The 72089-nt window shown below is 32.5% G+C and overlaps 1 protein-coding gene and 1 long non-coding RNA gene across 2 annotated transcripts; one reads left to right on the forward strand and one right to left on the reverse strand.

Annotated features, from left to right (window-relative positions):
* The first annotated feature begins 25448 nt into the window (after window positions 1-25448).
* LOC129975145 (uncharacterized PE-PGRS family protein PE_PGRS54-like) lies at window positions 25449-54427 on the forward strand. The gene is made up of 18 exons (XM_056088104.1): window positions 25449-26240; window positions 27748-27891; window positions 29345-29570; window positions 29646-29765; window positions 31274-31776; window positions 33220-33768; window positions 35211-35558; window positions 37002-37457; window positions 38901-39356; window positions 40800-41348; window positions 42791-43231; window positions 44675-44998; window positions 46447-46887; window positions 48336-48776; window positions 50219-50458; window positions 51797-51958; window positions 52472-52888; window positions 53762-54427. The coding sequence occupies exons 1-18, from the start codon at window positions 25470-25472 to the stop codon at window positions 54338-54340; spliced, it is 7167 nt and encodes a 2388-aa protein (XP_055944079.1). The 5' UTR covers window positions 25449-25469; the 3' UTR covers window positions 54341-54427.
* Window positions 54428-64974: 10547 nt separating this feature from the next.
* On the reverse strand, window positions 64975-67489 carry LOC129976575 (uncharacterized). The gene is made up of 3 exons (XR_008785155.1): window positions 67364-67489; window positions 65938-66153; window positions 64975-65135 (listed from the first exon to the last, which is right to left on the reverse strand). It is a non-coding gene; the product is annotated as an uncharacterized LOC129976575 (long non-coding RNA).
* Between the last annotated feature and the right edge of the window lie 4600 nt (window positions 67490-72089).

A 72089-nucleotide genomic window follows, 5' to 3' on the forward strand; every position in this document is an offset into this window, starting at 1 on the left:
ATTTATGCAATATATCAAAGAATTATTCAATAAAAAAATTCTCTGATTGATCATAAAATTCGGTTTTCGTTTCACTTTCAAAAGGATTTAAATGGCATTAATAATATTATTTCAGCCAATAAAGCGACCACAAACCATAAAACTAAAGCAATATTAATGAAACTAACTTACAAAGTACACGCGCACACACACGCACACATTTTTGTATTATAAGTAAAGATAAAAATAAATAACTTAGTTATAAGCATAATTTTAGACCATTTAATTTTCTACAAACATTTTCATTTGAGATAAAACAGATTCATAAATAATTTATCTTAAAACCTTTCACCTTTACTAGCATTACAAAAAGTAATAAAACGCAAATTATCTTGAAAATCGAAATAATTTAGAATAACTTTTTGAATATTTAATATTTATTTTTCAGGAAAAACACTTAGAAAATTTCTCATGAAAAACATTTAGAAAATTTCTTATGAAAGACATTCAGAAAATTTCATCTACATTGAATAAGGAATGCATGGATAAAATAAGCAACTATTAAATTCAGAATGAAATTTTGAACAACATGGTAATCGCCAACTGTCGTAAATATGTTGAATACTTTTACACATTTTCTCAAGAGCAAGAATATTTTTGAAAGCTCTCAACTTAAAACACCTGAATTAATCAAATGTTTGTCGTATACAAAATTATAATCAGACCTAGGAGTGTGATTATAAATTACATGGCCTTCGACACAAGTATAGGGAACTTATTTCAACATTCTCAGTTTGTGTTCTATAAGTGTGAGCTTTCTAGAACCGAAGTATGAAACAGATTGTGTTTAGACATATACATCTGGGATTATAGTGCGTAAAAAACAGAAACTTCTTGCGCTGCAGAGCATCTTACTAACTGGGGGAGTAAACATAAATGCAGCAGGTGTGATTTCTCAGTTGAACAATCGCGTGATTAGTGGAACGACCGTAAAGTTCTGACGCACGTGTAGCAGGCGTTTTTCAAACAACATGTGACATTATTAAAATAGAAATGTGATTTTAAAACACACCCAGCGCAGGACAAATAGAAGTAGTTTATTTTCCACTTACACGAAGAAACAAGTTGTTTTATTAAGGGACAAATGTTTCGTTCTCCACTGTCAGTCAAGGTGACATTTATTTTCTGTTCGTGAGCAATTTTATTGCGTTTGAAGTTCGTGGGAGGAGCATTTATAGAGCATGCGCTGTTGATGTAGTACCTGCCTACGTTCAAGTTTAGCTGAAATTAGCAATGTAATTTGGATAAAATTAGCATAAATGAGTTCGGAAAAAAAATCCTTAATAATTGGCGAAAAAAATTTCAAGATATATTTTATTTTTTTAATTCGACATAATTATCCAAATCGCTGAGGGGAAGGATTTCGTTTTTCAATAAAATTCTATAATGTCAAAAGTAATATATATTGATATATCTTTAAATTTGTGCTTTTTTCAGAAAATGAATGTTCAAATTAAATTTATAGAATTAGATGGCGGTTCTCGGAAAATTCTTTATATGCAATAATTTATTTAATTCTATTCTGAAAAAAGAAATTTGTTCTGAATTTCCAAAAAAAAAAGAACTAAAACCACTGGGCTAAAAAAATTCTAATCATTAATGTTATAAAATACTTAGCATAAAATTAAAGCTAAAATTAATGAATATTGTTCCATGACAGTTAACATAATAATTTTTATAAAATAGAAAAGTTGTTTTAAATATTTAAAAGTTTATCGAAAACAAATTCATTTTCAATTTTATTGAATTCCTCTAACAAGATTTATTGATAAAGATACGCAAATAAAACTACTAGAATTTTGGCTTTATTATTCATTTTTTTGGAGGGGGGGGACCACAATTCGTTAAATAGTTTAGATTATAGTGTATTTGGATCGTTTCAAAATTCAGTATTTTTATCAGAATTTTATTTTTAGCTGCTTGTTTTCTTCCTCCAATCGTGTAAAACATTACCCGTCAAAGTTAGATAACCATTATCAAATATTGACACATGAATACAACAATATTAATATAAAATTTTTTACCAATTGGTGAAAAAATACATTTTCTTTAATTAAAACTTTTTGTTACTTATCTAAAATTTGCTGTTTCAGTGAGATAAAAATTAAACTGTGAGCATCTTACTTTTAATCTGTTATTATTAAGTAACCAAATTTTCTTAAATACAATCGAATTTAGAATTCTGTTAAATTTTGAACGAAATCCATTCACAGGAAGTCAGTTTCTGCAGCCTGAAAATAAATTCGATGATCAAACGTGGATTCTTTTTTTAACAAATAAAACTCTTATTACGATGAGTTAACTTTACCAGACGACCTTTCCTTAACTTATTTTCCCCGATTTTCGTCTTTCAGAATTTTATCATATATTGTATCGAAAAATTGGATAAATTTACTAATTTATTGTTATGTTGAATTACTATTGATTAAAAATAATCATAATACCATTATGATGAAAAATAATCACTTTTCGAATGCTGCTTGTTGCTTCCTTACAATTATGTGACCATTCGGACTGATTTTACCAGTACAGTACTGGTTTTCAAGGCATAAATCCTGGTTAGTCATTAAACAAAACCAGTACACGAAAAGTACTGGTTTTAGATTAGAAAACATTAAAACAAAAAAGTAGTAAAATAAAAATAATAAAATTAGAACTGGCAACCCTGATAATTCCATGTGATATCGTCAGGTGTCGCATGAGCAGGAACGCCACGACGTCATACAAGCCAGTGGTGGTCTGATGTACCAACTACTGTGATGTACCTACCTTATTATTATCATGGCGACAAAACGACGAAAGTGCGTATTTAATGATGATTTAAAATTAAAATATACATTTATTAAAGAAAGTAATAATATTGATCCTAGTGAAGTATATTATGAAAAATGTAGAAGTACGTTTTCTATTGCAAATAGCGGAAAAAGCGACATTGAAAACCCCATAAAAACAGTTAAACACAAACGAGCAGTGTCAGCAGCAATTGCAAGTTCGAGTATGACATCATATTTTAAGAAAAAAGAATTTGAAACTGTCGAGAAGAAAATAGCTGCAGCTGAAGGTTTGTGGGCATATCATACAGTTATGCATAATCAATCTTTTCGATCAATGGAATGTACATGTAAACTTATTAAGGCATGCTTCGATGCTAAATTCACATGCTCTAGGACCAAATGCGAAGCTATAATCATCGATGTACTTGTCCCTTATGTAAATCAAATATTGGATGAAGATTTGAGAAACGTAAGTTTTATATCAGTGTATTCACACGCCTCAAATCACAAAGAAATTAAACTTATTCCTTTACTTGTCAGATATTTTTCATACAAGAATGGAATACAGATAAAAATTATTGAAGTAAAGGATTTGCCAGGAGAAACATCTGACATAGTTACCGAATATATTGTAGAGGTCTTAAAAAAACATAATTTAGAAAGCAAGATATTAGGGTTTTGTGCCGACAACATCAACACTAACTTTGGAGGCATGCGAAGAGCCGGGAAAAATAATATTTTTACCAAGCTAAAAGCTACTTTGGAAGGACGGGAGCTTGTGGGAATTGGTTGCTCAGCGCATATTTTAAACAATTCTATGCAAACCGCGGCGGACTGCCTTCCAATTGATATACTAACTTTAATTACCAAGATTTACTCTTACTTTTACATTTATACTGTGCGCATCAGTGAATTAAAAGAATTTAGTAATTTTGTAGACATAGAATATAAAAAACTTTTGGGTTACAGTGCTACGCGGTGGTTAGCGTTACGACCAGCTATTGGGCGCGTGTTGGAAATATTTCCTGCATTAAAATCGTATTTTGCGTCTAATGAAAAAACTCCGACAATTATTAAAAATTATTTTAAGAATCCTGAAACCGAATCTTGGCTTTTCTTTCTCCATAAAGTGTCGTCAATGTTTCATAACACGGTTTTAAAGATAGAAGGACAGGATATTTCTATGTTGGAAACAAATATCATTTATAAGGACCTTAAAACCAAAATTGCTGACAGGATAGCAAGTGTGTTTCTGCTCCTGCAAGTTCGACAAAATTTAAAAAGGCTAGAAGACGGCTTAGTTAAATCGAATATTTTCAAAGAAAAAGTGGTGGAATTTTACAGCACATGTTTTGAGTATCTGGAAGAATGGGAAAGCCATTTTGAGGGAATCGAGAAGTTTAATTGGATTACATTAAACATGAAACTTACGCATCAAATGGTTCAAGTATGCAGTGGCTATTTAATTCAACATTATCCGGAAATAAATTTAATTGAAGATGAGCTCTTTGATTAAATCTGTTTCATTCAGCGCTACACCACAGATGAGAAACTTGGGTATTGGAAAGAAAATTGTGTTTCGGTATCAGATAGGTGGATTGAAATTTTTAAAGCCTTTAAAGAAAATGATGTGTCCAATAATATTGCCAAATTGGTAGAGTATTGCCTCTGTATGCCAGGAACTAATGCACCGACAGAACGGGTTTTTCTTTATTAAACAACATCTGGACTAGCGAGAAAACCCAATTGAAAGTGGAAACTTTGAAATCCTTGTTGATTGTCAAAAATAATTTAAATGCAACCTGTATGGAATTCTATGAAAATATACAGGAAAACAAAAAATTGTTAAAAACAATTCATTCCTCAGAAAAATATAAAAAAAAACTAAATTAAATAATTCCTTATGTTTTATTATGTTATTATATTAGGTATGGCTTATCATGCTATGTTATGTTTATTATGTTTTATTTTTATATTGTAAAATCATATTTTAGTTTTCACATTTCCTGTGTTTAAATAAACGCAACATTTTTTGATATCTAAAAGTTTTTTATTTACTTAAGTATACATTGGGTAAATTTTTGATAAAAATTTATAAAATTTGGGAGTGGCTGGTCAAAATTCATGTTGTCCTGGTTTCAGGTTAAAAAAAATGGTCACCTTACCTTACAACTATAAATCATTTTAAAATAAGAAATTAAACATAGAGAATTAAACAAGCAAAAAATTAAGCCAAACGATTATTAAATACAAAAATAAAAAAAAGTAACAGATGATAATTTTTTTGGTGAATTTATTCAAAAATCTTTCAACACTTTTGTAATGCGTTCTACTTCTGACTTTTTGAGTTTTTTTTTTTTTTTTTTTTTTTAAATTATACAAAACAAAATAGATTTTCTTTCCTAGGGATATGAAAAAAATCACGTGGAGATTATATGGGAGGAAAAAATACCGGACTTCATATTCAAATTCGATTCTATGCTACTGTGCTTTTTCTTCATATTTCTTCTAAAAATTTGGAAATTAGCTGATCATGATCAGAATGGGAAACCTGTATATTGTTTCACCTAGTAAAATCATCATATAATCCATTTTCATCAAATTAAAATTTAATTCATTAAATTCATTTTAATAATTATTTGTTCATTATCACCATTCGGAATTTTTCTCAATTTTACTTAGTTGTATGTCTGATAATTTATAAATTATTTTCAGCCCAATGATTCGAGAAAGGTTTCATAAATTTTCTAACTTTAGTGATTCACAATGCATTTCTTTCCTTCTCTATAAATGTAAAAAAAACAAAAAAAACTGGATAATAATATAGAGGAAGGAACAAATCCTGCATTTTAAAAGTGAACACATAATAAATCCAGAACCTCAAACTTTGTAACAAACCAAAGAAAACTTATAGAAATTTTTTTAAAGCAAAGGGCATCTGAATTTTTACTCTTAAAAAATCTGATAACTGAAATCTAGAATACATTTTGAAAAATTACGTGATATTCAATTTTAAAATGTGTAAACTTGTCTTGGTTTGGACATTTTCTAATAATTACAAATAAATAATGAAAAACGAGTAAAGTATACACTTTTAAAAGCGAAAACATCTTCTAATTAGCAAAGAAAAATTTTGTAACGTACTAGAAGCTCCAATATTATAACATGTTCGTACAAAATAAGTTATGGCTTTTGGTTTCTGCTTTGGATGGCTTCATATCAATCAGCCTTCAAAGAAAATAAAGTATCTTTCCTAACTCGGAAGTATGAGTCATAATTCTGCATTTGTTATTCTTTCGTTCATCCTGCTTTTTTTATACTGTCTTTAATACAATTTACAGAAAGAAGAAAACGCTCATTCAGAGTGAGTGCAAAAGTATATTTTTATTCATTTATTAAATGTTATGTCTTTTTTTTTTCAGAATAAAAAAATTGTTTTCATGTCTCATATCCTAATGTTTAATTTAGCCTTGTTGTAATTCGCTTGCCAAATGCAGCATAGGATATGATTTATCATTACGTAAGACGAGTTAAATGTGCGCTGTAGATTTATTAAAAAATAAATAGGATTTAAAGAGAAGGAAAATTATATTTATTATTTTTTCGTTTGTTTTTATTTCTTCATCAATGAACAATTAGCTGTTAATTCTATATGTTACCATTAAGGCTCAAAAGCCGTTAATGTGCAGATTATCAAGCTAATCTGCAGATTTGCATCATTAAAGTACAGAGTCAAGAGTTTTCCGCATTTTAACCAGGTAATGTGCACATTAGTGGCTTCCTTATCGTTCGTTTGTAAGTTTTGTTTCCCATATGTCCTTTCTCTACTTCTTCCCTCTCTCCCTTCACTTTTAATTTGGATTCGCCAGCGTCTGGTCATCGCCAGTTGCTTTTATTTCTCATAATTTGCGTCGGCTGCCAGTGCGTATCATAGCTAATTCTGTTTTCAAATTCATTTCTGCTTGTTAAGGCATGAATTTCCAATGTGATTTTATAAAAATAGAAAATTTTACGCCATGCAAGTAAGCACTGCTTTGGTGGGTAAAATGAGGAAAAGTTTTTTCGCAAACCTCTTTATTGAAGATTTAAAATATAATAGTGTTTTAATGACAACACGAAAGTATGATTAATTCTACCGGGGTTCTGGCCTAGGGGTAGCACATCTTCTCTGGGCATCCAGGGTTCGAGTATGGCTGTTCTCTACTCTGCGTTCTATCTGTGAAGTCCCCTGTAAAAAGGGAATTGTGCAAACGAGTGCGTGAGTATCATCTTCATATGAGATAAAGTCAGACTTCTGCCCTCGGGCGCTCAAGGGTCTTTAGCCTCAGAAGCTACTGCACCCATCTTTCCTGGATCTCGTGTCTTGATTTGAATTGGTGTTCAATCCAAAGGGAATAAGCAACAATTAATTGTTTGATTTTATTAACTTGATTCTTTGGATATAAAAAAAAACATTTTATCTAAGCCTACATAAACGTTGCTGTTGTTTCAGCAAAGATTTTATTTTCATTTCAACGAGTGTCTTGTAGGTAATGTGCAGGTTATCTTGGTAATTTGAGAAATGAAACAATTCCCCACCCTTCAACGGATTACCCTCGGATTAATGAGCAGATTAGCTAGATATCTGCAAATAATTTATTTTAGCTAGATAATCTGCAGATTAACTGATTTCTGCACTTAAGAGGAGCATATACTCTTCAGCTAAATAATCTCAGGTAAGTGTACTTCTTTGAAAGAAATAAGAAATTTAATAATAGTCAAAATATATAACTTGGAACAATGTTTTTAAAAATTTAATTCATTAAAAATTAAATGAAATTTTGTCGTATTTCTTCTGAACTTTCAAAAATATTACAACACAAAAATTAATCTTAAATCTTAAAATTCAAAAAAAAAAAATCAATCTACTATTATAATATTTGTGCAATTTTTTTTCTAAATTTTGACAATTTTTAAAAATTAATTAATTTTTTCCCTAAATTCCAAACTAGATTACATTATTGCTCAGACATTCGAACAATTTTTATTGTTTCATCAAATATTTTATTGCTGAATTTTCTACTACTGTTGAAAGACAACGACGAAGGATTCTTTTAATAGACGTGCAGTTTACAGAACGAATACCATGAAATGTAGAAGACGAATCAGACACTTCGGTTTCTAATAGTACTATGAAATCTCGAGTCTGGTCTCCATTAGAAAGATTCATTTACACAATGAACAGCACATATGTAAGACAATTAAAATTACAAGGCTTTAATGTCTAGCTATATGATGAAATCATATGTAGATGAAATTGCATTTTAACAATCTAAGTGGAATTAAATATAACCAATATACCCGAGGAACCAGCTGGTCGCCAAAAGCCACTAATTATATAATTGAAGTGAAAGTTGCGTTAATTCTTTCTATTAATTTTAAAGAATATAAATTGGACAATAGGGTACAACAAAAATGACCTTTTTTAAATTTTTTTTTAAAGATTTTTGTTTAGTAATAGTGTGGAAAAGTTCACTTTTAGATTAAAAAAGAATATTAAAAAATTTGTTTGCAACACAATAACATCTTAAAGTGCCGCAAAGAGCTTAAAGTTTGTAAAAAATTGACAAATTTTAAAATTGGCATTTAAAATATATTTTTCGATTTTAATTTAGTAATAGTGTGGAAAAGTTGCCTTTTAGGTTCAAAAAGAATTTTAAAATTTTTGATTGCATTGCAACAACATTTTGAGGTGCCGCAAAGAGCGTAAAGTTTATAAAAAATTGAAAAAAATTGACAAATTTTAAAATGGGCCTTCAAAAATTCTTTTTAGATTTTAATTTGGCAATAGTGTGGAAAAGTTGCCTTTTAGGTTCAAAAAGAATTTAAAAAAATTTGATGGCATTTCAACAACATCTTGAGGTGCCGCAACGAGCTTAAAGTTTGTAAAAAATTGACAAATTTTAAAATGGCCCTTCAAAATTTTTTTTTAGATTTTAATTTGGTAATAGTGTGGAAGAGTTGCCTTTTAGGTTCAAAAAGAATTTTAATAAAATTTATTGCATTACAGCAACATCTTGAGATGCCGCAAAGAGCTTAAAATTTGTAAAAAATTGTAAAAATTGACAAATTTTAAAACGGTCGATAATAGGTCCACCATACTATTTGGCTCAGCTTCAGGTGCCTCCCGTATAAAGTCTTTGAGAGAGTCACTAGAAACGTGTTTAACAGGGAGGGGGGAATTTGTTACGTCATTTTCAAGCCATTAGATCATGTCGATATAATCCTTTGCATCGAAATTTATCTTTGAAACTTTAAACTTCCTGACTCCTTTCTGTTCTAGTTTTAAAACGCGTCGTAGACTAATTTCTCCTTGAATTTTACGTTCATCGGCTTAAGTGAAGATTAATGGGCACCAGCTGTTTGTCGCCAATATTGCAACCCATCGGATTCCTCTTATAGCAACTGTACTGCTGTTTTGTTTACTACTTTTTGCAATGGTTGAGTTGTACATGAACTACAATTACATTATGAAAAATGTTAAATTAAAAATATTTAAAAAATATCGATTAAATATTTTAATTTTGTTTTTTATTATAATTAAAATTTATTAAATAAAGAAAATTAAGCCTATAATTAAAAGTTATATTCTTTTTTCTTTTTTTTTAATTCTCACTTTAAAAGACAGCTGAAATGGAATTCTTCGCAGTTCTCGTAATTCTTTTGGTGTTATAACGGTTGGTTCCCTTCATAATTTGTTATGTCGGGAGTATTTCGAACCTGTAGAATGGATGAAGGGTGAGTTAAATATGCATATATATATATATTTTACAAGTTGATGAATTTAGGAAAGGATGCTTGTTTGAAATTTTGTATTGAGAATGGTTTGATATCGAACCGCCAGAATGGATGAAGAGCGAGTGGAATATATTTTTTTACGATTTGATGAAGTTGGGTAAAGAATGTTTGTTTGAAATTTTGTATGGAGAATGTTTCCGATTGCTTATTTCTCCGTTTTTTCTTTTCTTTTGGTTATGTACTGTTTCTGTTATCCACACAGTCTTTATGTTCAATGTGCTAGCGAAGCTATTAGGTTCCCGCTCCCGCTGCTAGCGAAGCCGTAGGATGTTTTTTTAAGTTAAAAAATTCTGCCCGGTGCCTTCTACAGATTTTACTTATCAGTAAAAAGTCCTAATTAGATGGCGGGTAAATGGTAACTGTAACTGTTCCGCGGAAGTATTTGTTTATTTTGTCCGCCATCTTTATTGGCGATTTGGCATTGTTGGCGCAGCAAGGTGCACACTAAAATTCACTTTTACCCGTTCATCACTTAGCATGTTCAAAAGGATATTTTCTGGAGCAGCAAAGTACCCATTTTTTTTAATAATTAGATATATAACGTTCTTGAGATAATTAGAGAGATAGCGTGAATATGAGATAAGGTTAAACGAATGTTTTGGAACTATAAGAACATGAAGGTGTTAACGTAATTTTAAACCATACAAGCCCATACACTTTCACAATGTAATGAACCAGAGTCTTAAGATATATTGAAGGATCTAGTTGGTTTGCTACTCCCTGTAAAGGACAAGATTTTCCTTCAACGCTGTCATTGTCGCAAGTAATCGTTTCTGACACACTAACATTTTTTGTCCGTTCTTGATTAAACTTAACTATTATCTGTAGTTCATTAATTTTTCTTGCTCCTTTCTTCCTCAAAGCGCTTTTTATAGCTTTATCAATATTATCTATAACCATTTTCCTGTTAGAGCGTTGATCATTTAGAAATTCTTCCTCCATAACTGGTACTTTTTTCATTTATACAAGTATAAAAGTTCAAACATAGAGACAACAATATGAAATAAACGTTTAGTTTCTTCTCTGAATTTTGTGAGGTTAGAATCAAACTGATCTGACCCTTTTCTGTTTTTTAACTTTAATTAATTCCTGTATTTAGCTTTTATCACTTGTAAAATTGTTTTGCTAGAAACAACGAGAGCAGAAGCTCTTGACCATATTTGTTCTATTTTGGAAACTAAAGTGTCACATATTTCAATTAACGAAGGATCCTTCTATAAAGCAATTTTCAGATTTTGTCTAATATTACAGTACCACTTCATAACAGATTCATAAGTAGGCAGTTCAATTTCAAGTAAATGACTAAATTTCCCCAAAATAGGACATTTCGGCATTTGTCTTGTCTTTACTAATTTAGTCTATGCTATTTTTACTCACAACAAAGCACACAAACTAACAAATTAGTTATGTTAATCAGTTACATAATAGACGGAAGACGCTAACTCAATTGAACTCGGCAAAGCTGCTGATTTGACACCAGCTCTGAGCTTGTCACAACAAGCAGATAAATCTCCGCCTCCCCTCATAACATCAGCTTCGGCGATGATTCAGTGTCCTGGATGCCATGTCAATGCAATAGTAAAGCTGTTTTTATATTTTTTCATATTATAAAACCTATTTAAAACTTTTTATTTCATAATCAAGGTACGCAAAAATCTCTGAAAAAGTTTCAAAAAGTGTGTTTTTATGAAATTTTAACATCCTTGTGGCACCTCAAGATGTACTCCAACATTTTTTTTATATTTTTAATTTATCTTATCTACAACCAAAGGCAAATTTTGGGTGCTATTATAAATTAAAAATCAAAAGTTTATTATTTCTTTAAAAAATTTTAAAATATAGCAAAAATTTCTATTTTATGAAACTTTAATTTCCTTGCAGCACCTCAAGATGTACTCCAACATTTTTCGTATTTTTAATTTTTATCTTATTTACATTAAAAGGCAACTTTTCCGCACTATTACAAATTAAAAATCATAAGTCGGATTTTTCGTTCCACTCTATTGGACAATCTTTTTAACTTGTTCGTTCTTGTTATTTTTTAAAGTTATTGTTGTTTCCATAACTGGTAATATTTTCGCAATTTATTAATATTATAATGTTACAAACTGGCTACAACTGGTAAATTGTGAGATATTTGATGAAAAGATCGTTTAAAACAATCTACAGAACAAATGTTGTGCCTAGAGTACTAAATTTCGCTCATAATTCCTGAAAAGTAGGTGCGTGCTGGCTAAAAATAATAATAAAAATAATTAATTTGATTTGATTTCTTTTAGTTAAAGTAATTAAAGTTTCAACATTTTTTTTCAATATATTTGGAGAATATTATTGAGCAAAAACGATTTTTACACCATTTTGCAATTATGAAAATAAATTTTACGATGACATCAATATTATTCCCTAACAAATTATTTCACAAATCATATGTTTTTAATCATAAATCAATAATACATTTTCTATTACAAATTGTTAAAAATACCTTTAAAAAATCTACAGAGCAGAATGTTGAGCCTAGAGTACCAAATTTCGCTCACTATTTATTCTTGAAAAAGTAAATGCTCATTAAAAATAATAATAAAAATGATTACTTTGATTTCTTTTAGTTAAAATAATTAAAGTTTCAACATTTTTTTCAATATATTTGGAGAATATTTTTGGGCAAAAGCAATTTTACACCATTTTGCAATTATGAAAATAAATTTTACAATGATATCAATATCATTACAATTTTTTTCACAAATCATACATTTTTAATCATAAATCAATAATACATTTTCTGTTATAAATTGTTAAAAATACCTTAAATAGTTTTTATAACAATACATTTCATTGCTGTTTATGTATTGTATGTTATGTATTGCTGTTTATGTATTGTTATAGTATTTATTCTCACGCGCACTGCGATGATACCAATTTTTTGAAAGTTCTTTGTCACTGCTATGTTATTATGAGTAAGTTGTAAGCCTTTAAAAAGTCATATCTAGATTTGTTTTTAATTACTTTTTTGGATATTCCACTTTTTAATGCTTTAGTTAAACGATAACAGTCATTAAAATATGAAGAAAAATTTGTTTATATAAATTTTATTATGTTACTTGTTAAATAAATTAAAACTTTATTTTTGTATCTTTACATTTTCTGTTTCCTTTTATCAAAATTTTACAATTAAATTACAAAAAAAAATTATTTAGCTTGTTGGAATTTTCGATTCTAAAACTGCAAATAAAAGCGCTATGTATATTATGCTGATCTCCAGCAAGATGGCTGAAAATCTTTACTAATTTTTGATTGGCTACTTGTAATGTCATCCCGAAAGTGGGAGTAATTCTACAAATTTGTAATGTATTCTTATATTTATATAAATTCATGTTTATGTAAATTTGCCATATATGTAAAAAGTATGGATTTAATATTTTAATAGTTTTGTTTTTAGGTTTTAGACCGTTCAAATTTAGTCTGTTTCATTTTAAATACTAATTGAATTAATTATTTTTTTAATATTTTGAACCCTGCATTTATTTTTACCATAATTACTTCAGTTTGTTTCATTAAATGAACTTGTAAAGAGAATTGGTAACTTCTAATTAAATTAAGTTACACTATACATAAAAAAAATGCAGTGATGATCAAACTGAACAATAAGCAGAGTAATGAAAATTTTATTTTGATAATCAAGCATAGAGATTAGTTAATTTGAAAATTTATATTTTTAATTGAAAAACTTTTGTTTTGAGTAAATAATACAGGATTTTAATTGTATCACATGCTTCTCTCGGAAGTCCTTTTTTTAAATCTATTACACTAGTGACTTTTAGCACTGCATCGGCAATTATCGCTATGATATATCGCTGCTTATAATCTGAAATAAAAATTCTATTTAAAAATTGACAATGTTTCAACCTCGATTTAGCTCATTTAAAAAAATCGTTTGGAACTTTGCATTATTTGTTAAAAATATATTTATGTTCAGTTTCATGTTTTTTCATACTTTGTCTGAAAACAAATTGCTATTACTATTGCTTATATTATAATACAACAATATTTTTATATATCTCCAGGATTTATTTTATATATTTTGACACATTTTCGAATAATACATTTATTTTCTCAAGCTACGTAAAGTATTATTCTTTGTATCATTCACGCAATTTTTTCATTTGGAAATACATACCTACCTATAACGGTTCAAAAATTAGCAATTAGGGAATAGTTAGATTAAGAACTCTGGATATATTTTTAAAGATTCATATTTGTCAGATTGAATGATGTCTTTAAATGTATTAGTAAAACTAAATAATCAATATATAAGTAAGTAAACTAAGCTATTGATAATGCCTAGAATACTAATTAACAATGATAAAATGGGAATTTAAATCGATCTCAGCTGTTCTACAATTAATATTCTCAAAGCTTACTTTTTGTTTAGGAGTTTTCTGGAAATCTTATTGCATTAACTTGTTGAATTCAGCAGTCACTGGTGTGGAGTGTGATTGTGAGTCACCTGACCATCATGCTATATGTCCTGAATACATATGAATAGTCTTTACATTCGCATAGCGTGTTAGAACATTCTGGAAAGTTTTGACTCAGATGAACTTTATTTGAAGGGATGCATCTGGATATGGAAAGAAATGTGGATATTGCAAAGCTTATTCACTTTGCTTGATTAGCTGATCAGTTGACTCACACAGTTTGGAATTTTCATCAACAGATTGTTGTTTTGGCGTGACAAGTATGAAGCACACCTAGAGAAGAGTAAATATGAGTAGCCGTTTTTTGATTTTTACAGATAAACAAGTTAATTTGTTTAACACGAATGGCTGATCCGCCACTGTCCTTTAAGAAAACAGAGTATTTTTTTTGTTTGTTTCTATGCTTTTTCTTCTGAATCATGAAATTCAAATTAAGAAGAGAATCTACAAACATACGCACGAATCTACAAACATGCGCATTTCTTAAAATTTCTATTCATTTCTGAGCAGAATAATATAATTGAAGATTCAAAATACTAAAATCAATAAAAAAAAATGTTTCTTCCAGAACTTTTTTTCGGAGTAGGAATTTTCCAATCGTTTTATTAATTGTTTTTAATTAATTCAAATAAAAAACTCAGAAGATGTAATCCAGTGCCATAATCTTACATGATATAATCGCACTTTGTTTTAGTTTAATTGACAAATTATATAAGATTTTGAAAGATTTTGAACAACTTACTACGCAAGTATATTGTGGACAAAAAAAAACACAGAGTATTGAAATTTTATTATCACTTATTAAGTTACAGCTTATTTTCTATATAAAAAATATGATATGGATTTCATAAGTTCCTCTATATTTTACTGTTTTTTATGTAACACAAGCTTCTATATAATGCTAAAAAGATAAAAATATTAAACGATGCTTCATAATGTTGGGAATCAAATTTATAATCTCAATACGAGTTAATAAAAGTTCAATAATTATTTGAAAATAAAACATGTATATCAGATACTTTCAATTCAGATTTTTACTTTCTCGTATACGTAACACAGAGAAAATATAGTAATCGTCAAAAAATTTGAACTCGAGATATTTTGACGAATCTCCGTGTTTTAAACCTCTCTGATTTCGAAAAACACATTTTTAGAAAATGTCCGTCTGTCTGTTTGTCATAAAGTTAACTCAAAACCACTTTGAGCTAGACGACTGAAATTTGTTATATGATTTTTACACTAAATTTGAAGATTTCTATCGAATGTTGAGTAAAATCTGTCAGAAGAAGTTCGTCTGTCTGGTTGCTCGAATATAAGTTAACACAATAACTATAAAACGAAGAGAGCTTGCATGATAGGATTCGGTACAGAGTTTTTAACATCTATAGTATAGAACACCTGCCAAATTTTGAGCCAAATCGAACAATCTGTCTGTCGATCTGTCATTTCAAAAACATGTAAACACGATAAATCAAAAATAATAACTTAAATATATTAAACTTGGTATGTGATTTTGTGACTATAAGTGTAATTTTGTGTCAAATCTTTCTTTCAGTCGGTTGAGAAAACGTGACTAAAGCACAAATTGGGTTTTTGGATACTATTAATGGCATTCCAGAGATTAATCGCCAAATAACTTGCCAAGGGTCACACGATAGATTCAGTAAAACTGCTGAATTTACGCCAAAAGTTCATATTTCGTAATTATTGTACGCCAGTGTCTTGGCGTTCATTATGTAAGTTGTTCTTTGGTATAAAAAGTTTATTAGAGAGTGTGCGAAAAAGACCACTCCCGCTGGTTTTATTATCAAATTTTTTTTTTATAGCTTCTTCATGATGCTCATTGTTTTTGTTAGCCAGAAGCAGAAAAATTTGCCAAACTTTCTCGCGAATAAAGAGAGTTTTTTTTTTAATACCTCTCTCAAAAATCACGATGCGTTCTGATAAACGTGGAAAATTCCTTGCTAATCTTCGAAATCTATTTTTAACCCTACCATGTTAGAAAAAGAGATTAAAAAATTTTCGCACAATGGAGTTATTAAATATATTCTATCTATTCAAAATTCTATCTATGCAAAATCTATTTTTAACCCTACTATGTTAGAAAGAGAAATTAAAAATCTTTCGCACAGGGAAGTTATTAAATATATTGATATTTTCTAAAAAAATTTATTTGGTTGTGTTGATATAAAATGGATATATACAGATATCTAATCATACTAAAGTTAGAATAATTCGAGCACTTATTATGATTCGAACATATTAAATTTAAATCCTCAGTGTTAGGATCTTTTCAAAGCATTTTTTGTTATTATCAGAAAAGAGAATCGATTATTTAGTAAAATGAATATTAGAATAGCTGGCAGAAATTTTATTGAGAAGAATTAGAATATTTACATATTGATTTTCGAATGCTCCGAAATTCGGTGGCAAATGCTTAAACTTTCTAAATATTTTAAAAACAGAATTTGAATTAAGGAATATTCTACGTTTAGCTTGTAGAATTACTAGTCTTATTCTGACATCATCCTTATGTTCAGTACCTTATAAAAAGTGTTAATGATACAGGTGATATACTGAAGTTGGAAATAAATTAGATTTCCGACTGCATTTGAGGTAGGTGACTACATTAAAAAGACGATATTTTTTTACGAAATTATGATTTTTGTAATTATTTAAAATTCTTAACGTTTGAACAGGCTTCTTTATAAAAACGTTAGAATTCTCTTTCTAAGCCCGTTTTTCGTCACGTTATACTGCGTATTATATTTGCATTTGCATACTTTTCAATGCTAATTTACGTCTTTAGATGCTATTTTCTGAAATTCTAAACCTTGAAAGAATTTTCATGCGAAAATCATCATAAATTAAAATCTAATGCATTGTTTTGCTCAAAATTGGTATAATAATTTCTCAAAATGCTCTTCAGTTCCTGAACTAGAGAATAAGTAATCTATCGATTTAAAAATATTTTATAGTTGCTTTATTCTTCACAATATGAAAAAAAATTGAAAATTTCGTTTTATTTATCAGTAGAACCCCAATATTTAAAGAATGGATAGAAATACAGCTTATTTTTTTAGCTCAGGAACTAGATAATATATTTCTTTAGCTATATATGACATTTTTATGTAAATCATTTGATAAACCTCAGAAGTAGAAGATATTTGCTTTATACATATTTTTGGCCTAAAAAAGGTCATTTTCCAATTTTCAAAATAGTTTTGCCATTTAATTGGTATATTTTGGTTTTTCAATGCAAATATAATTATTTTCGAACGTCAATATACAAATATAATTATTTTCGAATTCATCTTGAACCTATCCCCATACCTTGAATGAATATGAATGTTTAGATTGAAAATGGTGTTCTTTTCTTTCTTTGAAAAATTGATATTTATTTTGAAAAAAAATAAACTCAAGGTAATCTATTATTATGTATTAAAAATAAGTTTATCTCCATTGATTTCTTTTGATATATGTTTTCATTCAAGAAAACTGTTCTTTCATTATCTTATAAATGGTCTGATTGTATACGATACAATAATACATTTTATACAAATACAATCTTTCAATTTTGATGGTACTATATTTTGAAATGATATTTGTAATTAGTGTGCTGTACGAGTACGTTCGTTTATAATATATCAAAATTATTTGCTTTCTAAGACGATTTAAGACTTAATTCATTCATTTCAGCATTTTTAATATTTCTTATTCTCCCCTGCCTGAAAATATAAAGTCCGTTGTATCTATGATCGTAAGAAAATAATTTATGGAGGGACTTAACTGCTGTATAATTTATGTAATCGAAACAGAATTAAATAACTCCACCCTTAAAAATAATTTTGAACATATTAATTGGGAATCATACTGTTTATTTTGAAGTTTCCTTGTAAACTTACTGTATAAAAAATTCTGTTCTTTTATTAAGTAGCATATTTGTTGAAATCGTTATTTTTAAAATATAAAAATAATATGATTCTTATCACCTTATTAAAATTAATTATCTTTTACTCATACAATATTTAAAGGAATACTAAATATTAAAAATAAATCTATACAATTATAATTAATTATTAAAAATATTAAAAATAAATTCATAAGTCGTTTTTAAATGCTATAAGCGTTATTTTCTCTTGTTTTATTCATTTTTAGATTTAGTTTTCTTAATTCAAATTTTTTTTGATAAATCGGATTATAGAGCTATCGGTTTCGAAATAGCTCCATTCTTGTGAAATTAAAATTAACCATGACTTTGATTTTCATTATTTAAACGATTTTAGCCATTTCAATGCTTACTTTGGAGAACAACTTATTCGATTTTGTCGTTATTCGCCTAAAATGATGAATTTTAAAACTTTATAACTCGGACAGTTTAGTTCGAAAGGAGCAGAACTTTTTCTGTTTATAAAATTGTTAGATCAAGTATATTTTATTAAATATGGTTAGTAGAACTGATGGAATGCCTCAAAACTAAGATTTTATTACTTTTTAGCAGCACATGTATTGGCTCAGACATCATATAATATGATTGACTACACACACATACACACACATATATATATATATATATAATCTGCCAAATATATGTAAAATTAATGTATCTTTATTTCAATGAAAGAAAAACGAATATGTATAAATTGTGTTCAAATCAATTTTTCAAAATTGATTCAAATAACAGAAATAGTTATATGGAAATGAAACTTATGTCACCAAAAAGTTCAGTGTCTGAATTTTAAGATGGTGTAAAAATAAATTTTGTGTAATAATATGTTCTGAAGTTGTAGTGAGAAAATACAAAATCATCCTATCCCCATTTTACCCGTTTTAAGGAGAATGTAATTAACCCTCCTAAGTGCTAAGTTTTTAATGAATAAAAAAAATTGTTAATTTATTAGTATGAAATTTTTACTAAATATTCATAATGCTTCATGGTATTTCTGAGCAAAATTTATTCAATAATTTGATCTATGTTATACTTATTAATAGGATTAAGATTAAGATAAAGCAGAAGAATTTCGATGAAGGTGCAGTTGCAACGACAACAGTACAATATGAAAAGACTATATTTCTAATTACATTAATGTAGGATTTATATATAAAAAGAAATATATATTTTGTAATTATGAATAAGCACTCGAAAAAGACTCGTGACTTCGAAATCTTGGATGCAAATATGGAACCCACTTTTTACTTCCAGAATAAATAAGTATTTTACTATCGTTTTATTTCTTATCTTATTTCTCAAAGAAGAACAAAAACAAGGAAAGATGAAAAGAAATACGTTGAATATGATCCTTAGTTCGAATATTTCAAACAATTTAAGATACAGTACACTCCCGATTATCCGCGGATTTGGCTGGCGCGGCCGCCGCGGATAATCCGAAAAAAGCTAAAAACGGGTATAGCAAAAGAGAAAACAGTCATTCCAACTTTGAAAAATCGTTTTATGTACAATAAAACGTAAAATAAACAGCAGGAAATGTTTAACTAACGCTTAATATTTTAGTATATCACTCAAAACTAACCTAAAATGCATTTTGTTAATGAAAACAGAAAAGTGCTTTGTACTTACGAGAGGCGTCAAGGATGCACAGAAAATTTAATACATATGTATTGTTTAATACTGTAATGTATTATGTAATTACAAAAGCATAACTGTAAAACTACACCTTTTTGAAGAAATCAGTCATTTGTGTTTGCTACTAGCTTTGGAAGCATTTTCTCTTTGCTTGGAAGAAAAAGAAAAAAAAACAACACTTTGTCCGGCAGGCGCGGATAACCCGCCCGCGGATAATCGGGAGTCTACTGTATAACGCATATTTTTATGCACTGAAATTTTTTTATTGTAATTTAACATAAATTGTTAAGATTGGCCATTGTAATTTTTTTCTTATACGTGTAAGAGTTTTTAAGAATTTAGAATATAAAAAATAAATTGAGCTAGATTTCATAATTTTATAAAAGTATCAGATTTACTTTTAAGGAGATGGAGTGCGAAGTATCATAAATCAAGCTAACTCCTACTTGGCCGACTTCAGGGACTTTACAGAAAGGAGTTTGCAAAGATAGAAAAGAATATGTTCACCGATGCTCTTAGTTGAAATATTCCTAATGATTAAATCTACACAGGATAATTTTACTCTTTGAAATTTTTTTATCATAATTCAGAATTGAATTTTTAAGAGAAGCCATTATAATTATTATTATCATTTCTGCGTTCAACTTTTTGAGAATAATTGGGATACAAAAAATAAATTTGTCTAGAGTTCATTGTTTTATTATAATATCAGTTAGTCGAGAATTTCTGCCTACTGTTACTGCTTTTGGTACGAATTTTAACTCATGTTTTAATCTGAAAATTTTTACACTTTCTATTACGGCATTTCACCAAATTAAATAAGCAAATCTTATAACTTTAAACGAACAATCCTTTTGTGTGTGTATATATATATGTAACATTATTTGTTTTGAAGCAGTGAAGAAACTTTTTATCTTTTTAACCCATCGGGAAAGCATAGTTATTTACAAGCAGAGATGCGGACAAGACGTCCGCCACAGCGCAGTACAAAAGCCGGAGTGGGGAAGAAGGGCCGAAATAAATTATCCCTCGCCTTATATAACCTTAGATTTTGATAGGGAAAATATTTCTTCATAGTGCTAATATATTAATAAGATTCTGGATTAATAAGATTAGGGATTTCTGACTCATGTCAATCACATGAAAGGGAAACACAGGGCTCTTTTAAGAAAGAATGTGCTTACTGGACCCCTTTACCCCTTCACGTCGAGCGTGTGAAAGTATCGGCGTTTAGCCGATTCCCCAGTTTTATAAAGTTTATCTTGAATTAATTAAGTAGAGACAGTGGAACCGGATCACGAAATAAGAGAATATTATCTCGGGAAACGGATCTAACGATTTGGATCAAATTTTATATTTAGGTAAAATTTTGTTTTGTAAGTTTATCTATATTGGTGTCTTTCCTGAAAAGATGAGACTTTACACACAAAAAATGTATAACTAAATATTGACATGTGGCTGGCTATACGTGCCCTGCTTAAGCGTATCAGAGATGGAGTAGTGGTAAGGACTTCGGACACAAATGCATTTCTCTTACGCTCAAACCCGCGTTTGCAATACGAATATTATTTCGCTTATAACTTAAAACGACCCATAGGATAGGATTTTATTTACGATGTGAAAAAAAACAACTGTCGAGCGAAGTTCAATATTCAAGGTACTTGGTTAATCCTGACTAATATTTTGTTTCAACTGAAGCAGAGTTGAATAGCGAGTTCAAATATACTCCAATTGAATAATTCAATTGTCTGAAGAAGTGAGATTTGGCGGCCAGAAACTTTTAATTCAATTGATAGCTGATTGCCTTGTTTGCGATATTTGTCTGATGGCATTTATTGTTATGGCCAACGTAAAAATGTTCCGCTTGAGCAAAAACAAATTAAAAATATGCACTCGAGTTACAGTTGCCCTCAGAGTTTATTTCACTCATTTTTCCACTCCATTTTTTTGGTACATTTTAAAGGCTTTATATCAAATGAAAACGGAAAAGATACTATTTATCTTTAGAAAATGAAAAGATACTATTTATTTTGAATTATTATATTTGAAATGAAAAGATACTATTTATCTTTAGAAAGCGAGTTTTGGTCAACATCATGGGATACTTGAGTGTTCCCATACATTTAAATTGTGAATATCATCTGGTGAGAAAAAGGAAAAACGCAGAGCAAAGGAATTTAAAAGACAAGATGTTTTAAAAACTGAAATATTTTTTTCTGAAGAAAAATGTTGAAGCATTTTTCACTCAATTTGTCGGTACATTTTCCAGACTTTATTTCAAATAAAAACGGAAAAAGATACTATTAAACCTTACTATGCGATTTTTAGTCACATCAGGGAATACTTGAATTTCTCCATATGTTTAAGTTCCAAATATCATCTAAGAAGAAAGAGAAAATGCCATGCAAAGGCATTTAAGAGAACAAGGTGCTTAAAAAACTGAAATATTTTCTTAAAATTCTGCTAATTTTTTATATGGTTTTATTTTTAATATTCAGTTTTTGTTTTCGAATAATTTCTCTTAATTTGAAACTTAGTTTTGTAATATGTATGCTTTAACAAAAAAAATTAATATTAAGAACATATATTTTAGAACCAAAAAATATTTAGCTATGTATATACATTGATGTTTTATTTGTCGATAAAACGATGTGTAAAGATTTTTAGGATGGTTTGGACATAAAAATGCTTACTAAATTCACATTTTATTTCAACTTAGGAAAAAATATGTGATCTGAAGATAGATTTTGATATTTTATGTCATTGGAATAAGAAATAAAGCTATGTTAAACAGTGCTGAAATTTAAAAAAATATTAAAAATTAATGAAAAACTATCAATTTTCGTCTTTTTTGTAATTTTCTATGCCAATGCCGGAGCGGAAAATTTTCATCAATTTTATTCCTGATTTGTTTTCGTCTTCACGCAATTAAGCATTCCTCCTTTCTCATTTTTTCCAGCTAAAAAACAATTTGAATTTTTTTTTTTTGAAAAAGCAAACATTGAGATTCGAATTACTGATATTTAAGATGTAATTAAACAATGCCTTTGTAATATTTAATGTAAATTACATAATTCAGGACTTCATTTAATATCACGTCAAGGTGCTTCAAAAACAAATGAAAAAAGAATATATGTTACCTCTGCGCCATGCTTATCAACTCTGCGAATCTTACTCTCAAAGAAAATTTTCTGTTATGGAAATGAGACAAGTGTGAATCAAGAACGACAAGAACATTGTTTGCTGATTTCGGACTACTTTTTTGCGATTGGTTGCAGATTTGAATTGCATATATAGAAAGGAGGTAACATCTCACGCAAGAATTCTCATGTTACTAAGCTTATGTTTTCAGGGTCACATGAAGGTGATCAATGAATTAGAAATGAGATTACTTTAAGAATGGTAATTGTTGTAATATTCAACTCAAAATTAACAGAGATTCAAATTTACTGGATGAATTATAAAAAGATTTAACTCTTTGTAAATGAATAATTAAACATGCATCAGACAATTAAGACTTTTTAGTGGTTTGATATCCGAATTCAACCATAGAAGAAAGTTATCTAATGTTCAACATTCTGCTATTAAATCTTCTGTTGATAAGGCTTCTATGAAAGAAAAATTACAACAGATCAAAAAAAAAAAAAAAGACCACAATAATGTTTTCCTTTGTCTATTATCAGAATTGTTTTATAATTCTTGTCCTAATTTTTCTTCTTCCTTTTTTTTTCATCATCAGATGTTTGTCCAGAACAAACTTGCTTTTACTTTGAATTAAATTTCATGAAAATTTGAAGAGATTAATTATTCATTTTAAATGTTTTCTTAAGTCTTTATGCTTTCTAGCATCAATTAAAACTATTTTTAGAATTTTAAAAAGCTTTGTTCACTCTCTACGATTTCTGCACATCAACCACATGTCTCGCATAGTATAGGCAAGTTTGACTCTTGCGCCTATAAAAACCAATCAACCAATATTGATGATTTGAAGTTTAGAACAAAGCGTTCCAAAACTGAGGACAGTTTACCATCCCACTAGTGCCTATCTTATTTGGTAGATTTTAACATACAAAGGAATATTTTCTTTTCATTTTAATTTTTGAATTAATATTTCATTTAATTGGCTGTCACGTGACCCTCCTGTGCTGAACAATCACATTCGAATTAGATGAACCCTTCTCTATAATATTTAAAAATAGCAAAATGAAATCTAGTGATATCTAATGAAAACAAGTTAAAATTAAAAGAAATTTCTGTTACTGAAATAATTTTGAATTATAGACATTTTATTATTTTTTTTAATTAGAAATTCCAGAGAATAAGAAAATTAAAATTGAATTACCGAGGAATTCGAAGAATGAATATTCGAAAATATCAAGATCTGCTTTGAATATTTTATAGATTAAGCACTCGGACTGGAAAAAATATTTTCTAATAGCACTCAAAACCTGTGTTTCCTTTTTCGCTAGTAATTAATTATTAAATACAGAGAAAATTTGAAAGGCTCTCTTATAGAAAGGAACGCAATGCCCTTGTGTAATTCCCTTTTCTTGAATATTTTTTAACTTGAAATAAAATATGTTATTGTTAAAATACTAAATAATAATAATTCAAACTTCAGGAATCATTTAATTTTTGCATACAATTTAATTATTCCAGTTTTATTTTGCTGACTGATTTTATGTTGAGGCTTTCTTCATTAGACTATAATATAAATTTAGTATCTCCAGTTCCTGATTCTAATTTTTCATTTTAGATATGCCATTTTAAAAATGGCGATTTATTTTATTTGGTTGTTGCTTTATTGAAGAAAAAGTCAATAAATTTCCTAACATATGTGGTCGTAATTTGACGGTGGATAGTTTTTCTAGTATATTAATATAAATTTTTACTTATATTTAAAGTAATTTTTCACAAAATTCAAAATAACAACAAAAAAAATATCTTGCAAAAATTGCGATTGTGTACATGACGTGGCATGCATTTAATTCGAAAGCTATTTATTTTCGAATCATTAGTTTTAGCTAATCCATTATTAATAAAAGTTATCTTCATTTAATTTATGTAAAATAATGATTTTCCCAAAGCATTTCATAATAGCCTGAGTATTACTACTGATACGAAATATAATTAATATGTAGTTGTAAAAAATTACATAGACTTTATTTAAAAGTTTGCGAAAACACTTGATGCTGATTTATGGCAATAAATGGAGAAGAAAAAAGAAAGCAAAAAAAAAAAATGTAAAGAATTACTTTAGTGCGCTGCATTTTGAGAGAAATAATTACCAATAAAAATAATATTTGAGAGTTAGATTTAATTCTTTCAGGGGAGTGTTTTTTAGAATTTGATGCTGTAAAAATCACACGCATAAGAAGTTGCTTAAGTATAGAGTATCTTCAAATTCTAAAAGCCCTTGTAAAATTCGAAATTTCTTGGTGACAAAAGTTAAACTGCATCTCATCAAACAAAAAATTATTAATTCATCATCAATAGTCCTTGCAAAGCATGACGTACTACATCTGGCATTTTTTCTTCTAGTCACGGAAACAGGTGGAATTCTATGGTGCGCAATACATTCTAGAACATGCTGAAAAAATATACGAAGCACGACGTAAAGCAAAAATGCGTAAGCAAAAGCAAAAGCAAAATCTAGGTTATAGTTGTTGAAATAGCTGATTGTTGACACGCAAAAATGCTGTATAAAAGGGAAGGAAATTGAGGGAAACAGCACTCAGACGGGATCTGTTCTCAACGAAAATGAGTTGCCCTCGTCTTGTACTAGCCTTTTTGGCTTTGCTCAGCACCCATGCTCTCTTCGCTGCTGCTGGTGGTACGACTCCTTGGGATTCTCCAGCCCTGGCAGACAGTTTCATGAAAAGTTTCATGGATGAAATAGGTACCAGTGGAGCATTCTCTTCGAGTCAAATCGATGACATGAGTACCATTGGCGATACCATGATGGATTCTGTCAATAGATTGGCAAGCAGTGGACGAATCTCGAAATCAAAACTTCAAGCTCTGAATATGGCATTTGCTTCATCCATGGCTGAAATAGCTGCTACAGAAGAAGGTGGCTTGAGTATAGGTGCAAAAACGAGCGCCATTGCCAGTGCTCTTAGAGGCGCCTTCTTTCAGACAACAGGCTATGCAAATGAGCAATTCATAAACGAAATTACATCGTTAATCAATATGATTGCTCAAGCAAATGTAAATGCAGTGTCAGCAAGTGCTTCCGCAGCCGCAGGAGGAGGATATGGTGCTCCTGCATATGGTCCTTCAAGTTATGGACCATCACAACAACAATCTTCTGCCAGCTCGGTATCTATAAGCGCATCTGCCGCTGGAGCTGGACCCAGAGGTCAAGCACCTTCTAGATCTGCACAACAAGGACCTAGAGGACCATCCGGACCTGGAGGTGCCTCTGTCTCCGCCGCTGCTGCAGCTGCAGGTGGACCCGGAAGTCAAGGACCATATGGACCAGGACAACAAGGACCAGGTGCAAGAGGACCATCCGGACCCAGTCAACAGGTATGAAATTTATTTTAAAAAATATATATAATGATTTTGTTTCGAGCTTAGATTTCACTTTCTTAAATTTAATTTAATACACTCCACCGTTTAATTTATTTTCCAATAGACATAAAACATTCATTTAAATAAATATTTTATAAACTAAAAATAAATGATATAAGGCGGATAATTTCTATATATTTAAAGATTCGTAGAAAATAATCGATATATGATAATTTCTATCAATCGAAATTCTCATATACAAGAATAAATATTGTAAAAATACATGTATATAATATTGAATCCATTTATTTGTTTGAAATTTATACAATTCTAGATACTTAAATTGTTTTAACTAATTTCGGGAATTCCTCAGATCTTTAAAAAATTATTTGCATTGTTGAGAAATTCCTGTGCCCACTAAAGGGAGTGAAACTTGAGAGGAACAATTTTATGTTCTTTCACATAAGGTCAGGAAATATCACTACACAAGAATTGTCTTTACATCTTTTTAAAATGTATAATTCAACTTTTCTTTAACTTAAAAATTCTTTCCTGCATGACCTTTTCATCTAATTTTAATGATTTTGAATGTTATATTAAGCTCAATTTAAAACAATGAATGTGTTTTGATAAAATAATAAAGCATTTAGTAATGTTCACTTACAGCTATCCGTTACGAGCTTTTATCAAAGTTAAAATGATATCCTCGGAAATTATCAGCTTTGCTTTCTAAGAAAAAAATCGCTGTTTAGAATTTCCGTTAGTTCGAAAAATCAGTACACAAAAATAAATACTGTTAATTTTTTAGTTTCTTATTCCTATTGTCATACTGACTTAAAGAGAATTCATAATGCGAATAAATTTATTATTAAAATAAACTTACAACAAAAATTTTAAAAACAGTTTTATGGTATTTATAGAAACTTTGTACCATTTTCATTGTCTTTATTTTCCATACCTCTTTCAAAGTGTATTTTGATATATGACAGTGCTGAACAAATTTTTTTCTGAAAACATTTCTCCTTGAAGGAAAAAAAACCACTTTACAATATCTAATATAAAACAGAATTTCAAATAAAAAAAATAATCTTCAACTTTAGAAAAGGCTTTTCACAGGAGAAAATTTGTTTTATTCTGCAGCATCGGATCGTCGGAGATCTATTATTAAAGAAAGAACCATTGAAATAGCTTTATTTTAATTTTAAATTATTTTTATTTCTTTACAATAATGATACCATTGGTTGATTTTTCAATCTACGAGATTACTGAATTTTCGAGAAAAAGTCTGTACTTCGTAGTACAAAAATTTTAATCGATAAAGATGATGACTTAAACTTTATTTTGAAGGAGAATCCTCTTATAGGTTTAACAGAAAAATCTTAATTCACGCAGAAGCTTTATAAACATTCGAGATTCTCGAAGAAATTTGCATAGAACAATATATCATTAACACAAATATAAACTTTATAAAGTAAACTCCCAAAAAAAGAATATTAACAAGTTTGGGATATTATTATTATAGGGACCTGGAGGATATGGACCATCTGGACCTGGAGGTGCTTCTGCCGCGGCCGCGGCTGCAGCTGCCGGTGGACCCGGAGGTCAAGGACCATACGGACCAGGACAACAAGGACCAGGTGCAGGACCATATGGACCCGGACAACAGGTATTACATTTCTCTTCAAATAATTATAAAATAATTTTAATTTACTTTTCTATTTCACTTTCTTTGATTTAAATTAATAGTACTTGAACGAAACATTCGTTTCACAGCATTCGTAAAGACTTCAATTTAACATTCAATTGGTTTTAATAACAGATAAGCAGATTTTGTATTTAAATATTGACGACCATTCAGTATCCTTGTAGTTATACACCATTACAATACTCATCTACGAGTCTTACAAGGCATCCACATCCGTTTCCATCTCTAGTCACCATGTATTTGCGCTCTCATCGATCTTTCGATTTTCACATACGGTCCCCGCTGACATCTGCTGGTCGCAGAAAGGTTATTTCCATAATAACTCAAATTTTCAAGAAATTAGCTCTGTTAAACTATTTTGTAGAAAATTGCTTTCAAATTATGAGAGTAATTCTTTCATCTTGCAACTGTTTCTCGAAACTGCACGGGACTATAAACTTGTCTTTCGATATCGCTATCAACGAGCAGCATTTTGCAATTACGACAGTCTCCTGGGAGTTACCGAAATTTAAAATGCTTAATTTTCGATAACACCAACTAAAAGTATTTTTCTCATACATATCAGCTTGAGACACAGTTTGTTTCATAACGGGGATAAGAAATTAATTCTTATCGACTTGGAATTCGTCAATTCTTGGAAACAAAATTGCTGAATAAAAATTTGGATATGGAAATATTTCATTGCACACAAGAAAATATATTATGAATTTTTCATAAAATTCTTACTCATAATTTTATGCCTACTTAATGAGAATATACCTTTTAGTGAAATGTGAAAGCAACGCTATTAAAACAATTTATGGACGATATTTGTATAAATTTCGGTATTTCCGGTATCTTTATTTATTTATCCCGCTTTCTACATCAGTATTGATATGGAAATGATGAAAATCACTTTCCCGTATAAATTTTATGTTTTAGAAAACAGTTATTTAATGAACTCTAACCCTAAACTGAATTTTAAATTAAAAAAAAACATCTCCAAGTTAAGAAAACGATTCCTGTTGCTACAGCTTTGTTTTCTCGTGTATCTCCAGATCTTTGGTGATTTATTATCAAAACAAAAACCTTTTAAACGGGTTTCTTCGTATTTAATTATATGCCTTCACAATAAATATACCATTAGCAGCTTCATGGCTCTATCAAACAATTGAATTTTTGAGCGAAACTCTTTATTTCGTAAGACAGAAATTTTATTTAATGATGATGATTTTTGTATTATTCTGACGCAATATCTTCTTTTAGAACATACCGGGGAAATTTTAATTCATGCAGAAAAGCTTTTTATCTGTTTAAAATTCGGAATTCTCGAAGAAAGTGCCATAGATGATTGTCTCATTTCCATAAATATAAGCTCTATATACTAGGCTCTCACTGAAGGAATGTTTACAATTTTCGTATATTGCTATTACAGGGACCTGGACAACAAGGACCTGGAGGTTATGGACCATCTGGACCTGGAGGTGCCGCGGCCGCCGCCGCTGCTGCAGCTGCAGGTGGACCTGGAGGACAAGGACCATCTGGACCTGGACAACAAGGACCAGGAGGTTATGGACCATCTGGACCAAGTGGAGCATCCGCTGCCGCAGCCGCAGCAGGAGGTCAAGGACCTTATGGACAAGGACAACAAGGACCAGGAGGTTATGGACCATCTGGACCAAGTGGAGCATCCGCTGCCGCAGCCGCAGCAGGAGGTCAAGGACCTTATGGACAAGGACAACAAGGACCAGGAGGATATGGACCATCTGGACCTGGAGGAGCTTCTGCCGCCGCCGCTGCTGCAGCTGGAGGTGGACCCGGAGGACAAGGACCATACGGACCAGGACAACAAGGACCATACGGACCAGGACAACAGGTATTACATTTGTCCTCAAATAATTTTAATTTATTTTTCTATTTTACTTTCTTTGATTTAAATTAATATTACTTGAACGAAACATTCGTCTCACAGCATTCGTAAACACTTCAATTTAACATTTAATTGGTTTTAATAACAGATAAGCAGATTTTGTATTTAAATATTGACGACCATTCAGTATCCTTGTAGTTATACACCATTACAATACTCATCTACGAGTCTTACAAGGCATCCACATCCGTTTCCATCTCTAGTCACCATGTATTTGCGCTCTCATCGATCTTTCGATTTTCACATACGGTCCCCGCTGACATCTGCTGGTCGCAGAAAGGTTATTTCCATAATAACTCAAATTTTCAAGAAATTAGCTCTGTTAAACTATTTTGTAGAAAATTGCTTTCAAATTATGAGAGTAATTCTTTCATCTTGCAATTGTTTCTCGAAACTGCGCGGGACTATAAACTTGTCTTTCGATATCGCTATCAACGAGCAGCATTTTGCAATTACGACAGTCTTCTGGGAGTTACCGAAATTTAAAATGCTTAATTTTCGATAACACCAACTAAAAGCATTTTTCTCACACATATCAGCTTGAGACACAGTTTGTTTCATAACGGGGATAAGAAATTAATTTTTATCGACTTGGAATTCGTCAATTCTTGGAAACAAAATTGCTGAATAAAAATTTGGATAGGGAAAAATTTCATTTCACACAAGAAAATATATTATGAATTTTTCATTAAATTCTTACTGATAATTTTATGCCTACTTAATGAGAATATACCTTTTAGTGAAGTGTGAAAGCAACGCTATTAAAACAATTTATGGACGATATTTGTATAAATTTCGGTATTTCCGGTATCTTTATTTATTTATCCCGCTTTCTATATCAGTATTGATATGGAAATGATGAAAATCACTTTCCCGTATAAATTTTATGTTTTAGAAAACAGTTATTTAATGAACTCTAACCCTAAACTGAATTTTAAATTAAAAAAAAACATCTCCAAGTTAAGAAAACTATTCCTGTGGCTACAGCTTTGTTTTCTCGTGTATCTCCAGATCTTTGGTGATTTATTATCAAAACAAGAACCTTTTAAACGGGTTTCTTCGTATTTAATTATATGCCTTCACAATAAAGATACCATTAGAAGCTTCATGGCTCTATCAAACAATTGAATTTTTGAGCGAAACTCTTTATTTCGTAAGACAGAAATTTTATTTAATGATGATGATTTTTGTATTATTCTGACGCAATATCTTCTTTTAGAACACACCGGGGAAATTTTAATTCATGCAGAAAAGCTTTTTATCTGTTTAAAATTCGGAATTCTCGAAGAAAGTGCCATAGATGATTGTCTCATTTCCATAAATATAAGCTCTATATACTAGGCTCTCACTGAAGGAATGTTTACAATTTTCGTATATTGCTATTACAGGGACCTGGACAACAAGGACCTGGAGTTTATGGACCATCTGGACCTGGAGGTGCCGCTGCCGCCGCCGCTGCTGCAGCTGCAGGTGGACCTGGAGGACAAGGACCATCTGGACCTGGACAACTAGGACCAGGAGGTTATGGACCATCTGGACCAAGTGGAGCATCCGCTGCCGCAGCCGCAGCAGGAGGTCAAGGACCTTATGGACAAGGACAACAAGGACCAGGAGGTTATGGACCATCTGGACCAAGTGGAGCATCCGCTGCCGCAGCCGCAGCAGGAGGTCAAGGACCTTATGGACAAGGACAACAAGGACCAGGACAACAAGGACCAGGAGGTTATGGACCATCTGGACCAAGTGGAGCATCCGCTGCCGCAGCCGCAGCAGGAGGTCAAGGACCTTATGGACAAGGACAACAAGGACCAGGAGGATATGGACCATCTGGACCTGGAGGAGCTTCTGCCGCCGCTGCTGCTGCAGCTGCAGGTGGACCCGGAGGACAAGGACCATACGGACCAGGACAACAAGGACCATACGGACCCGGACAACAGGTATTACATTTGTCCTCAAATAATTTTAATTTATTTTTCTATTTTACTTTCTTTGATTTAAATTAATATTACTTGAACGAAACATTCGTCTCACAGCATTCGTAAACACTTCAATTTAACATTTAATTGGTTTTAATAACAGATAAGCAGATTTTGTATTTAAATATTGACGACCATTCAGTATCCTTGTAGTTATACACCATTACAATACTTATCTACGAGTCTTACAAGACATCCACATCCGTTTCCATCTCTAGTCACCATGTATTTGCGCTCTCATCGATCTTTCGATTTTCACATACGGTCCCCGCTGACATCTGCTGGTTGCAGAAAGGTTATTTCCATAATAACTCAAATTTTCAAGAAATTAGCTCTGTTAAACTATTTTGTAGAAAATTGCTTTCAAATTATGAGAGTAATTCTTTCATCTTGCAATTGTTTCTCGAAACTGCGCGGGACTATAAACTTGTCTTTCGATATCGCTATCAACGAGCAGCATTTTGCAATTACGACAGTCTTCTGGGAGTTACCGAAATTTAAAATGCTTAATTTTCGATAACACCAACTAAAAGCATTTTTCTCATACATATCAGCTTGAGACACAGTTTGTTTCATAACGGGGATAAGAAATTAATTTTTATCGACTTGGAATTCGTCAATTCTTGGAAACAAAATTGCTGAATAAAAATTTGGATAGGGAAAAATTTCATTTCATACAAGAAAATATATTATGAATTTTTCATTAAATTCTCACTGATAATTTTATGCCTACTTAATGAGAATATACCTTTTAGTGAAGTGTGAAAGCAACGCTATTAAAACAATTTATGGACGATATTTGTATAAATTTCGGTATTTCCGGTATCTTTATTTATTTATCCCGCTTTCTATATCAGTATTGATATGGAAATGATGAAAATCACTTTCCCGTATAAATTTTATGTTTTAGAAAACAGTTATTTAATGAACTCTAACCCTAAACTGAATTTTAAATTTAAAAAAAAACATCTCCAAGTTAAGGAAACGATTCCTGTGGCTACAGCTTTGTTTTCTCGTGTATCTCCAGATCTTTGGTGATTTATTATCAAAACAAGAACCTTTTAAACGGGTTTCTTCGTATTTAATTATATGCCTTCACAATAAAGATACCATTAGCAGCTTCATGGCTCTATCAAACAATTGAATTTTTGAGCGAAACTCTTTATTTCGTAAGACAGAAATTTTATTTAATGATGATGATTTTTGTATTATTCTGACGCAATATCTTCTTTTAGAACACACCGGGGAAATTTTAATTCATGCAGAAAAGCTTTTTATCTGTTTAAAATTCGGAATTCTCGAAGAAAGTGCCATAGATGATTGTCTCATTTCCATAAATATAAGCTCTATATACTAGGCTCACACTGAAGGAATGTTTACAATTTTCGTATATTGCTATTACAGGGACCTGGACAACAAGGACCTGGAGGTTATGGACCATCTGGACCTGGAGGTGCCGCTGCCGCCGCCGCTGCTGCAGCTGCAGGTGGACCTGGAGGACAAGGACCATCTGGACCTGGACAACTAGGACCAGGAGGTTATGGAGCATCTGGACCAAGTGGAGCATCCGCTGCCGCAGCCGCAGCAGGAGGTCAAGGACCTTATGGACAAGGACAACAAGGATCAGGAGGTTATGGACCATCTGGACAAAGTGGAGCATCCGCTGCCGCAGCCGCAGCAGGAGGTCAAGGACCTTATGGACAAGGACAACAAGGACCAGGACAACAGGGACCAGGAGTTTATGGACCATCTGGACCAAGTGGAGCATCCGCTGCCGCAGCCGCAGCAGGAGGTCAAGGACCTTATGGACAAGGACAACAAGGACCAGGAGGATATGGACCATCTGGACCTGGAGGAGCTTCTGCCGCCGCCGCTGCTGCAGCTGCAGGTGGACCCGGAGGACAAGGACCATACGGACCAGGACAACAAGGACCATACGGACCCGGACAACAGGTATTACATTTGTCCTCAAATAATTTTAATTTATTTTTCTATTTTACTTTCTTTGATTTAAATTAATATTACTTGAACGAAACATTAGTCTCACAGCATTCGTAAACACTTCAATTTAACATTTAATTGGTTTTAATAACAGATAAGCAGATTTTGTATTTAAATATTGACGACCATTCAGTATCCTTGTAGTTATACACCATTACAATACTCATCTACGAGTCTTACAAGGCATCCACATCCGTTTCCATCTCTAGTCACCATGTATTTGCGCTCTCATCGATCTTTCGATTTTCACATACGGTCCCCGCTGACATCCGCTGGTCGCAGAAAGGTTATTTCCATAATAACTCAAATTTTCAAGAAATTAGCTCTGTTAAACTATTTTGTAGAAAATTGCTTTCAAATTATGAGAGTAATTCTTTCATCTTGCAACTGTTTCTGGAAACTGCACGGGACTATAAACTTGTCTTTCGATATCGCTATCAACGAGCAGCATTTTGCAATTACGACAGTCTTCTGGGAGTTACCGAAATTTAAAATGCTTAATTTTCGATAACACCAACTAAAAGCATTTTTCTCATACATATCAGCTTGAGACACAGTTTGTTTCATAACGGGGATAAGAAATTAATTTTTATCGACTTGGAATTCGTCAATTCTTGGAAACAAAATTGCTGAATAAAAATTTGGATAGGGAAAAATTTCATTTCACACAAGAAAATATATTATGAATTTTTCATTAAATTCTTACTGATAATTTTATGCCTACTTAATGAGAATATACCTTTTAGTGAAGTGTGAAAGCAACGCTATTAAAACAATTTATGGACGATATTTGTATAAATTTCGGTATTTCCGGTATCTTTATTTATTTATCCCGCTTTCTATATCAGTATTGATATGGAAATGATGAAAATCTCTTTCCCGTATAAATTTTATGTTTTAGAAAACAGTTATTTAATGAAATCTAACCCTAAACTGAATTTTAAATTAAAAAAAAACATCTCCAAGTTAAGAAAACGATTCCTGTGACAACAGCTTTGTTTTCTCGTGTATCTCCAGATCTTTGGTGATTTATTATCAAAACAAGAACCTTTTAAACGGGTTTCTTCGTATTTAATTATATGCCTTCACAATAAAGATACCATTAGCAGCTTCATGGCTCTATCAAACAATTGAATTTTTGAGCGAAACTCTTTATTTCGTAAGACAGAAATTTTATTTGATGATGATGATTTTTGTATTATTCTGACGCAATATCTTCTTTTAGAACATACCGGTGAAATTTTAATTCATGCAGAAAAGCTTTTTATCTGTTTAAAATTCGGAATTCTCGAAGAAAGTGCCATAGATCAATGTCTCATTTCCATAAATATAAGCTCTATATACTAGGCTCTCACTGAAGGAATGTTTACAATTTTCGTATATTGCTATTACAGGGACCTGGACAACAAGGACCTGGAGGTTATGGACCATCTGGACCTGGAGGTGCCGCTGCCGCCGCCGCTGCTGCAGCTGCAGGTGGACCTGGAGGACAAGGACCATCTGGACCTGGACAACAAGGACCAGGAGGTTATGGACCATCTGGACCAAGTGGAGCATCCGCAGCCGCAGCCGCAGCAGGAGGTCAAGGACCTTATGGACAAGGACAACAAGGACCAGGAGGATATGGACCATCTGGACCTGGAGGAGCTTCTGCCGCCGCCGCTGCTGCAGCTGCAGGTGGACCCGGAGGACAAGGACCATACGGACCAGGACAACAAGGACCATACGGACCCGGACAACAGGTATTACATTTGTCCTCAAATAATTTTAATTTATTTTTCTATTTTACTTTCTTTGATTTAAATTAATATTACTTGAACGAGACATTCGTCTCACAGCATTCGTAAACACTTCAATTTAACATTTAATTGGTTTTAATAACAGATAAGCAGATTTTGTATTTAAATATTGACGACCATTCAGTATCCTTGTAGTTATACACCATTACAATACTCATCTACGAGTCTTACAAGGCATCCACATCCGTTTCCATCTCTAGTCACCATGTATTTGCGCTCTCATCGATCTTTCGATTTTCACATACGGTCCCCGTTGACATCTGCTGGTCGCAGAAAGGTTATTTCCATAATAACTCAAATTTTCAAGAAATTAGCTCTGTTAAACTATTTTGTAGAAAATTGCTTTCAAATTATGAGAGTAATTCTTTCATCTTGCAACTGTTTCTGGAAACTGCACGGGACTATAAACTTGTCTTTCGATATCGCTATCAACGAGCAGCATTTTGCAATTACGACAGTCTTCTGGGTGTTACCGAAATTTAAAATGCTTAATTTTCGATAACACCAACTAAAAGCATTTTTATCATACATATCAGCTTGCGACACAGTTTGTTTCATAACGGGGATAAGAAATTAATTTTTATCGACTTGGAATTCGTCAATTCTTGGAAACAAAATTGCTGAATAAAAATTTGGATAGGGAAAAATTTCATTTCACACAAGAAAATATATTATGAATTTTTCATTAAATTCTTACTGATAATTTTATGCCTACTTAATGAGAATATACCTTTTAGTGAAGTGTGAAAGCAACGCTATTAAAACAATTTATGGACGATATTTGTATAAATTTCGGTATTTCCGGTATCTTTATTTATTTATCCCGCTTTCTATATCAGTATTGATATGGAAATGATGAAAATCACTTTCCCGTATAAATTTTATGTTTTAGAAAACAGTTATTTAATGAACTCTAACCCTAAACTGAATTTTAAATTAAAAAAAAAACATCTCCAAGTTAAGAAAACGATTCTTGTGGCTACAGCTTTGTTTTCTCGTGTATCTCCAGATCTTTGGTGATTTATTATCAAAACAAGAACCTTTTAAACGGGTTTCTTCGTATTTAATTATATGCCTTCACAATAAAGATACCATTAGCAGCTTCATGGCTCTATCAAACAATTGAATTTTTGAGCGAAACTCTTTATTTCGTAAGACAGAAATTTTATTTGATGATGATGATTTTTGTATTATTCTGACGCAATATCTTCTTTTAGAACATACCGGGAAAATTTTAATTCATGCAGAAAAGCTTTTTATCTGTTTAAAATTCGGAATTCTCGAAGAAAGTGCCATAGATCAATGTCTCATTTCCATAAATATAAGCTCTATATACTAGGCTCTCACTGAAGGAATGTTTACAATTTTCGTATATTGCTATTACAGGGACCTGGACAACAAGGACCTGGAGGTTATGGACCATCTGGACCTGGAGGTGCCGCTGCCGCCGCCGCTGCTGCAGCTGCAGGTGGACCTGGAGGACAAGGACCATCTGGACCTGGACAACAAGGACCAGGAGGTTATGGACCATCTGGACCAAGTGGAGCATCTGCTGCCGCAGCCGCAGCAGGAGGTCAAGGACCTTATGGACAAGGACAACAAGGACCAGGACAACAAGGACCAGGAGGTTATGGACCATCTGGACCAAGTGGAGCATCCGCTGCCGCAGCCGCAGCAGGAGGTCAAGGACCTTATGGACAAGGACAACAAGGACCAGTTGGATATGGACCATCTGGACCTGGAGGAGCTTCTGCCGCCGCCGCTGCTGCAGCTGCAGGTGGACCCGGAGGACAAGGACCATACGGACCAGGACAACAAGGACCATACGGACCCGGACAACAGGTATTACATTTGTCCTCAAATAATTTTAATTTATTTTTCTATTTTACTTTCTTTGATTTAAATTAATATTACTTGAACGAAACATTCGTCTCACAGCATTCGTAAACACTTCAATTTAACATTTAATTGGTTTTAATAACAGATAAGCAGATTTTGTATTTAAATATTGACGACCATTCAGTATCCTTGTAGTTATACACCATTACAATACTTATCTACGAGTCTTACAAGGCATCCACATCCGTTTCCATCTCTAGTCACCATGTATTTGCGCTCTCATCGATCTTTCGATTTTCACATACGGTCCCCGCTGACATCTGCTGGTCGCAGAAAGGTTATTTCCATAATAACTCAAATTTTCAAGAAATTAGCTCTGTTAAACTATTTTGTAGAAAATTGCTTTCAAATTATGAGAGTAATTCTTTCATCTTGCAATTGTTTCTCGAAACTGCGCGGGACTATAAACTTGTCTTTCGATATCGCTATCAACGAGCAGCATTTTGCAATTACGACAGTCTTCTGGGAGTTACCGAAATTTAAAATGCTTAATTTTCGATAACACCAACTAAAAGCATTTTTCTCATACATATCAGCTTGAGACACAGTTTGTTTCATAACGGGGATAAGAAATTAATTTTTATCGACTTGGAATTCGTCAATTCTTGGAAACAAAATTGCTGAATAAAAATTTGGATAGGGAAAAATTTCATTTCATACAAGAAAATATATTATGAATTTTTCATTAAATTCTTACTCATAATTTTAAGCCTACTTAATGAGAATATACCTTTTAGTGAAGTGTGAAAGCAACGCTATTAAAACAATTTATGGACGATATTTGTATAAATTTCGGTATTTCCGGTATCTTTATTTATTTATCCCGCTTTCTATATCAGTATTGATATGGAAATGATGAAAATCACTTTCCCGTATAAATTTTATGTTTTAGAAAACAGTTATTTAATGAACTCTAACCCTAAACTGAATTTTAAATTAAAAAAAAAACATCTCCAAGTTAAGAAAACGATTCCTGTGGCTACAGCTTTGTTTTCTCGTGTATCTCCAGATCTTTGGTGATTTATTATCAAAACAAGAACCTTTTAAACGGGTTTCTTCGTATTTAATTATATGCCTTCACAATAAAGATACCATTAGCAGCTTCATGGCTCTATCAAACAATTGAATTTTTGAGCGAAACTCTTTATTTCGTAAGACAGAAATTTTATTTGATGATGATGATTTTTGTATTATTCTGACGCAATATCTTCTTTTAGAACATACCGGGAAAATTTTAATTCATGCAGAAAAGCTTTTTATCTGTTTAAAATTCGGAATTCTCGAAGAAAGTGCCATAGATCAATGTCTCATTTCCATAAATATAAGCTCTATATACTAGGCTCTCACTGAAGGAATGTTTACAATTTTCGTATATTGCTATTACAGGGACCTGGACAACAAGGACCTGGAGGTTATGGACCATCTGGACCTGGAGGTGCCGCGGCCGCCGCCGCTGCTGCAGCTGCAGGTGGACCTGGAGGACAAGGACCATCTGGACCTGGACAACAAGGACCAGGAGGTTATGGACCATCTGGACCAAGTGGAGCATCCGCTGCCGCAGCCGCAGCAGGAGGTCAAGGACCTTATGGACAAGGACAACAAGGACCAGGACAACAAGGACCAGGAGGTTATGGACCATCTGGACCAAGTGGAGCATCCGCTGCCGCAGCCGCAGCAGGAGGTCAAGGACCTTATGGACAAGGACAACAAGGACCAGTTGGATATGGACCATCTGGACCTGGAGGAGCTTCTGCCGCCGCCGCTGCTGCAGCTGCAGGTGGACCCGGAGGACAAGGACCATACGGACCAGGACAACAAGGACCATACGGACCCGGACAACAGGTATTACATTTGTCCTCAAATAATTTTAATTTATTTTTCTATTTTACTTTCTTTGATTTAAATTAATATTACTTGAACGAAACATTCGTCTCACAGCATTCGTAAACACTTCAATTTAACATTTAATTGGTTTTAATAACAGATAAGCAGATTTTGTATTTAAATATTGACGACCATTCAGTATCCTTGTAGTTATACACCATTACAATACTTATCTACGAGTCTTACAAGGCATCCACATCCGTTTCCATCTCTAGTCACCATGTATTTGCGCTCTCATCGATCTTTCGATTTTCACATACGGTCCCCGCTGACATCTGCTGGTCGCAGAAAGGTTATTTCCATAATAACTCAAATTTTCAAGAAATTAGCTCTGTTAAACTATTTTGTAGAAAATTGCTTTCAAATTATGAGAGTAATTCTTTCATCTTGCAATTGTTTCTCGAAACTGCGCGGGACTATAAACTTGTCTTTCGATATCGCTATCAACGAGCAGCATTTTGCAATTACGACAGTCTTCTGGGAGTTACCGAAATTTAAAATGCTTAATTTTCGATAACACCAACTAAAAGCATTTTTCTCATACATATCAGCTTGAGACACAGTTTGTTTCATAACGGGGATAAGAAATTAATTTTTATCGACATGGAATTCGTCAATTCTTGGAAACAAAATTGCTGAATAAAAATTTGGATAGGGAAAAATTTCATTTCATACAAGAAAATATATTATGAATTTTTCATTAAATTCTTACTGATAATTTTATGCCTACTTAATGAGAATATACCTTTTAGTGAAGTGTGAAAGCAACGCTATTAAAACAATTTATGGACGATATTTGTATAAATTTCGGTATTTCCGGTATCTTTATTTATTTATCCCGCTTTCTATATCAGTATTGATATGGAAATGATGAAAGTCACTTTCCCGTATAAATTTTATGTTTTAGAAAACAGTTATTTAATGAACTCTAACCCTAAACTGAATTTTAAATTTAAAAAAAAACATCTCCAAGTTAAGGAAACGATTCCTGTGGCTACAGCTTTGTTTTCTCGTGTATCTCCAGATCTTTGGTGATTTATTATCAAAACAAGAACCTTTTAAACGGGTTTCTTCGTATTTAATTATATGCCTTCACAATAAAGATACCATTAGCAGCTTCATGGCTCTATCAAACAATTGAATTTTTGAGCGAAACTCTTTATTTCGTAAGACAGAAATTTTATTTAATGATGATGATTTTTGTATTATTCTGACGCAATATCTTCTTTTAGAACACACCGGGGAAATTTTAATTCATGCAGAAAAGCTTTTTATCTGTTTAAAATTCGGAATTCTCGAAGAAAGTGCCATAGATGATTGTCTCATTTCCATAAATATAAGCTCTATATACTAGGCTCTTACTGAAGGAATGTTTACAATTTTCGTATATTGCTATTACAGGGACCTGGACAACAAGGACCTGGAGGTTATGGACCATCTGGACCTGGAGGTGCCGCTGCCGCCGCCGCTGCTGCAGCTGCAGGTGGACCTGGAGGACAAGGACCATCTGGACCTGGACAACTAGGACCAGGAGGTTATGGACCATCTGGACCAAGTGGAGCATCCGCTGCCGCAGCCGCAGCAGGAGGTCAAGGACCTTATGGACAAGGACAACAAGGATCAGGAGGTTATGGACCATCTGGACAAAGTGGAGCATCCGCTGCCGCAGCCGCAGCAGGAGGTCAAGGACCTTATGGACAAGGACAACAAGGACCAGGACAACAAGGACCAGGAGTTTATGGACCATCTGGACCAAGTGGAGCATCCGCTGCCGCAGCCGCAGCAGGAGGTCAAGGACCTTATGGACAAGGACAACAAGGACCAGGAGGATATGGACCATCTGGACCTGGAGGAGCTTCTGCCGCCGCCGCTGCTGCAGCTGCAGGTGGACCCGGAGGACAAGGACCATACGGACCAGGACAACAAGGACCATACGGACCCGGACAACAGGTATTACATTTGTCCTCAAATAATTTTAATTTATTTTTCTATTTTACTTTCTTTGATTTAAATTAATATTACTTGAACGAAACATTCGTCTCACAGCATTCGTAAACACTTCAATTTAACATTTAATTGGTTTTAATAACAGATAAGCAGATTTTGTATTTAAATATTGACGACCATTCAGTATCCTTGTAGTTATACACCATTACAATACTCATCTACGAGTCTTACAAGGCATCCACATCCGTTTCCATCTCTAGTCACCATGTATTTGCGCTCTCATCGATCTTTCGATTTTCACATACGGTCCCCGCTGACATCCGCTGGTCGCAGAAAGGTTATTTCCATAATAACTCAAATTTTCAAGAAATTAGCTCTGTTAAACTATTTTGTAGAAAATTGCTTTCAAATTATGAGAGTAATTCTTTCATCTTGCAACTGTTTCTGGAAACTGCACGGGACTATAAACTTGTCTTTCGATATCGCTATCAACGAGCAGCATTTTGCAATTACGACAGTCTTCTGGGAGTTACCGAAATTTAAAATGCTTAATTTTCGATAACACCAACTAAAAGCATTTTTCTCATACATATCAGCTTGAGACACAGTTTGTTTCATAACGGGGATAAGAAATTAATTTTTATCGACTTGGAATTCGTCAATTCTTGGAAACAAAATTGCTGAATAAAAATTTGGATAGGGAAAAATTTCATTTCACACAAGAAAATATATTATGAATTTTTCATTAAATTCTTACTGATAATTTTATGCCTACTTAATGAGAATATACCTTTTAGTGAAGTGTGAAAGCAACGCTATTAAAACAATTTATGGACGATATTTGTATAAATTTCGGTATTTCCGGTATCTTTATTTATTTATCCCGCTTTCTATATCAGTATTGATATGGAAATGATGAAAATCTCTTTCCCGTATAAATTTTATGTTTTAGAAAACAGTTATTTAATGAAATCTAACCCTAAACTGAATTTTAAATTAAAAAAAAACATCTCCAAGTTAAGAAAACGATTCCTGTGGCAACAGCTTTGTTTTCTCGTGTATCTCCAGATCTTTGGTGATTTATTATCAAAACAAGAACCTTTTAAACGGGTTTCTTCGTATTTAATTATATGCCTTCACAATAAAGATACTATTAGCAGCTTCATGGCTCTATCAAACAATTGAATTTTTGAGCGAAACTCTTTATTTCGTAAGACAGAAATTTTATTTGATGATGATGATTTTTGTATTATTCTGACGCAATATCTTCTTTTAGAACATACCGGGGAAATTTTAATTCATGCAGAAAAGCTTTTTATCTGTTTAAAATTCGGAATTCTCGAAGAAAGTGCCATAGATCAATGTCTCATTTCCATAAATATAAGCTCTATATACTAGGCTCTCACTGAAGGAATGTTTACAATTTTCGTATATTGCTATTACAGGGACCTGGACAACAAGGACCTGGAGGTTATGGACCATCTGGACCTGGAGGTGCCGCTGCCGCCGCCGCTGCTGCAGCTGCAGGTGGACCTGGAGGACAAGGACCATCTCGACCTGGACAACAAGGACCAGGAGGTTATGGACCATCTGGACCAAGTGGAGCATCCGCTGCCGCAGCCGCAGCAGGAGGTCAAGGACCTTATGGACAAGGACAACAAGGACCAGGAGGTTATGGACCATCTGGACCAAGTGGAGCATCCGCAGCCGCAGCCGCAGCAGGAGGTCAAGGACCTTATGGACAAGGACAACAAGGACCAGGAGGATATGGACCATCTGGACCTGGAGGAGCTTCTGCCGCCGCCGCTGCTGCAGCTGCAGGTGGACCCGGAGGACAAGGACCATACGGACCAGGACAACAAGGACCATACGGACCCGGACAACAGGTATTACATTTGTCCTCAAATAATTTTAATTTATTTTTCTATTTTACTTTCTTTGATTTAAATTAATATTACTTGAACGAGACATTCGTCTCACAGCATTCGTAAACACTTCAATTTAACATTTAATTGGTTTTAATAACAGATAAGCAGATTTTGTATTTAAATATTGACGACCATTCAGTATCCTTGTAGTTATACACCATTACAATACTCATCTACGAGTCTTACAAGGCATCCACATCCGTTTCCATCTCTAGTCACCATGTATTTGCGCTCTCATCGATCTTTCGATTTTCACATACGGTCCCCGCTGACATCTGCTGGTTGCAGAAAGGTTATTTCCATAATAACTCAAATTTTCAAGAAATTAGCTCTGTTAAACTATTTTGTAGAAAATTGCTTTCAAATTATGAGAGTAATTCTTTCATCTTGCAACTGTTTCTGGAAACTGCACGGGACTATAAACTTGTCTTTCGATATCGCTATCAACGAGCAGCATTTTGCAATTACGACAGTCTTCTGGGAGTTACCGAAATTTAAAATGCTTAATTTTCGATAACACGAATTAAAAGTATTTTTCTCATACATATCAGCTTGAGACACAGTTTGTTTCATAACGGGGATAAGAAATTAATTTTTATCGACTTGGAATTCGTCAATTCTTATAAACAAAATTGCTGAATAAAAATTTGGATAGGGAAAAATTTCATTTCACACAAGAAAATATATTATGAATTTTTCATTAAATTCTTACTGATAATTTTATGCCTACTTAATGAGAATATACCTTTTAGTGAAGTGTGAAAGCAACGCTATTAAAACAATTTATGGACGATATTTGTATAAATTTCGGTATTTCCGGTATCTTTATTTATTTATCCCGCTTTCTATATCAGTATTGATATGGAAATGATGAAAATCACTTTCCCGTATAAATTTTATGTTTTAGAAAACAGTTATTTAATGAACTCTAACCCTAAACTGAATTTTAAATTAAAAAAAAAACATCGCCAAGTTAAGAAAACGATTCCTGTGGCAATCGCTTTGTTTTCTCGTGTATCTCCAGATCTTTGGTGATTTATTATCAAAACAAGAATCTTTTAAACGGGTTTCTTCGTATTTAATTATATGCCTTCACAATAAAGATACCTTTAGCAGCTTCATGGCTCTATCAAACAATTGAATTTTTGAGCGAAACTCTTTATTTCGTAAGACAGAAATTTTATTTGATGATGATGATTTTTGTATTATTCTGACGCAATATCTTCTTTTAGAACATACCGGGGAAATTTTAATTCATGCAGAAAAGCTTTTTATCTGTTTAAAATTCGGAATTCTCGAAGAAAGTGCCATAGATCAATGTCTCATTTCCATAAATATAAGCTCTATATACTAGGCTCTCACTGAAGGAATGTTTACAATTTTCGTATATTGCTATTACAGGGACCTGGACAACAAGGACCTGGAGGTTATGGACCATCTGGACCTGGAGGTGCCGCTGCCGCCGCCGCTGCTGCAGCTGCAGGTGGACCTGGAGGACAAGGACCATCTGGACCTGGACAACAAGGACCAGGAGGTTATGGACCATCTGGACCAAGTGGAGCATCCGCTGCCGCAGCCGCAGCAGGAGGTCAAGGACCTTATGGACAAGGACAACAAGGACCAGGTGGATATGGACCATCTGGACCTGGAGGAGCTTCTGCCGCCGCCGCTGCTGCAGCTGCAGGTGGACCCGGAGGACAAGGACCATACGGACCAGGACAACAGGTATTACATTTGTCCTCAAATAATTTTAATTAATTTTTCTATTTTATTTTCTTTGATTTAAATTAATAGTACTTGAAAGAAATATTCGTCTCACAGCATTCGTAAAGACTTCAATTTAACATTCAATTGGTTTTAATAACAGATAAGCAGATTTTGTATTTAAATATTGACGACCATTCAGTATCCTTGTAGTTATACACCATTACAATACTCATCTACGAGTCTTACAAGGCATCCACATCCGTTTCCATCTCTAGTCACCATGTATTTGCGCTCTCATCGATCTTTCGATTTTCACATACGGTCCCCGCTGACATCTGCTGGTCGCAGAAAGGTTATTTCCATAATAACTCAAATTTTCAAGAAATTAGCTCTGTTAAACTATTTTGTAGAAAATTGCTTTCAAATTATGAGAGTAATTCTTTCATCTTGCAACTGTTTCTCGAAACTGTGCGGGAATATAAACTTGTCTTTCGATATCGCTATCAACGAGCAGCATTTTGCAATTACGACAGTCTTCTGGGAGTTACCGAAATTTAAAATGCTTAATTTTCGATAACACCAACTAAAAGTATTTTTCTCATACATATCAGCTTGAGACACAGTTTGTTTCATAACGGGGATAAGAAATTAATTTTTATCGACTTGGAATTCGTCAATTCTTATAAACAAAATTGCTGAATAAAAATTTGGATAGGGAAAAATTTCATTTCACACAAGAAAATATATTAAGAATTTTTCATAAAATTCTTACTGATAATTTTATGCCTACTTAATGAGAATATACCTTTTAGTGAAATGTGAAAGCAACGCTATTCTATTAAAACAATTTATGGACGATATTTGTATAAATTTCGGTATTTCCAGTATCTTTATTTATTTATCCCGCTTTCTATATCAGTATTGATATGGAAATGATGAAAATCATTTTCCCGTATAAATTTTATGTTTTAGAAAACAGTTATTTAATGAAATCTAACCTTAAACTGAATTTTAAATTTAAAAAAAAAACATCTCCAAGTTAAGAAAACGATTCCTGTGGCAACAGCTTGTTTTCTCGTGTATCTCCAGATCTTTGGTGATTTATTATCAAAACAAGAACCTTTTAAACGGGTTTCTTCGTATTTAATTATATGCCTTCACAATAAAGATACCTTTAGCAGCTTCATGGTTCTATCAAACAATTGAATTTTTGAGCGAAACTCTTTATTTCGTAAGACAGAAATTTTATTTGATGATGATGATTTTTGTATTATTCTGACGCAATATCTTCTTTTAGAACATACCGGGGAAATTTTAATTCATGCAGAAAAGCTTTTTATCTGTTTAAAATTCGGAATTCTCGAAGAAAGTGCCATAGATCAATGTCTCATTTCCATAAATATAAGCTCTATATACTAGGCTCTCACTGAAGGAATGTTTACAATTTTCGTATATTGCTATTACAGGGACCTGGACAACAAGGACCTGGAGGTTATGGACCATATGGACCTGGAGGTGCCGCTGCCGCCGCCGCTGCTGCAGCTGCAGGTGGACCTGGAGGACAAGGACCATCTGGACCTGGACAACAAGGACCAGGAGGTTATGGACCATCTGGACCAAGTGGAGCATCCGCTGCCGCAGCCGCAGCAGGAGGTCAAGGACCTTATGGACAAGGACAACAAGGACCAGGAGGTTATGGACCATCTGGACCAAGTGGAGCATCCGCTGCCGCAGCCGCAGCAGGAGGTCAAGGACCTTATGGACAAGGACAACAAGGACCAGGAGGATATGGACCATCTGGACCTGGAGGAGCTTCTGCCGCCGTCGCTGCTGCAGCTGCAGGTGGACCCGGAGGACAAGGACCATACGGTCCAGGACAACAAGGACCATACGGACCCGGACAACAGGTATTACATTTGTCCTCAAATAATTTTAATTTATTTTTCTATTTTACTTTCTTTGATTTAAATTAATATTACTTGAACGAAACATTCGTCTCACAGCATTCGTAAACACTTCAATTTAACATTTAATTGGTTTTAATAACAGATAAGCAGATTTTGTATTTAAATATTGACGACCAATCAGTATCCTTGTAGTTATACACCATTTCAATACTCATCTACGAGTCTTACAAGGCATCCACATCCGTTTCCATCTCTAGTCACCATGTATTTGCGCTCTCATCGATCTTTCGATTTTCACATACGGTCCCCGCTGACATCTGCTGGTCGCAGAAAGGTTATTTCCATAATAACTCAAATTTTCAAGAAATTTGCTCTGTTAAACTATTTTGTAGAAAATTGCTTTCAAATTATAAGAGTAATTCTTTCATCTTGCAACTGTTTCTCGAAACTGCGCGGGACTATAAACTTGTCTTTCGATATCGCTATCAACGAGCAGCATTTTGCAATTACGACAGTCTTCTGGGAGTTACCGAAATTTAAAATGCTTAATTTTCGATAACACCAATTAAAAGTATTTTTCTCATACATATCAGCTTGAGACACAGTTTGTTTCATAACGGGGATAAGAAATTAATTTTTATCGACTTGGAATTCGTCAATTCTTATAAACAAAATTGCTGAATAAAAATTTGGATAGGGAAAAATTTCATTTCACACAAGAAAATATATTATGAATTTTTCATAAAATTCTTACTGATAATTTTATGCCTACTTAATGAGAATATACCTTTTAGTGAAATGTGAAAGCAACGCTATTCTATTAAAACAATTTATGGACGATATTTGTATAAATTTCGGTATTTCCGGTATCTTTATTTATTTATCCCGCTTTCTATATTAGTATTGATATGGAAATGATGAAAATCACTTTCCCGTATAAATTTTATGTTTTAGAAAACAGTTATTTAATGAAATCTAACCTTAAACTGAATTTTAAATTTAAAAATAAAACATCTCCAAGTTAAGAAAACGATTCCTGTGGCAACAGCTTGTTTTCTCGTGTATCTCCAGATCTTTGGTGATTTATTATCAAAACAAGAACCATTTAAACGGGTTTCTTCGTATTTAATTATATGCCTTCACAATAAAGATACCTTTAGCAGCTTCATGGTTCTATCAAACAATTGAATTTTTGAGCGAAACTCTTTATTTCCTAAGACAGAAATGTTATTTGATGATGATGATTTTTGTATTATTCTGACGCAATATCTTCTTTTAGAACATACCGGGGAAATTTTAATTCATGCAGAAAAGCTTTTTATCTGTTTAAAATTCGGAATTCTCGAAGAAAGTGCCATAGATCAATGTCTCATTTCCATAAATATAAGCTCTATATACTAGGCTCTCACTGAAGGAATGTTTACAATTTTCGTATATTGCTATTACAGGGACCTGGACAACAAGGACCTGGAGGTTATGGACCATCTGGACCTGGAGGTGCCGCTGCCGCCGCCGCTGCTGCAGCTGCAGGTGGACCTGGAGGACAAGGACCATCTGGACCTGGACAACAAGGACCAGGAGGTTATGGACCATCTGGACCAAGTGGAGCATCCGCTGCCGCAGCCGCAGCAGGAGGTCAAGGAACTTATGGACAAGGACAACAAGGACCAGGAGGTTATGGACCATCTGGACCAAGTGGAGCATCCGCTGCCGCAGCCGCAGCAGGAGGTCAAGGACCTTATGGACAAGGACAACAAGGACCAGGAGGATATGGACCATCTGGACCTGGAGGAGCTTCTGCCGCCGTCGCTGCTGCAGCTGCAGGTGGACCCGGAGGACAAGGACCATACGGTCCAGGACAACAAGGACCATACGGACCCGGACAACAGGTATTACATTTGTCCTCAAATAATTTTAATTTATTTTTCTATTTTACTTTCTTTGATTTAAATTAATATTACTTGAACGAAACATTCGTCTCACAGCATTCGTAAACACTTCAATTTAACATTTAATTGGTTTTAATAACAGATAAGCAGATTTTGTATTCAAATATTAACGACCATTCAGTATCTTTGTAGTTATACACCATTACAATACTCATCTACGAGTCTTACAAGGCATCCACATCCGTTTCCATCTCTAGTCACCATGTATTTGCGCTCTCATCGATCTTTCGATTTTCACATACGGTCCCCGGTGACATCTGCTGGTCGCAGAAAGGTTATTTCCATAATAACTCAAATTTTCAAGAAATTAGCTCTGTTAAACTATTTTGTAGAAAATTGCTCTCAAATTAGGAGAGTAATTCTTTCATCTTGCAATTTTTTCTCGAAACTGCGCGGGACTATAAACTTGTCTTTCGATATCGCTATCAACGAGCAGCATTTTGCAATTACGACAGTCTTCTGGGAGTTACCGAAATTTAAAATGCTTAATTTTCGATAACACCAACTAAAAGTATTTTTCTCATACATATCAGCTTGAGACACAGTTTGTTTCATAACGGGGATAAGAAATTAATTCTTATCGACTTGGAATTCGTCAATTCTTGGAAACAAAATTGCTGAATAAAAATTTGGATAGGGAAGAATTTCATTTCACACAAGAAAATATATTATGAATTTTTCATTAAATTCTTACTGATAATTTTATGCCTACTTAATGAGAATTCACCTTTTAGTGAAATGTGAAAGGAACGCTATTAAAACAATTTTAGGACGATATTTGTATAAATTTCGGTATTTCCGGTATCTTTATTTATTTATACCGCTTTCTATATCAGTATTGATATGGAGCTGATGAAAATCACTTTCCCGTATAAATTTTATGTTTTAGAAAACAGTTATTTAATGAAATCTAACCCTAAAATGAATGTTAAATTAAAAAAAAACATCTCCAAGTTAAGAAAACGATTCCTGTAGCAACAGCTTTGTTTTCTCGTGTATCTCGAGATGTTTGGTGATTTATTATCAAAACAAGAACCTTTTAAACGGGGTTTTTCGTATTTAATTATATGCCTTCACAATAAAGATACCATTAGCAGTTTCATGGCTCTATCAAACAATTGAATATTTGAGCAAAACTCTTTATTTCGTAAGACAGAAATTTTATTTGATGATGATGATTTTTGTATTATTCTGACGCAATATCTTCTTTTAGAACATACCGGGGAAATTGTAATTCATGCAGAAAAGCTTTTTATCTGTTTAAAATTCGGAATTCTCGAAGAAAGTGCCATAGATCAATGTCTCATTTCCATAAATATAAGCTCTATATACTAGGGTCTCACTGAAGGAATGTTTACAATTTTCGTATATTGCTATTACAGGGACCTGGACAACAAGGACCTGGAGGTTATGGACCATCTGGACCTGGAGGTGCCGCTGCCGCCGCCGCTGCTGCAGCTGCAGGTGGACCTGGAGGACAAGGACCATCTGGACCTGGGCAACAAGGACCAGGTGGTTATGGACCATCTGGACCAAGTGGAGCATCCGCTGCCGCAGCCGCAGCAGGAGGTCAAGGGCCTTATGGACAAGGACAACAAGGACCATACGGACCAGGACAACAGGTATTACATTTGTCTCCAAATAAATTAGAGAATTATTTTAACCTACCTTCATATTCTACATTCTTTCACTTAAATTAGAATTAATTAAGCGAAACTGTCTCACAGCATTCGTGAAGATTTGAACTTAGCATTCAATTGGTTTTATTAAGAGATAATCAGATTCTATACTTAAATATTGACGTATAGTTAGAATCCTTACAGTTTTACACTTTTCAAATATTCATCAACGAGTCGTACGAGCCATGCACATCCGTTCTCATCCTTAGTCTCTATGTACTTGCGCTCTCGTAATCTTTCCATTTTGACATGCCTTTCCGCTAACACTTACTTGTCGCAGAAGGTGTATTTCCCGCTGAAATTAGAGAAATTCACTCTGTTAAAGGACTGTTTGCAGAAAATTGCTAAAATCTATGCAAGTAATAATTTCATCTTACAATTTTTCCTCGAAACATCGCAGGATTCTTCCCAGGTTTTCCGTCATCGCTATCGACGTACTGCATTTCGCAACAATAACTGCCTTCCAGACTTTAGCACAATTTAAAATCCAATATACTTTCTATATCATAGACTAAATGTGTTTTTTCTTGCATTTCAGCTTGAGATATGGTGTAGTTATCTTTTAGCATAAGCTCTGTCACCATTTATAGCTCTCTATTCTTAATTATTTTATCTTGGATCTCTTCCTTCCCTCAGCATGCAACTGATAGGATTAATTCAAGAATTTCGGTTTTTAAACAATAAATTGTCCGAATACATGAACTTTTGTCCTTGACTAAAACCCATGACACGGCTGACGGTCGTTTCATTGCGACTTTATATGGATGATTTTAGTAGGAATACCGCTCATTCTGCTACGTTTCTAAATCCAAATTCAAATGTTCCGTTTGTTTTTCAAGGTGCATTTCTTTTTACAATCGTTCATCAAATTTATTATCTTTAAAATCTGAATAAATCAAGCGTTAGTTATGCATGCGCAATTCTTTTATCTCTTGAAATAAAAAGCGTCAGCTATTATATAACAAAATTCGAAAATATTTATGAACGTTTTTGATGCTAGTCAACGTATTCTGAACATGACTTTTTTGCAGAATATGATTTTACGAATTGCAGTTCTAAATATGATAAATTTTACTTAATAAACTAATCTGTGGATTAATACAATATCGGGATTAATACGAAGGAATTGCGAACCACACGTTTCGATAATTACTACTTTACCGTAGCCTTCGATTTTCTAAAGAAAATGAAAATGTTAGAGTCAGATAGAAATGAATTTAAGAAACTATAGTTAGATTAAATATTTTAATATTTACAAGCGTATTACCATCGTCTTTACAGGGACCAGGAGGGCAAGGACCTGGAGGTTATGGACCATCTGGACCAGGTGGTGCTTCTGCTGCCGCCGCTGCTGCAGCTGCTGGTGGACCTGGAGGTCAAGGACCATTCGGCCCAGGCCAACAGGGACCAGGTGCAGGAGGACCATACGGACCCGGACAACAGGTAAATGCATTAAACGTTCTAAACAAAATTAGAAACTGATTTAATTACTGTTTTTATCAGACTGATTTAATTTCCTCTCCAATTTAAGATAGGGATCGCTAGAGCAAAGGTTTTTTTTTCTCATGTAGCTCCAGATCTTCGGAGATTTATTATGATAAAAAGAACCTTTTACACCGGGTTTTTTGTATAATTTTTATTCCTATACAGTAAAGATACCATTACAAGCTTCATGGCTCCATGAAACTGTTGAATATTTGATATAAAATTAAAATCTTTATTTCCAAAAAGAAATTTTATTTGATGATGATGATTTTTGTATTATTCCGGCGCAGTATCTTCTTGTAGAACATTTCGTGGGAATTTTAATTCATACAGAAGAGCTTTTTATCTGCTTAAAATTCGGAATCCTCTAAGAAATTTCCATAGACAATATAAAATTTCCATAAATATCAGCTTTATTTACTAGGGTCCCACTGAAGGAATGTTTTCAATTTTCGTATATTATTAATACAGGGACCTGGACAACAAGGACCTGGAGGATATGGACCATCTGGACCTGGTGGTGCTGCTGCCGCCTCCGCTGCTGCAGCTGCAGGTGGAGCAGGAGGACAAGGACCATCTGGACCTGGACAACAAGGACCTGGTGGTTATGGACCTTCTGGACCAAGTGGAGCTTCCGCTGCTGCAGCCGCAGCAGGAGGTCAAGGACCTTATGGACAAGGACAACAAGGACTAGGAGGTTATGGACCATCTGGACCAAGTGGAGCAGCCGCTGCCGCAGCCGCAGCAGGAGGTCAAGGACCTTATGGACAAGGACAACAAGGACCAGCAGGATATGGACCATCCGGACCTGGAGGAGCTTCTGCCGCCGCCGCTGCTGCAGCTGCAGGTGGACCCGGAGGTCAAGGACCATACGGACCCGGACAACAGGTATTACATTTGTCCTCAAATAAATTAGTGAATCATTTTAATTTACCTTCATATTCTATATTCTTTGAAATAATAATCTGTATTCTTTGAAATAATAATAAATCAAAATTCCTTTAGCGAAAATGTCTCACAGCATTCGTGAAGATTTGAACTTATCCTTCAATTGGTTTTATTAACCAGCAATCAGATTCTGTATTTAAATATTGACTTCCAGTTAGAATCCTTATAGTTCTGCACTTTTCAAATACTCATCTACGAGTCTTACAAGCCATCCACTTCCGTTGTTATGTTTAGTCTCCATGCACTTGCGCTCTCATCATCTTTGCATTTTCAAATGCAGTCGGTCCCGCTAACACTTGCTTGTCGCAGAAAGTGTATTTCCCGCTGAAATTGAAAGAAATTCGCTCTGTTTAAGGACTTTTTAGAAAATTGCCTAAAACCTATTCGATTAATTATTTCATCTTACAATTTTTCGTCGAAGCATCGTAGGATTCTTCCCAGGTTTTTCGTCATCGCTACCGACGTGCTGCATTTCGCAACAATGACTGCCTTCCAGGCTTTAGCACAATTTAAACTCCGATATACTTTTTGATCTCTTCCTTCCCTCAACATGCAACTGATAGGATGAATTCAAAACTTTCGGTTTTTAAGCAATTATTTGTCCGAGTACCTTAGATTTTATCATTGACTGAAACTCATGACACGGCTGAACATTGTTTATACATAATTACTATTTTACCGTAACATTTGATTTTCTAAGAAAATGAAAATTTTAGAGTCGGATGGAAATAAATTTAAGAAAGTATGGTTAGAAATAAGAAAGTATGGTTAATTATTTTAGTTCTCATAAACATATTACCATCATCTTTGCAGGGACCAGGAGCACAAGGACCTGGAGGTTATGGACCATCTGGACCAGGTGGTGCTGCTGCTGCCGCCGCTTCTGCAGCTGCAGGTGGACCTGGACGACAAGGACCATCTGGACCTGGACAACAAGGACCTGGAAGTTATGGTCCATCTGGACCAAGTGGAGCATCCGCTGCCGCAGCAGCAGCTGGAGGTCAAGGACCTTATGGACAAGGACAACAAGGACCAGGAGGATATGGACCATCTGGGCCCGTATCAGGTGTTTCAGCTAGTGTATCTAGTGCTGCTACTAGGCTATCATCTCCTGCTGCTTCGTCTAGAGTATCTTCCGCTGTCTCGACACTTGCTTCTAGTGGACCCTCTGACGCAGGTGTTGTTTCCTCCGCTTTGAGCAACTTGGTATCTCAAGTCAGTACCAATCATCCTGGTCTTTCTGAATGCGACGTAATTGTTCAAGCATTGTTGGAGTTAGTGTCTGCGCTTGTCCATATATTGGGATCATCAAGTGTCGGTCAAGTAGATTATAACGGTGCCAGTTATTCTGCTCAAACCCTTGGGCAGGCCGTTGCGCAAGCTCTCGCTTAAATTCTCATCTTCTTTATAATAATAAATATTTGCATCTTTTTTAAATGTCTTTATATTAAAATTTCAATAAATCTGTATTTTGAAGTCCGTTTTTGTTTCTTTTTTTCTAAATTTTTCTGATTTCTTTCATCAATATTCACACTTTATATCTAACTTATTAATGATAGTCACTTAAGAATGCTTGTTTAGTACCTCATGATCCGTGATATTTCCTCTGTTTTTTAATCCGTCTTAAAATATAACATTATCACTTCTAGAGTACCTGATCTTTACTTCAAATACATTTTACGAACAGTTAGCGGCAGTTAAAAGCAGCTATAAATATAAGTTAATGATTTGAACTACTGAGACATGCGTTTACTTTTAGTTATTGTGTGGATCATGGAAAATTTAATATGCTCCTACTATGCATTTCTCTGAATATATATTAATTCTCCTGTTTGCTACAATTGTATTGCTATGCGTACCGAAAGCGACAGGGGTGAATAACATGCTTTCTCTTAAAAATGTCAGGGTTTTGACAAAAGAATAACTTTCACCTTTCGTGGTTAGATAGACCTGCAGGAGAGATGCAATTAGGGACCACATGCTGTTAGTGACAGATGTGGTTATTGCAATCTTTCAATTTCTTAGAGTAATTTTCTTTTTAGTGTTTAGGAAGAGAGACAATAACATTGATTGAAAATGCAGGAAGATTAAGTGGTTTCTTTTAGAAGTTTTTCGATTATTTCATTAATACTACATAAAATTTACATTACATGAATAAATTATTATCCTTTTTACTTTGATATGTGTCCACTTTTTATAAATTAAAATTAAAAAATTAATTTATATAAATGTCCGTTTAATATTTTTTCATTGAAATCTACTTATTAAATTATTTTTTATTATGTCGAACTACTAAATAAGTTTTCAAATTTAGATTCGAGCGCCTTAATTCTTGAAAAAAAAATATTTCAGCGAACTGCCAATGCATTTTTGTATTTTAAAATGCTTTAAAATCAATGTTTAAAACAATGATTGAATGTTACTTTAAAATTTTGCTTTTTTTTCAATATTTAGAAAGATAATTATGCAATTAGAAGATTTCATACGATATTTTACATTTTGAGATGTCAATTTTCGATATTTATCTCGATGATTAAAATTGTGATTTCTGTAAATATTCAAAAACTTTGCAATGAAACATCTGATAATATAATTCACTAATACTGAAATAATTGGACTCTGCAAATGTTGCACATTTTGACTACAACAAATATAGATAATTGTCAATATATTTTTTCTTAGTAATATTCATGATACAAACATATATGGTGAGGAAAAATTACTTAATTAATATGAGGTTATTTAAACTTATTAATAAGCACATGTATTTGGAAATTTTTGAACTCGAAATTTTTTTTCCGATTCAAAAAGACTTACATTTTGGATTCCTAAAGGAAACTTTTACTATTAGCATGCCAGTAAATAATACATCAAAAATTTAAAATCCTTATTTTACTACTAAAAACGATTTTTTTAGTGATATAAATCAAATATTATATTGTATAAGCTATGCTGTAATAATTTCGGATTTTATAGCGAATAAAAGTGAAAAATTCTTGTAATTTTAAATCATAAAATGTCTAATTAAAATCTCAAAAAATTATTCCGAAGTGTACACCGACATCCACAAATTATATACGCGCCAAGTTTCGTAAAGCAACAGCACTTAGAATCATCTTTATTATAAGTAGAGGCACTCGTTATATGTCGCTGTCGGCCTGTGTTTTTGACACTTTTATTCAAACAAATTTTGTTTTGAAAAATGAAAATATGAGCGTAAATTTAGTTTAATAAGAGTAAAGAATTTCAAATGCTTGAAATGTCGCTATTTCCGAAATTTTCTTATTCCAGTGATCGAAAATTCCTTATTTTAGTTCTACACTTTTTCAGCCTATTCGAATAATTTTTTAACATAGTTGTGGTAAATTTATTATTATTTTTATATTAATTTTTTTTTTTTACTCCTTCATCGTTTATATTACGATTGCTCCCAAGAGGGACAATGAGCAAATATCTTTGTGTTTACCCTTTCAGATAGCGTTTTAGAATAAAAGCATGTCCAGGACTTTTTTTTAAAATAAAAGGCTTTGCTATAGTTTATTTTGTAATTTTCAAATCCTTTTTCAGTGTGCTTTTTTTGGAGGGGGGGGTCTATCCAGGGCACTGATTAAGATAAAGCTCCATTTTTAGAAAGCTGTGAATTGCACTTTCCCTTCCCACTCTTCAGGACATTTTGATAATGACACGAAACTAATCCTTGAAATTTCACCTGGTGTTTTGATTACCCCCCCCCCAAATATTTTGTTGTGAAATATTATTGAAACAATCAATCAATCGATCAAATGCACCTTTGACAACTTATTTTCCAGCATCTTTCTTGGTAATGAATCGGATTTGTTTTCACTCCTTTCCTTAACTAAGCGCCCTCCTTTTTTATTAAATCTTAAATAAAACAATAATTGCTTTTGTTTTAAAGGTTTCTAATCGTGGGAACAGAGATAAAGAAACCACGAAAATATTTTGGCAGCTTGAAGTTTGTCTGAATTAAATTTTAATAGCTCAGGTCTTGAATGCTTAACCTTTTTTGAATTTTTATATTCAATTTCATAAGAGTTTTAAGAAACATGAGTCCTAATTAACAATAATTAATACTTTAAAGCTTTGGAAATATAAACAATTATTATAGTTTTACCATTCGGCACATAAGGAAATGAAAGTTGACAAATTTAACAAGTGTATTAAAATCACATTCAGTGAACTCAAATCGGAACCAGTAGGAGTGGTCCTCCATAACTTTTATATACTCTCGAACAAAGACGTTTTTTAGACGCGTTTAGGCGCGTTAGACGCCGAATGAAAGTAAAATTTGACAGAAAATTATAACTGTAATCATATCACAGATCAAATTTAACATTTAAGTCATTGCCTTTTTTGAGTTATCGCGTTTACATGCTTCTAGAAGTACAGACCGCCAGACGGTTAGCATCTTATTCTATTTGTCTCCTGATAAGCTGTGGATGTTTAATCTGTGTACCAAATTTTATCCATCTATCCAGCTTTAAAAATTTGTAGAAATTGTAATAGTATAGTTAAACTTCCCAGGCGCTAAGGGACATTTCTACTAAATTTTGTGTGAATTCGCAAAGAAGAGTGAAATTGCATAAGGTTTAAAGAATTAAACATTCAGTTTTGCATATACAGATTATGACGTTATAAAAATATGATTTAATATAATCAGTAATAACTTTTTCAAAATAAAACGCTTCGAAACATTGGTTATATAGTTTTTGTAGATCTCGCATCTTTTAAATACACTTGCTGATAAAAAGAAAGAAAATGTTTTTTTTTTAATTATAAGTGTGCTTAAATTTTCAGTAAATACTGTATGAATGTTTAGTGTCCGATTTTCTGTCAAATTCCATAAACAAATTGAATTTGAATATCCTCAAATGAGAATATGCTATAAAAGAAATTTTTCAATCAATTTTTTTAACCGTCAATTTTTTTCATTCCAATTTCATTTATTTTTAGATTAACTACTTTCTTATGCTAAAAATTTTTAAAAATACAATAGATCAGGTTAATAGTAATTATAGGAATGTGTACATGCTTCTTGCGTTCGATTTTATACCCGTTATTTAAGACTCATTTTGGATATGCATTTATTCTCAAAACCTCAAAAGTAATGGCTTAGAACAATCTTTCGAACATTAAGATGCTTTAAAGAATGAGTAGAAAGGCGTCAATCACGCCACTCATAATATACATTCCCTTCTCATTATCTTGCAGATTGATATCCGGGAGAAGAGAAAAATCGGCAACCGAAAATTCACGGATCCGTCGGTTTGAAAAGAGTAATTTTTGCAAGAAAATAACGGACTTCACGCTAGGGGGGGGGGGGGTTAAATATTTGAAGTTTTAAATTTTACAAGTAAAATAGTATTAAATGTGGTAAAATATTACCAATCTAAATACTCTAACAAAGAGTAAGGGAATTGATTTACGAGTTAAACTGAAAAATATATTTTAGTATCAGTGATTTGCAAGCGAGATTAAAAACATGAAAGTTTCTATGAATAAAGTTCCGAAATTTAAATTATACTTCTTTTGATTTCAATAAATTCAAGTGTATGGTAGTTACAAATTAATACAGACCATCGTATTACCCCAAAAACCCTTATTAGTGCAAATTAAATCATATTACCCCTTATCCTTACTTAAGAATGCAAAAAATTGCGATTACCCTTAACTTAAGAATGCAAAAATTGCAATTACTCTCAACTTAAGAATGCAAATTAAATCTCGCAGCCTCCAAAGTTAAGAACTTGCTATTTTGCTTTTGATTATACGACCATCCCTGTAATTTTATATACTGTATTTTGCAATAACATTGCAATTCATTTCTATGCAAAACTGATTTTTGAGTAAGCCTGACTTTAGTAATTTCCAGGTGATACTTATGTGCCATTCTTTATGGTGGCGAAAAATGCTTAAGAAAATCCTAAATTTCCCCCCCCCGGGGGGAACCTCGTAATTGAGGACGATTCTCGCCAGCCTGGTGGGCACACGAAAAGATGGGGCTTTTAGGGAAGGATTGTACTGTGGCCGGTGATTATCCTTAAGATTCAACCACAGTTCCCGCCAGTTTTTCTGTAGCAGCGATCCGGTCATTCAGTTTTTATCCATGTACCTTCGGATGGGTCGGAGAGTTAATATCATGATTAATCCAAATTTTATCGAAATTCGCTGATTAAAAGGAAGTTCGAAAACAGATCCCAATCATTCCAATTTCCTGGATTTATTTCGGAAAAATGATTGAATTGAGGTAGCAGAAAATTAGAGTGGGGCAAATTTAAGAAATTTCTCACAAGCACGAAAGTCAAGATAAGACATTAACGCACACAGACGTAGTTTTTGTAGATCTCCCATTTTTTAAAAATATATTAACTAATGAAAACTAAGAAAAATGATTTGATTAAAATTATAAGCGTGCTTATATTTTCAGTAAATATTGTATGAATGTTTCATTTTCAGTCATAAATTATATAAGCAAATTGAATTTGAATATCCTCAAATGAAATCACTATAAAAAGAGAAAGTCGTCAACTTATTTCATATTTCTTTTATTTTCAGATTTAAACTTTTCTATCCTAAGAAAGTAGTTAAATACAACAAATAAGGTTAGTAGTTTTACGCATATGTGTACATGCTAGATTGTTTTCTGGAGTTCGATTTCATAATCGTTATTTAAGACTCATTTTTTATACGCATTTATTCTCAAAACCTCAAAATCAGCAACCGGAAAAAAAACACGGGTCCGCCGTTTTGAGAGGATAATTTTTGCAAGCAAATCACGGACTTAATGTTGGGGGGGGGGGTAAAATATTTAAAGTATTAAATTTTACAAGTAAAACAGTATTAAGTGTGGTAAGAAGTTACTAATAATTGTTAGAATATTTAACAAATTAACAAAGTTTAAGGGAATTGCTGATTTACGAGTTAAACTAAAGAATGTTTTATTAACAGTGATTTACAAGCGAGATTATTCTTGGAATCTTTCATGATTTTAAAGTTCCGAAATTTAAATGATACTTATTTTAATTTCAATAAATTCAAGCACATGGTAGTTGCAAATCGATCATATTACCCCCAAAACACTTAATGTCATTTAAATCATATTACCCCTTATCCTAACTTAAGAATGCAAAAATCCCAATTCCCTTTAACTTAACTAATTTTCTAGCAGTCTCTGATGTTACGGACCTATTTTGCTTTCGGCTGTACGACCCTTCCTGTAATTTTATATACTGCATTTTTCAATAAATATTACTCAATTCAATTTTACATAGAAATTTATTGTAAGTCTGACTTAAGGAATTTCCAGATAATATTTAACTTATACCGGCGAAAAATGCTTAAGCAATCTAAATTTTATCGAAATTCATTGATTAAAAGAAAATTAGGAGCTATTTTCTAATTATTCCAAATTCCTGAATCGAGGTTAAAAAAATTAGAGTGGGGCAAATTTAAGAAATTTTTCTCGAGGCGTCTTTAATACAAGCAAATTCGTCAAGCGATTTAATTTCGGTAGTCAAATAATGAAACGTGTTCGATTATACAAAAAATACAACGGTATTCTGAATTATAATATTTTATTCACAAGTTAACTCTACATATAATGAAATACAGTTTAAAGGTCATAGAATTTGGAACTGTACTATATACATATATAATTTGAAACGAATATTCTGTACAGGTAATAAAGTATAATCAAAATATCTTTACATTTGATTTTAAAAAAAAATGAATCAAAAAGTTTAGTTGAAGTAAAACATCCTCCTAAAGATATAACAAGACAATCATTTAAAGAAATCCAATTGGCAACATATTTGATTTGGCAATATATTTCAAAAGAATGGACCAATAAGATTTTCAAAACAAATCATTTGAACTAGTCTAAGACTTTTGACACCGAAATTTTACGCATGCATAAAAACAATTGCAAATTTAATATACCTTAGAAAAAAAATTCTCTCATTAAGAGTTTCAAACATTTTTTGACGAATTACGTATTCAGATAGTCAAGGAAAAAAGCATTGAGGTAGATTCTATTACGCTTGAGCTATTCTACAAGCTCGCTCATTTCCAGATATCACTAAATCACAACATTTAAATCACAGGCTACTATACAAAAAATATATAATTAGTCAAGAATGAACTTTTTAAAAAGATATAAGCATAAAGATATTATCCATAATGCAAATCACTGCTATCATTTTCTTCTAAATAAATGCGTTATTTTAACTGCACACATCTAAACATTTATATTTATAGGTAGTTTTTACAAATTCAAAAGATTAACGTCCAATAAATTGGCTAAAACTAAGAATAGAAGTTTTCAAATGGGAAATAAACATAAAAAAGTCGACAATATCATCAAGTACATCTCATTAGTAAATGAATACATCACTGATTACATAACAGTGGAAGCGATTTGAAAGCGAATCAATCGCAAAGAAAATTTTAAAAACTTTAAAGTTAATAATTTTTTTAATATTATACTAGTAAACATTTCATTTATTTCTTAATTAACATTTCATATTCAATACATTACATTTTTGACTTAATCACTTTAATTAACCATTTATTATTATTATCATCATCATTATAATAATAAATATCCTGAATAGTTGACTTTTTTTCACAAATATGCTACTAATTCCACACTATTGCACGAAAGACACTGCCGATGAGATTCATGACAAAATTTCATTAATCAAAACACTTAAGGAGACGAGTGGAAAATTGATTAAAAAAAGATTCCATCATAATAAATACGAGAAGTTAAAAAAGTGAGAAATTAAACAAAATCTATATATTCAATTGCCATTCACGGCATCCATTCATAAACATTTCTGAAAAAGGAGTAGGCGTTTAATTTAAAATAAAATTAACAGCAAAAAATAAATGTTTTAGAAAACCGTTGTTTCTTTAGAAGCATATCGATCACCATGTTGATCAGACATGATAATCAAATAATGCTTGCCAATGTAATATGGATCCTGATTGGTTGGCCGGCCGAACCAATCAGTATCCTTAAAAGAAAAGAAAAGAAAAAAAAAAAAAAGCCGAAATATAAGACTGTTAATCTCTTATTTAAAGCATTTAAAATATATTGGGAAAATTGGCATTTTACACTTTAAGAGGATTTAGATGTCTAAACCGATATAAAACTGGATGGCAATGGATGCAATGAATGGGTATTATTTTTAAAATTTAAATAATTTAGAAAATTACATTTTAAAAACTGCTAAAATTAGATATTTATTAAGGTAATTGCAGAGAATATTTAAAACTATACTTAAATTCCAAGCATATAATTTGCTAGGTATATTAATTCGTGATGTGAAAATCTATATAAAGTAAAAATATTAAAAATGGATAAAAAATTATATTTTTGATTTTAGGAATTTACAAACTATTAAATGTAAATTTAAGAGACGTCTTAAAACTTCGCATCTTGTTAATTTACAGTTTATCATTAAATTAGAGTTTTAAATCTCAAGATCTTTCCAGCAGATTCAATTGAGGATTTTTTTTTATTGTTCCACCCCACCATTTGAGTAATTATTACCTCCCTTTATCACCAACATGCCTATGCATCCTTCAAACTGTGATACAATAGAACAGGGGAGCAATACTATACAGCACGAACAGTGGCAGATTGACATTTTGTGACTTAAGAAAGGCGTATTATGAAGCCCTTTTCTTCATTAGCTGCCCGATTAGGTTTCGTATTATAGCATATTTTTTTTCTTAAAAAACCAAGATACTGATTATTTTTAAAAGTTGTGAATGTGAAAATTATTATATTTCAACGCAGCCTGGCATCCTCGTTTGTAAATATTATTAAAACAGACATTGGAAGATGAATATTTGGATCACTATATATAAAAGTTAAGTGGAAGTAATGAATTAATATTTTGTAATACAGAGAAATTGTATTTTTAATGAATTTCTCCTGTAGGAAAATAATGATTTTCTTGCAGCCACTTTTCTACTATGCTGCTTAACTGGAGGTTCATATTGGAGTTAAAAACAGTGCCATCTACAGCAATCCTACACGTACGTAGAAAAGAGCAAAGATAAAAAGTGAAATTTTGATGCCTATGCGTGAAAATAATGACTTAAGATCAGCATTAGTGGTTCCAGAAAATCTTAAAATAATGGAAGACATGATATTGAAATTGACAATTTTTGGCAAAAAATTGTCAAGTTAAAAAGTGTTTGCCTTTCGTCTGTTGTGGAACGCACATTTGGTGGAATACAGAATTTTGAGAAGGTTTTCTCAAATCATTGACCTACTGCTCTGAAAACACGATGACAAATGTAGTTGAAGATGTGAAGGAAAGTCAGAGGTTGACCACCGGTGGCTAAGGACCACCACTTCGAAGAGGATGCCAGAATGTATAATTTGTCAGCAAGACGGATGAATTATATTCAAGGCAACACACAGCCACAACAAATCCTGTCGATACTGCCTCCTTCAATGGTAGCGGGGTGGTCGGTTGTACATAAGAAGAGACCTATGCATGAGTAAAAACAAGGAGAGTCTTAGAAAATTGCAATAATAATCAGCAACAACTTAATTTGTGTATCAACATACAAGACTTCTTTCCAATGAAGTCGTTTTCTGATTTTGTAATTTCTTCCGACAAGATTCCAATCAGATATTTATAATGCGTTATTTTCCATGCTCATTTTGCTCAGAATTTACCACTCCAAACATGCTCATGGTTATTTCACCGAAGATAAATACCAAATGTTATTTTATAAGCCTGATCATAATGAACTAGGATAATATTTATGATTCTGAAATCTGACTTAATATTTGTAATGTAACACAATAAAGATCTCAAAAGCAGTTTCAACATCCTTGAATTTAAGTGAATAGTAGATCTCAGACATACAATAATGTAACAATTATTCAGTTATTATTTAAAATATAATTGGCAACAATTATAAAGATATGCTGCAGCATTCATTATCTACAAGAATTTCAAAAGATTAAAAAAGAATATCAATAAACGTTTCTTAGCGAAAATCATTACTATTCTTCACAAATCATAGTTTCCATTTTATATCGAAAATGTATTTGAGAAAACCACTTTATTTTAAAAATCGTATGTGGTAACTAACAAAGTTATGCAGCTGCAATGTAATCGAATTTAATCGCATGATAAGAAGTTTTTCCTCCAGATTTTAATTATATTGCGACAATCACTCATTTAAAAGAATCGGAGCAAAATTCTTTTAAAAGCAGAAATTTAAATTTTGCTACATGTTACAGATGAAATCTAATTTAATTGCATTGGAATTATCAAATATTATAGACAATAAAATAGGGCAGTAGAAGCCAACAGAAGGAGTAAACAGCTTAAGAAGACTATATCATAATCTTATTTTTATAACTGCAACTATAATTCCTGCTGCTTTTTCTTTTACTTTTCTTGGAAGTCTTAAATTTCGTAAGAGACAGGTCTGTTATTCAGAATTTATAAAAGCAAGATATAGTTATTATAGCACAAACAAATTGCATTTCCAATTAACTTATATAAGATAGGGGTAATGATCACTACTATCACATCTTAAAACATATTTCCGCAACAATGTTACATGACCAAGTTAGATTTTGTTCCCCTGAATTTAAATTTATATCCAAATTAAATCAATAAGCGTTTCAACAATAATTTTAGTTCAGACAATCGCAAATAATCAATGTTAATCAAAAATAAAAAAAAAATGACAAATTTTAAAATATACATTTGCACGGCATCACCTTTAGATTTTGATGATCGCAACTCAAACAATTCTACAAAAATGAGATCACGAAAAATTGGCATCATTTGTTTTTGAAATGATATTCAATAGACATTACATATTTTGAAAATATATAAAGACTGCATTTAAAAAAAGTGTTTCATACGATGATTTCCATTATGTAGGTAATTTTTATGTCTTGAATCTTTAAGCGTCAAAGCTTTTTAATCTCGCTTGTTTTCAACTTGAGAATTTTGTAGAGCTTATATTATCCAACAGTTGCAGGTGTTAGCTGGCTTCTTATAATGTTTTGTATCTTACTTGGAAATTCAGAGAAGTGTTGAGTGAAGACTGAATGGACATTTCTCTATCAGGTTCAGAAGATCTACCAAATGTCGCACTTAATACCGTCATCCAGTAGCAAGATCTGGAAAAAAAAATTAAGGAAAGTTGTATTAGTAGGACATCACCAGTTTTAAGCGAACCGAAGAAAAACATTGATTTTTACTTGCAACAAGTAAGATTATCTAGTAATATATCGTGAATTCTTTAGACAAGAATGAAAGCCATTCGTGTACTTCACAACAAACAATTTCGCTTACATTAAACAGTATCACCGAATTCTAGATTTGAGATTCAGAACATTAACTAAACGCGTTAATATCAAAACTTAAAAAGAATTCAATACTCAAATAATAAGAATGAGCATGCATTATCAGTTGGACAGATTGGTAATTATGGTGCCAAATTCAACATAGCAAAACATAACAGCGTATATTATTTAATGTAGATCGTTTCAACTTGTGATATGCCATAATCTTTTTCTTCAGGAAAATGTGTAATAGAATAATTTTATTTTGTATTAGACATGCATTTCACGAGTTTAAAGACAACCTAAATATATTATTTGCTTTAGATTTTAACAATATGACTCGAGGTGCAAAATATATGCCAATGCCCCCCTAAATTTACGCCGTTTTCTATAGAAGATCAAATAATTTGCAAAAAATGTTTAATAACCATAATAAATTAATTTTTCAAACCGCAATGACGATGCTATTAAGCTTTATTTGAAATCTTACCATGAATCATTTAGCATTTAAAATATACTATAGTTCCTGTTGCCATCGATTAATACTTTACAAAATGAAAGCGATTGATGCTAAATAACATACATATACCATCGTTTCCAAACTCAATCTAACTAGAATTAAGATTCTAGTACTTACCATACTTTTTATTCTTGAAATTTAATATTCCAGAGAAAACATTTCCTGTGTCCCAGGATGGTTGGTCCTAACCGAAGACGGGCCTAAAATTGAGATAGCAGTAATTCCATAGGAGAAGAATGGCATCGTTATATTCACCACACAGATGACTTCCTCCTTTACCGTACTGATCCAACATCTGCAACGCCAGACGAAATTAACAACCTTGACATTTATCTGTCAAAAGCCATAAAGTGTCTTCATTACTCATATAATGATCTTTAATTTCAATGTTCGAAAAGAACCTGAAAACCATTAGTGTCAACAAAATTACAGTTAAAGTTTTCGTTTGTATATTAAAGTCCTACAAAAAAGAATGTTATAAGTGTTTATACGAGGTTAAATCAGAATTTTAAAATGATAGAATGTAAAGGCCGATTTTTTGGCAGTAGAGGGAATGTAAGAAAAAAACATGTCCTTAATACTTAAGCAATTGATACGATACTAATTTGTAATAAGTTCCTAAGTTTAAATAACTTATTTCGTTTTTAGTATCTACGATAGCCACCGATATCCGTAGCTAGAAGTTCCAAACCCTGCGCACTCTTTATCGTTTTAATCTACGCAAGTTTATTATGATTTTCAAATTTATTAAAATTAAATATTAAAAAGATTTCGTTTTACCCTAAAGTATTTTAAATTGTTTAGAATTTATTTTATGACTGAATATGATTTTATGTTTCTATTAGCATTTAAATCAACTTTCGCGCCCTTTTATCAAGCAGGAGCATTTAAATTAATCTTTGCAATCTCAATTGCATCAGTAGAATAAGAATTTTTCGAACGCAAGATTTAATTAGACTACAAAGAAAATAGGTGGGCGAGTTAAACCTTTTCAATCTTTTTCATAACTAAATTAGTTGATCTATGCGTCTTGCTTTGAAACTACAAAAGTTTATTTTGGCAAGGTTACCATATTTTTCGAATGGAAATCGAGGATTCATGACAATATTTAATTGCAACATGCCTGAATGAAGAATTATCAATTAAATCAATATTGCGATTGCAGATTCGAAAGTCAACAGCTTTGACCTCAGATTAATAGAATTATTTTCTAGGTATGAGCAGTTACAATATCATTAATTTTATTCTTTTGTAGAGTTCGATGATCTAAGAAAAATATACAAAATTCAAAAGGATAGTTAATACTTCAAAACACTATCGCCGTTTAATTGAAAACCGCAAGAAAACACATGCGATTTGAAAGTTTATCATTCAAGTTTAAGACTTCATTCCCCTTATATGGTATATTTTGTCTTCGCGTAGAACGGGTCGATATTTGCTAAATGTAAAGGAGCCAAAAAGCAACTCATTCTGAAGCTATTGAACAAATACAAATTTTAGGGAAATATAGAATGCTAAATCGGTTATTAATTGTTATACATACCTTCACATTTAGTTGAAGATTGCAGATAATTGTTCTATGCTTGGATTTTCATTTCCTTTGAAAACTTCCAGTACTTTCTACCATATACTGTTTCTACTGTCTCCAATGACACAAATGCAATTCCTTCAGTTTCTTCGATTACATCAAGTAAGACCATATAATCTAGAAATGCTAATATAACGGCGCGTTTCTATTGAATGTTCGTCTTATTCAGAAAATCCCACACACGGTTACAACGCATTTAAAAACATTTGGGAGATTCAAAATAATTTTTAAAAAGGAGAAGTGTGTTAGCTGAAATATCAGGAAAAAAAATCATTCAAAATATCACGCGCTAGAATACCAAACTGCAAAGCATTTCAGTTTTTAAAATAAGTTAAATATTTCTCATACAATTCGCAATCAAACCCATTCTACAGATGTTCCAAATTTAAAATTAATTCATTAAACAGAAGCTGTCATTTTGTTCCCGGATGTTATATTTAATGCTACTGATTTTTAAAACTGAAAACTTATTGATGAATTAAATTATATTGCTTAATATTGACGTCGTCACGCCCAATCCCTTTTGATTAAGTCAGGAAACAAATTCATTTAAAAAAATATTCCAATACATTTATGATATTCTATATGATGCTTTATACGCTGACAGGAGCTTCGCATATGTTGAATTTTTTTACTTCACTCACACTAATCAAACATACACATTCGGCAAATAGATCCAGAATGAAAGTATAAATTGACATTTGTGCTTCATTCTAAAAATGGTGAAAAGGCAAACTTCAGGCTATCAGCTGGCTAAGCATCATTGTGCTTCAAAATTCCATTAAATAAAAACATGCATTCGTTTTGTGATTAGCAAATTCTTGGAAAATATTCACCCACATATTCTTGTGTGCATTAGACAATACTTGGGAGGTTAATAAAAAATACGATGTTTAAATATTAGGATGACAAGATACAAGTAATCTTTCATTTTAAAGTTCACGAAAATTACAATAAAAATTCGGATTATAAATGTAACACTCAAAATATTTTAGGAAATACCCACTAAATTTTTTTCTTCTGGAAAAATTAGCTACCTCAATTCCCAGTTTCAAAATCATTTAAAAAATATTTAAAGTGACTTCTTTCGTCTAATTTGAATCCATTAGGTGACAAAAATCCGGAATTGCAGTTCCATATCGCTGTAATTTCTATTATCACCAATTTTCTTTTGAACATATCCCCCCTTCCCCTATGCACAAAACTATCAGCTGTGGACAAATTAAATATTGATTATTAGTACTTGTTTCTCAAAAACCTGAAGATAAATTTTGTATATTCAGGAAGTTTCTGAACAGATCCCGTATATTTTGTACTTGCCATACTTTCGATTGAAAATGCTATACAATATGTAATTTCAGTTTACACTTCTTGAAGAACAAAAAACATTGTTAAATGGTGTTCGTGGTTAAGAAGTTATTCAGCATAAGAGAGGTAAAATGCCGATTCAATTTGCAATTAGGATTCATTAAAAAGACTGGGAAAAGGTGGCAATTTATAGTTTAATCCATGACAAATAGCTGAAGAGAAACGAATTTTGACTCTTCACGTTCAAAGTAGCCGATAATTCTGAAATGCTTTATTTATGAAGAGAAACCATCAGTGCTCAAGTATGGAATTCCGAACCCCATTCTTGTAACCTTTAGCAATTAAAATTCTATGATAAAAGTTGCTGAATTTTGTAGATTCAAGATTTTATAATGAATAGAAATTTAGGGAAACGCATTTTACAATGCAAATTCTAAGTATGAAATTCTTCGTTTGTCATCTATATTTGGTGTCTAGTAATCGGAGAAGAATATTAAGAAAATGTCAAAGTAATCATGATAAATATCGGAAGATTGAAATTTCCCAAGGCACATAGAACAATTTAATACGCACCTTTACATTTCTAACGATCCAAAAATTGTAAGCAAATGTCGATGCTTCTGAAGAAAAACTAGAAAACTCCCTTCAGTATTTGTACAAATTCGGAAGTACTTTATTTTTAATAGTCTTGAAACAAGTTCGAAAATGGTTAAATCTGGAAAAATGAGTCTCCAAATTGTAGTAGTATTTCATTTGGCAAGCGCAACTTTTTTCACGGGTCAGATAATAAATTTGAGGTCTGAAATTCAAAAGGGACGCAAAAGCAAATTTCTAGTCCTTAACGGACAATTAAATATTTAAATTTAATTTTTAAGGATCGGAATAGTTAAAAATAAATGTCAATATTTTAGCGAAAAAACCCAGTTACATCCACAAAACAGATTTGGAACATCAAAAAGTGCGAATCAAAGATGAAAATCCACATTTATCAAATTTATATTTTCTTCGAAACATGCACCTCACAAAAAAAGTATATATTCGAATAATCGAAGAATTTCGTTTTATTTGGCATGAAAGATAAGGACACATTTTGTTTCTTCCCTGGTTCTCTTTAAATGTATTGTCAGAAACAAACTATAGATATATTGGTAATGTCTCACGATATGAAAGTCCCGTATAGCCATAATCCAGCACTGCAAATTTAGTAATTCACTACATAGACGATTTAGAAAAGTAAATTTTTTTTCTTGTTCCCGTACTTTCGGAAAGATTGCCCCCACAATCAAATTTTTCAATAAACATCACATTCTATTCATCTATTACCTTATCATTTCAACACGCCAAACTATGAAGAAATTTATAGCAGAAATTAGTATAAATTCCTGAAATAAGACTGAGATGCTAAAATGGTTATTTGCCAAATTTTGGTATGCCTAGCTTTAAAAGTTTAAACTCGCAAGTTCGTATATAGCATAACATATTAGTTAAAGCCACTATTCAGAATTTCATCCGAAAGCATAACTGTTTGCTGAATAGAAAGTTCCATTTTATACGTAGTAAAAATTATTTGATCACTTAAAATTTTCAGGAATCTAATAACTGTTGAAGTCCTCTTTGTACACTGTACCTAAAAGTATTTCAAGATTTACACATCCACACATTTCCCATTCCAACAAGCCTCCAGCCTCCTTTACACATCCACACATTTCCCATTCCAACAAGCCTCCAGCCTCCTTTACACATCCACACATGTCCCAGTCCAACAAACCTCCGTCACGCATCCACACATGTCCCATTCCAACAAACCTCCGTCACGCATCCACACATGTCCCATTCCAACAAACCTCCGTCACGCATCCACACATGTCCCATTCCAACAAACCTCCGTCACGCATCCACACATGTCCCATTCCAACAAACCTCCGTCACGCATCCACACATGTCCCATTCCAACAAACCTCCGTCACGCATCCACACATGTCCCATTCCAACAAACCTCCGTCACGCATCCACACATGTCCCATTCCAACAAACCTCCGTCACGCATCCACACATGTCCCATTCCAACAAACCTCCGTCACGCATCCACACATGTCCCATTCCAACAAACCTCCGTCATGCATCCACACATGTCCCATTCCAAACCCACAGCCACCTTTACACATCTACACATTTCCCATTCCAACAAACCCATAAACCACATCCTTACAACATCCACTCATTGACTCATCCTCAACGTCCTTATCGGCTCATCCGTAACTATCTCGACAAACTATTCTGACACCACACATTTCTCGGTGCTACTAACTCTAGATTTTTAAAAAAATATAGAATTATCCATAATTCTCTTCAAGCAACCTCCTCCCTCCCACACGCACACGGCTGTTATCCACTGGTACTCGTTCCATACGAATCCAGCTCCAGCATTTTCCTCAAATAAATGTACTGCCGATAGATTTAATAATGCTAAGGAATAGGAATTCTACATTAAATTTCACTCACTGTATTTAGTGAATACAATTTTAAAAAGTAATAGATGACCCATTTAGATATAATTGAATAATAAATTTTTAGTAATGGATAATATTTAAAAGCCCCGTCTTTGGATCCTCGTACCGTTATGAAATACGAGAATGCGTTCAAATTTCCCAATTCGGCAACGGCAACGTCGTGACGTTTCGGAGCCCCGTGGTGTGACAAAGTGTTCATGAGCAACTGTGCATAATAATTTGGAACAGCAATTATTAAAGCTAATAGCAAAGATTAAAATTAATTGAAACTAGTTTAGACGAGATCAATGCTCTAATGTCACAAAATTTGGTATAATTATTAAACTGATATTTTTCTGATATAATTTTTAATTTAAAATATTTTGATTTCCCAATTCATAATAGAACCGATTAAAAAATATTTAAGTTCATAGTGCTGAGCCATGGCCCTAAAGAAGGCCCACCAACAATGTTATGATAAGGCCATCACTACATTTTGAAAACTAAATCTTTCAGATTCAATAAATTCGAAAATATAAGACAGGACTAGACATGCAAGATCATTTCGGAATGTTGAACTAAAATATTTGAATTTGTATCAATGTAATGGGTAAAAACATCTAGACTGTTAATTACTCTTAACTGTAATTTTTGAAATAGCGTATTAAATAACTCCTCGACATCCTATTCAAAGCCATGAATTCTTATTTCATTGTAATTAAACTTAACCTCTTGGTGAAATCGAAATAATCGAAACTTGTTAGAATCGAATTAAAGTAACGTTTAATTGATGATTGGCTTTTACAGCATTTGATATTTAATGCTAAACAGCTTCACGGGGGAAGTAAATGCGTCCGCTAAAAATTACCAAGATCACGCAATCA

This window comes from Argiope bruennichi, chromosome 7, assembly GCF_947563725.1.
Source record: "Argiope bruennichi chromosome 7, qqArgBrue1.1, whole genome shotgun sequence".
NCBI lineage: Eukaryota > Metazoa > Arthropoda > Arachnida > Araneae > Araneidae > Argiope > Argiope bruennichi.

Coding starts and splice junctions, on each gene's coding strand:
- LOC129975145 (XM_056088104.1), top strand. CDS start 25,470: ATGAGTTGCCCTCGTCTTGTACTAGCCTTTTTGGCTTTGCTCAGCACC. Junction 43,232..44,674: donor CATACGGACCCGGACAACAG/GTATTACATTTG, acceptor TTGCTATTACAG/GGACCTGGACAACAAGGACC. Junction 48,777..50,218: donor CATACGGACCCGGACAACAG/GTATTACATTTG, acceptor TTGCTATTACAG/GGACCTGGACAACAAGGACC.